This window comes from Amblyomma americanum, chromosome 6, assembly GCF_052857255.1.
Source record: "Amblyomma americanum isolate KBUSLIRL-KWMA chromosome 6, ASM5285725v1, whole genome shotgun sequence".
NCBI lineage: Eukaryota > Metazoa > Arthropoda > Arachnida > Ixodida > Ixodidae > Amblyomma > Amblyomma americanum.
This window is the reverse complement of record NC_135502.1, coordinates 50,469,079-50,541,167: the sequence shown is the minus strand read 5'-3', so window position 1 is coordinate 50,541,167 and position 72,089 is coordinate 50,469,079. Positions and strand designations below refer to the sequence as shown.

Below are 72,089 nucleotides of genomic sequence, written 5' to 3'. Positions count from 1 at the left end.
ATTATTATTATTATTATTATTATTATTATTATTATTATTATTATTATTATTATTATTATTATTATTATTACGGGGCTGACTACATGGTCTTTGCGAAAAGCGTAAGGGGCAAAATATAAAGGCTTGACGGTTACCAGTGACGAGGACCGAATTTGGAGCGAGCGCGCGTTTTCCTTCGGAGTGAACGGCGGACGCAGCGGCGGAGCGGTTAAGGGGCGGTGGGGCAGTGGCGACCCCACCGAGTTGCGGCGGGAGGCGGAAACAGACCCCATTGCGAAGGCCGTAAGAAGAAAAGCGCGCGCTCCCCTCGAGACCGGCCGTGGGTCAGCAGGTGGCAAAATGGAGAGAGAAATCCCCTCTCCATTTTTGGGGTAGAGATCGCAGCGTTAGCCTTGTGGTTTGAGCATCCGCCCCGCATGCAGGAAGTCCGTGGTTCGATCCCCAGTGCCGCCGGTTGCCCACCGGTGATACAAAGTGCAAGCTTTCCTCTTTCCTGGGGCTTTGTTTATCTTGGGATAAATGTTTTGAAAATGGGTCTTTGACACCACCTTGTGTCGATGTAGACACCTTGCGTCATCGCACTAGTCGGCCGCAGTTTCCATTGCTTGATAAAAATGTATCATCGTTATAATCATCACGTTAAGGAGGGAGAGAAGAGGGAGAGGGAAGGGGAGAAAGGATGGAAGGCGAGGGGTGGGCCTAGTGGCTCGGGCCTCTGCCTCGGCTGCTGAAAGTAGTTGGTTCGAAACTCATCGAAATCCGCTGCAAAGCATAACGAAAAAATACACAAACAAATAAACAAAGAAGTGAATTCTTTCATTGGGAATTATTGAAATTAGGAAAGAAAATAGCGGCCTTCTCCAGGATGTACGGTTTACTACACATCAGACGAAAGCATCGCACACCAATCAGTGCTCTGATCAGTCCTCCAGTTGTTCTGCGGGAAATTTCAGCATAATCGCGGCACACCACGGCCGCGAAAATGCTCTCGTTCGCGGTGCGCCACACACGGGTTAATATTTTCACTGGGTACAGCTGCAATTTTGCTGAGCACAAGAAGTGAACTATGCTGACATATATGAGTAAAGACATGCATTGTAGCAAAGACCTGTGTTTTGTAGCGATAGCTACATTACGGTGGCATTTCGAGCCTTCAACGTGGCGGCGGTGGCGCCGCCACCCTGTGGCTGTCACGTGGTGCGGAGCATCTGATGGCAGTGATGCGCCGTGGCTGATCACGTGGTTCGTCACGTGGTTGGTCACCTGACATGCCAGTAGTGCGGAGCAGCTGCTGCTGCCGGCGGCGCGGCGCGCCGGTGGAACCGAGCTGCCACAGCTGCGCGCATGCGCCGTGTCAAGTGGGACGAAGATGAAGGAGGTACGCCCAGCGAAACGGAGCGGCATTTTGCCATTTGTGACTTTTGCAGTGAGCCTGAATCTATGGAACATTTTTGGCTCTATTGTTGCCGACTCAACTCTTTGAGAAGAAGGTTGCTGGAGGAGCCCTTGCAGCATCTCGGCCTCAGTTTGAGCAGCCCGCTCTTGCTATCATTTGGCGCCGCCACATTTGGTTTCAGCCACAGATCTGTTTGTACCGCTGTTCTAGATTTCTTGATACAATCTCACCCACTGCCTTGTGTTGCATTTGGGTTGCAAGCCCCAAGGGTAGCGTTGGCCTGGCGGCCTGGGGCAAAGCTGGAAACATTCGAAGGTCCCGGCAAAGGATGAGTCGACTGGCAACAGAACAACTTGTTTATTCTGGCATCGCAAAAGAGCAGCCGGTCAGGGCGACCACGTTACTCGAAGGAAGGAATCGAAGTCTCTCGTTGCCGTCCGGGGCAGATCTCTTTATATACCCTCGGAGTCGAGGGCAAGAGGGAACGGCTTGGGAAGAGTCATCCGATACGGCGACGCTTGAACATGTTCAGGCGTGACGGGCGCGTCCGCCAGGCCGGCGCCGGTCAGACCTCCTCGCCTCCCAGTTGAGGAGCTCCTCTCCCCGGCTGCCGCGCTTTGACAAGCGTGGGCAAAACAAGCACACACACACACGCACGCACGACGACACGTGGCACTGAAACATGCCTGGACGCGCTTGGCGGGAGGCGTTGCGGCAGCGATGAACGAAGCCGCGGCGTCCGTTGCATCCGCGCCGGCTATACCGCGCGTCGTAGGTAGGCGAGACGTAACAGACCGCCCCGCCGGGAGAAGGAGATCCCGATGGTCAGGGGACTGCATCCGCTGTCCAGAGGGATGTCGCTCGATGATGCTCGTAATCGAAACCGATCGTCCCTCGACGTTGCTTGAGCGCAGCGCACAGAGAAGGCCTCGTTCTCGGGTTCAGGATCACATAGGACACTGTAAAGTCACTTCGGGAGAGTTGCCATTTTTGTGCTCGTTCCCAGCAAGCGTTAGAACTACGCCGAAACGCAACCGCTCAGTCAGCAAGCACGAGACAACCCTCACTAAGCTCTGCCAGGCTCTTTCCCCTTTTATACTACTGCCTAGTTCCTTACAGTAGTCAAGCAGCACTCAGAACGCGTCCACAAATTGGAAAATTGCACTAGAAAGCACATAATCACTTTGAAACACTAAACAAAAGCAATATGTTAAAAATCCTGCCTCAGGAAGAAAACATCAGTAACCAACAACTTTGAGGCGGATTCCCACGTTAGGGGCTTCGACTTAAGCCATCGGCGTTACCGTTGAGACTCCCCTTTTTGTAACGCACCTCAAAGGAATATTGTTGCAAAGCGAGGCTCCAGCGCAGGAGGCGGCCATTTTTGGGAGATATGGTCTGCAGCCATTGGAGAGGGCAGTGATCCGTCTCAATGATAAACCTCGAGCCGGCTAGGTAGCATGACAATTTCTGAACGGCCCACACGAGACACGCACACTCTTTCTCGGTGGCGCTGTACGCCTGCTCACGACAGGTCAGCTTACGACTAGCATACAGGACGGGGTGTTCCACTTCTCCATTGTCCCTTTGGCACAGTACAACGCCCATGCCTCGCTCACTAGCATCGCACTGAACAACGAACCCTTTGGTATAGTCTGGCGATCGTAGCACAGGCTGGCTTGTTAGGGCGCTCTTTAGGGCGCTAAAAGCTCTCTCCTTTGTCTCGCTCCAGACGACTGTTTGGGGCTCTGTTTTTCTTAGAGCATCCGTCAGGGGAGCCGCGATATCGGAGTACCTGGGGATGTACCTCTGATAGTAGCCGGCGACACCCAAGAACGACCGAATATCGGTCTTCGTGCGCGGTTGCGGGAAGTCTCGCACAGCGGCCACCTTTATTTCAGAGGGGCGGCGACGACCCTGTCCAATCACGTGACCGAGGTAGACAACCTCGGCCTGTGCTAATTGGCACTTGGGAGCCTTGACTGTCAAGCCCGCTTCGCGCAGGCGGGTTAGCACTGCCCGCAAGTGTGCCATATGCTCAGACCAGGATGCGGAGAATATCGCTACGTCGTCTAAATACGGTAAAGCAAATTCTTCCTGTCCCCGCAACACTTTGTCCATGAGGCTTGAAAAGCAGTATGGCGCGTTCTTCAAACCAAAACTCAAAACTTTAGGACGGAATGTTCCCATTGGTGAAATGAACGCCGCATACCTACTAGCCTCCTCTGGCATACCTACTAGCCTTAAACTCTGGAGTAATTCCTGAAAAACTTAAAATTTCAGTTGTCAGACCTTTATACAAGAAGGGTAAAAAAAATGATTGCATCAATTACAGACCGATATCAATATTACCTGTCCTTGCATACGTAATGGAAAAATATATAGCGAAGATAATGACTGTATTTTGCGAGAAGAACTCAGTGTTTACAACAAGTCAGTATGGTTTTCGAACCGGTCGAAGTACGATTATGCTGTTAGAAGAGTTTAGCGACCTTGTGCACTCAAAAATTGACCAAAATGAAATTGTGCTGAGCTTATTTCTTGACCTGAGCAGAGCATTTGATACAATCGATCGCAATATTTTACAAGATAAGCTAAAAAAGTTGGGTTTCCGAGGGCCGTTTGCCGCATGGTTTCAAAATTACTTCACGAACCGTAAACAGACGGTGAAAATTGATACCGAATACAGTGAATTAATAGTCACTAAATTTGGTGTACCTCAAGGTTCTTCTCTAGGACCGTTATTATTCAACTTATACGTGAACGACCTCGGATTCCTAAATTTAAACTCCAAGTTGTACCAATTTGCTGACGACACCGCACTGGTAATGGCACATTCCAGTTTGGAAGAAGCCTCATTCGCTCTTCAATCGGATGTTCATAAGTTTATGAACTGGTACAAGAATAATTACATTTTTCCAAATAGCTCAAAAACAAAGCTCATGTGTTTTCACAATCCCCACAAAAAACTGGATGTGCTACAGCCAATATTTCTACACGTTGAAAAATGCCACAACTGTCTATGTGTCCCACTTGAATACAGTAATAATGTCCGGTACTTAGGCATTGAATTTGATCCTACCTTGTCGTGGAGTAACCATGTGAATTTTATTTGTAAAAAGCTACGAACTGTTGCAGCACAGATGTATCATATAAAAAGCTGCACAACTGTCAACATAAGAAGAATGGTATACCAGTCCTTGGGGGAAGCACAGTTACGGCATGGCATTACACTGTACGGGTTTTGCTCAGAAACACTAAAAAAGAAAATTACCAGCGTAATTTATAAATGTGTTCAAAATGTTTTGTATGGTGTGCTATTAGAGGGTAAAGAGAAAAAAGACCTGTATAGAGCAGGAGACCTACTACCATTTGAAGAATTCAAGAGATATACTATCTATACCAGGTTCTATTACGACAATATGTTTAAGTCAGAGAAGCCTCAAAGCAAGTTCACCTTAAGAAACATAGAACGATTCAGCGTCCCCAGAATTTATACGAATTATGGCAAACGGTGCAGAGCTTACTATGTGCCTGCATTATTCAATAAACTATCCGATGTCGAGATCAGCCATACATCGATGAAAAAGGTAAAGCGAGTACTAAAGGATGTTTTCCTTAAAAATCTATAAAAAGGTTTTGCACCTTAACATTACATGCTGTATATGTGTTACGTTGTATATTTCCACATTCACTATTTCATTTTCTTTATTCAAGTGTCTAGATGTGTAATTATATATATAAGCCTTTTTACTTTGTTTTTTTTTTATGGAATTTTCTCGTGTCGTAGAGAAGATGCAGTATCTGTGTATGCTTGCCCAATTCTTTAGTTACTAACAAAATTCAATCTGTCCACAGACTAACGATGATGACATTGTCGCGCTTGTGTACAAAAACTGTGAATGATCTTGTGCTTTAATCAAAAATTTCCGCTGTCCAGATAGCGACGACGGTAACATGTGCTCTTGTTTTTTTTTTGTTGTACTTTGATAAGATTGTCAAGCCAGTGATTTAGTTCTAGAAAGGTACCGAGAAAACATGTGTATTTCGCAGGCTGCCGGCACCGCAGACAAGCACAACAGTGCTTAAGCGGTTGCGGGAATGTACGCTTTGTAAACAGTTGGACAAAATAAAACATTATTATTATTATTAAGTGGAACCTGCCAATAACCCCTGACAAGATCTAGGGTGGAAATAAACTGAGCGCTACTAACTTTCTCAAGGCGCTCCTCGATGTTAGGGATCGGATAAATTTGATCCTTAGTGATGGAATTAAGCCTGCGGTAGTCGACGCAAGGACGAGGTTCCTTGCCCGGTACCTCAACTAAAATCAAGGGGGAGGTATAATCACTCTCACCCGCCTCAATAACACCGAGCTGTAGCATTTTCTTTATCTCAGCCTCCATAATATCGCGCTGGCGGGGTGACACCCGGTACGCCTTGGATCGTACTGGCTCTGGGGAGGTAAGTTCTATATCATGCGTAAGGACAGAAGTCCTACCAGGCCTCTCAGAGAACTGACCTTGAAACTCTTGTAAGAGTTGGTGTAGTTCGGTTTTCTGCTCAGGCGACAGCGGTGCTTTACTGAGTAAGTCACGACCTGATCAGTGTCTTCCCTGTTAGTCACTGAGCCTAGTCCCGGAAGCTCGACCGGAAGCTCTTCTAACTTTCCCGTGTCGGGCATTTCCTCTCCAGTACCTGGTGCCTTCAACGCTACAGGCTCAATTTTATCCAGTTCTGACGTGCTCGGAATATCAGCTTGCTGCGCCTCCGACCCTTTCTCATTGTTCGACAACGTCGGCCCCGCAACTACCGCCTTTGCAGCGAGCTCCCGAACTCTCGGTCTGGTTAAGGCCTGAACGCTAGCCTCACCAAACAAAAGCCCCTTCTCGCGCAGGAGGTGATCGGACCTGTTCGAAAATAGGTACGGGTACTGGGGGGGCAGCCTAGATGACACTACGGCCTCCGTCTCAAGTGCTCCGAAAGGTCCTTCAATAAGCACTTTTGCTACGGGCAGACACACGCTATGAGCTTCCACTGCTTGCTTGATCCATGCGCACTCGCCCGTGAACATATCGGGTTCTACGTAAGAGGGGTGAACTACATCCATTGTAGCTGCGGAATCACGAAGCACTCGGCACTCTTTCCCGTTCACGAGGAAGTCTCGCATGTAAGGCTCGAGAAGTTTCATGTTCTCGTCAGTGCTACATAATGACAAACACACGACTTCTCTTTTTGTTTCTGGACACTGCGCCGAAAAGTGACCCGGCTTCTGGCACGTATAACACACGCGCGCTTGCCTCGCCTCGAACCGCTTTCTGCGTTCGGCTTCGGCTGCCGCCGTCTCCTTACGTTCGGTCGGACTGCTTTCACTCGCATCCGCACTACGTGTGTCCCCCCTTGCTCTCATGGGTGTGAACTTCGGCCTCTCAGACTTGGAGCCAAATTCACCCTTTTGACCGTCCTTAGCTCCGCGAGCCCGACGCGTCACAAACTCCTCGGCTAGCTCGGCGGCTTTAGCCACTGTACTAACGTCTGGCCTATCCAAGACCCAGTACCGCACGTTCTCAGGTAACCGACTATAAAACTGTTCCAGCCCGAAACACTGCAGAATTTTCTCGTGGTCACCAAACGCTTTCTCTTCTTTGAGCCACTCCTGCATGTTTGACATAAGCCTGTAGGCAAACTCTGTATATGACTCATTTCTGCCTTTTTCATTTTCCCGAAACTTCCGACGGAACGCCTCCGCTGACAGCCTGTACTTTTTTAGCAGACTTGATTTCACTTGGTCGAAATCCTCTGCCTCCTCTCTCTTCAAGCGAGCGACTACGTCGGCCGCCTCGGCGGGTAACAAAGTGAGCAAGCGCTGTGGCCACGTTTCCCGAGAGAACCCCTGCTTCTCGCACGTTCGCTCAAAGTTAACCAGGAACAAACCAATGTCCTCTCCAAGCTTAAACGGCCGCATCAGGTCAGTCATTTTGAACGATACCCGTTCTCCTGCACCGTGTGCCTGACTTCCATTACGAGCGCGTTCCATCTCTACCTCGAGACGCTTCATTTCCAAAGCGTGTTGACGGTCGCGCTCTTCTTTCTCTTTCTCTTTTTGTTCTTTACGTTCTCGCTCCTCTTTCTCTTTTTGTTCTTTACGTTCGCGCTCGTCTTTCTCTTTTTGTTCTTTACGTTCGCGCTCCTCTTTCTCTTTTTGTTCCCTCTCCTCAATGGTCTCAAGGCATTCCGACAGCTCGTCATCCTCAGCCTCCAACTCAAGAATCGCCCTTAGCAGTTCTGGTTTTCTGAGTTTGTCTGAGACATCAAGACCCAACTCTCTTGCAAGCTCCAGCAATTTCGGTTTGCGCAACGACTTCAAATCCATGGCTGCTCCGAATGCTGCTTTCTCTACTGCCTACTATTGTCTTGCCGCAAACTAACCCGGCAGCAACGACAACCACAATTACCAGCTCTGTTTCTGACACTAACAAAAGCCTGGCAAAACTCAGAAGAAGAAAGTCCCGCACTCACCAAACCTCGCAGCCAAGAATTCAGCGCAGTCGTTCCGCTGCAGGCAACCAGTCATCACACAGGGCTCGTTGCACTGCTCCCGAATGGTCGTTGTGCTGCTCAGCATACAGTTGACCGCATATCTTCGCTGCTGGCCTCCGTTGTCGGGATCTCACCGCTGGCAACCAGTTGTTGCATTTGGGTTGCAAGCCCCAAGGGTAGCGTTGGCCTGGCGGCCTGGGGCAAAGCTGGAAACATTCGAAGGTCCCGGCAAAGGATGAGTCGACTGGCAACAGAACAACTTGTTTATTCTGGCATCGCAAAAGAGCAGCCGGTCAGGGCGACCACGTTACTCGAAGGAAGGAATCGAAGTCTCTCGTTGCCGTCCGGGGCAGATCTCTTTATATACCCTCGGAGTCGAGGGCAAGAGGGAACGGCTTGGGAAGAGTCATCCGATACGGCGACGCTTGAACATGTTCAGGCGTGACGGGCGCGTCCGCCAGGCCGGCGCCGGTCAGACCTCCTCGCCTCCCAGTTGAGGAGCTCCTCTCCCCGGCTGCCGCGCTTTGACAAGCGTGGGCAAAACAAGCACACACACACACGCACGCACGACGACACGTGGCACTGAAACATGCCTGGACGCGCTTGGCGGGAGGCGTTGCGGCAGCGATGAACGAAGCCGCGGCGTCCGTTGCATCCGCGCCGGCTATACCGCGCGTCGTAGGTAGGCGAGACGTAACACTTGCTAAGTGTTCCAAAATTTTCTTTTCTATCAATTATTACATTTTGACTTCATAATTCTGTTTCAGTCCCTCTCTTTATTATTATTATTATTATTATTATTATTATTATTATTATTATTATTATTATTATTATTATTATTATTATTATTATTATTATTATTATTATTATTATTATTATTATTTTGAAATCAGAATTCTTACCCCTTTTCTGTTCATGAGGAAGAATCAACCGGTGTCGTTCCCGCGTGCTTTTCTTTTTCATAAAGTGCGTTCAGGTGAATAGCCACCCGATTCTTGGTCGATCCCCCAGTGTGGGTATGTGCCATCATTTGATAGGCTAACAACAACAACAACAACAACAACAACAACGGAGCGGCGAAAGACTGACTTTGCAATTCGACTGAACGACTTCCACTCGGCCAGATGAAGCTATCGCGACACTCCAGGTTTTACCAGAGCTAAACCACCGCCAATTTTTTTCTTCTGCTGTGGCATAAATGGCGAGCTCACAAGGGGCAACGGAAATGTTGGACGGGGAGAAAAAATTAGTGGGAAAAGAAAGTTGCTTCATTTATATCCACCATGACATTGTGTCAAGCTGCAACACCGCCAACGCACAGCACTGAATTTGCTTCGTAACCAAGCATTGTGCCAGTAGCTTTATAAAAGTTCGTCCCGCAATGCTGGTGTCATTGGGCAAAGCAGATCTCCACGTGCTTGGAGCTTGTTCATGCGTTTGTAGTCTTTGCGCGTCACACGAAAGCATGCCTGACTGATACCAGCATTGCTCAGAGTCACAATAAGTTATGCTGCTTTTCTTTTTTCTTCTTTCTCTTTACTTAATGTTTTCATACGTCAGTGTGTGTCAGGTTCTTCGCCGCTTATCTGCGTTGGAGCGAAAGCTGAACCAAGTGACAGGGCCTCAGGAGCGCTCACCGCTTCAGCAAGGCTTCTGGGACATTTTAACTTGGCTCATTTTTACTTCAACTCACCTGCTGGAATCGAACGCTATTCTGTTTTGAACCTTTGCAGCTTGCTGAAACAAGCTCAGCGTTGTGATGGACGTATACACTGGGACATTTTCGGAAATTATTTTACATCACCTGAAAATGTGAGAAAAATACTGCTGTTAAGGTTCTGAGCTCTATCGAGTTCCAAAGAAGGATTAAAGGTCACACGTATTATTTCAAGCTGGAAACTGATTTTAGTTCAGTCCTTGCGATGGCCATCACCACGCGGTCAGATTTCTGTCCCTCATTAGAGGCTCGATGAGCGTTACCCGATACACTGCATGCCGGAAGTAGATTTTTCTTTCTTGTTTTTCTTGCAGGCTATAAATCTAACGGCCGTGTTAAAAAATAAAGGCAGGTCACCTGAACGCCGCGTAAAAAACAGCCATGGATGAGATCCGCAATAAAAGTGAACGAATAAATAGAGGCAAACTTCGATGAAAACTGTTGACACTTTGCCCTACGTCTGTCGTTGATAATGTAAATAACGATAATAAAACTATTTTTGCAACATTTGACTTCTACATTTGTTATGATTCGGCGAGTTTTTCTTGATTTTTTCCTGCCTTTTGAAAACCGACCAGTTTATACTAAAAGAACCTAAACATCAGATGTTTATTTTTCTGTAGTTGGCTGTGAAGGCCTGTGTAGGCGCACACTATTCTGCTGTGGCGTGTGCTCCAGATCACTCCGAGCTCCGAGGTTGCTCGTAACGCTCCTCACGCCTTAACCCTTTCCTCGTTTCATGCTGTCCATCACGTTACCTTCCTCCGAATATGAAATCATCACACTTCTTCCACTGTAGATTGCGGACTCACTTTCTTGCATAAGCTGCCGTCAGAACAGGTTTATGACCCCATTTGTCTAATATAATGCACCGCAGCACACCTCTCCGATACCGTGAAACTACCGGCCGCGGTACGAAATTGTGCAAGAAAGCGCATGCGCCAGGAACCATCATCGCGAAAGAGAGAAGCGCTCGTTGGTTGTAAATATCCCAGGGGGAAGGCTGACTAGAACACGCGAATGCTTTCTTGCGCTGTCATCCATCGTTCATTAGGCCTCGCACTCGGGTAATAAGATTAGGCTCGTACTTAAACTAAGCGAAGGATGCCTTAAAAAGAAATCAGGAGGTTTAAAGGAGACCCGCTACAAAAGTTCTGGGCATTGTCGAAACACATTTCGTCGCATTTCTCTTACAGTGCGAACTTTAATACGTGCATGCCGTGCACAGTACCTAGGATGGGTTTGAATACATGAGATGAAAACGAAAGCAATCACACAAAAACAAGTGGCAGAAAAAAGGTTGTAGTGAGCTCACTAAGAGAAAATAAAAACCGCTAGCATTCCAAAAAATGAAAGGGCAGGTGTAGGTTCCGGAAAGAAGGTTTGTACAAATGTGTGTCATTCAAGGCTTGCCTAAATGGGAATGGTTGCATAATTAGCACGGAAATATGAAGGTTGTTCACATTTCTTTCTTGCTTGGTTAAAGACAAAACAGATTAGTGGATTTAAGTATTTCGAGATTACCATAAAGAATTGGCGCCAGATAGCAACACACTGTCTTTCCATTGACCTGTGAAACAGCCCTGTCGTAAGGTGATCGATTTTAACTAATAGTTAGTAAATATGTTTGAATTATTTCGCAGTTTTTACGAATAAAAGCCGGAGTGGTTGTCCTGCTGCCGCGGTATCAGGTAAATAAGAAGATTTCCCATTCAGCACGGTGGAGGAATCGGTCGCTTGGAAAGCCACGGTTTGTTGCAAATATCAAAACAAACCATGGAGTCAAAACGAAATAAACCAAACTCCAGGTGCCACTTCCGTGCGCAAATTCAGCATAAAGTGGCTGGCAGCCAACTCGACAGGCATATTTACACCCTCATGCAAAAATATCGATGAGTCGACACTCGTATCATTTTCAAGCGTTTTATCATTCAACAGTAGATGTAGGAACGAAATTACCGGTTGCACTCAAGGTCCGTACCTGCAGTTAATGCGAAAGCATTGGAAATCCCAATCGTCGTTGCCAATGTTTTCCCGCCTTTTAGAATAGCGGCTTCCCACGCACTCGCGATTCCAGTTTCGGTCACCCCGCCCTCTTTGCCCCTCCCTCCCTCCTTCTCTCCCTCCCTCCCTCTCTCCCTCCTTCCCTCCTGCTCCCCTCTCTCTTTTCCCGTGCTTTCGGTGTTTCCACGTACCTTCGATCTGGTTTCCCGCACTTCCAATGTTCCTCGTACCCTTGGCTTGATTTCCTATGCTTTTAATGTTCTCCAGCGCATTTTAGTATTAGTTCAGTAAACCAAGTACGAATTAGTGCTCATTAGCTATTGATTAGATTTCACTCGCTATTAATTAGCGTATGGTGATATTCTACACCTTTCAATTTGCATTAGTTTACGACAATTATGTGTTAATCAGTGTTTACTAACACTCAGTGCTTGCTAAATATCAGTTAGGTCTTGTTGACTATCATCCACTATGTATCTATCATATATTGACCAGCCCTCAACTATCTTTTACTATCTATTGGCGGACCCTATGACGTCATGAGGTCCTATGTCGCCACCTTTTGTGTACACGTCGGGTGCGCTGCTGAATGGTGCTAGAAATGATTTCGCATTGAAAATTCATACCCTTCGAAGCACGCATATCTATCGTTGAAAACCCCCATTCTTCCTGGCATTTCTCCAAGCCGCACATGCAATGTCACCAGGATTAGAATGTTTGCAAGCTCTTGTCAACATGGCCGTACGCGCAAACGGAAATCGGAAGAGGAAAGGGAAGACGCTGCCGTGACGAGCAAACTCGTAATTACAAGATCGTTGATGCCTTCCTTGAGGCTGGTGTGTTATCCTTTTTCTTTCATTCAGCTTGCTATCCTGCAAGAAATGCGGCTTAATTTACCATTCCTTTGGAAGCCGTACACTTCGCTTGCTGTTTGTTAGGTTCTATACCTGTTGCATGTTGCCGTCTTCGGACACAGATGTGTGCACGTGTTTCGCGAAAGCTTTCATGCTCAGCAAAGCAAAGCACGCACGGAAAGAAAACTTTTCACTCATGTTTATTGTAAACACGTGTCATCAAACATCCAGCAGTCGCTTTCTTCTGATTTGTTTTTCTTCAGCTCACCGCAGCGACAGTTGCTGCGTTCACTTTGAGGCTGTCAATGTAATTGTCCACAAAAATATCACGTGGACAAACCAAGTTTGCGCAAAACTTTTTTTTACGCATTTAACAAGCTTGCATTATGTCTGCGCGGAGAAAAGTACGCTTGTGAACACTTCAAAATCGAGTGGTCGAATAAGTTGTTTTGACAGACCAAAGATGGTAATCTATGATTCCCCACGAAAGATTCGCACGACTAAACGGAATGGTTAGAAAATGAAGATAACAGTTGTAAACCAACAGTTTCTTGCTCTTTCTGGGCGTAGGTTCACCGACATTATAAAGTGAAATTGTCTCTATTTGCCAATAAAACGTCAATAAATGTGCAACACAGCACAAAATCCACCAGAACTAACGTTGCAAGCTCCAAGCCTCTTGCCCCTCCACTTCCCTCAATAAAGAAAAAGGCTACCGTGTCCACAAACCACGCACGTCGTACACAGAATGGCACGCAGACCAGCTGCATGTCGAGGTCGTTGTCGAAGAAACACTGTCCCAAATTGAAAGCAAAGCTTGCTGCGACCAGCGGCCTGTAGCGTTCTTCTAAGCGCCACTACGAGTACTTAAAATGGAGGTAGCCTGATTTTTGCAGCTGCATCGAAACGCTACTGCTTCGGCTATACACTGAAACACCACAGCGCATTCTGCTATATTGAGGTTCCTAGAGTGTCCTATAACATGGAGAATGTCATGTTAATAGAACACTTTTTGACTAGTCCTGTAGTATAGATAAATTTCGTACTTTTAAATGTGTGTAATCAACTGGAGCTATGACTGCAGCTATCGACTGGAGCTTCACGAGCTTCTAATTAGCCAGGAAGGAGCTAGTCTAAGATAAATAACGTAAAAATCCGCATCAGCACTATTTAGTTCCAGAAACAAGCAGAGAAAATCTTTCTCTTTTTGACTTGTACTGCCTGCCATTTAAGATATTAAAAGAAGGGAAAAAGAACAATACTATAAATTTAGCTCCTTATGAATAAACACTTAAGCAGGTGAACGGGGTATGGCATATGATACCTGTCTCTGGTGGTCGCTTTCTACTTTAGCATTCGTGTTGGCCACGCGAAATTAAAATTCACTCCTTCACACGCGAACTTTGGAGCCGATCACCTGCAGCAGCTAAATGTGAACGCCCACAGCACAAGGGACACGAAACTGAACGCAACCGCATGCTGCGCGCTTCTGGAAGCTGCGGAGTCCGTGTTAAGCCTAGTCGAAGACGCGGACGAATCACGGCCAAGAGCCTTCCGCTGGCTCAGGATTAGGTCCACATCGTTCTTCATAGAGGCCGTTTCTTCCCTGTAGCCGCCCAGTTCGTTCTGGTCAGAGTAGACCGTGTCACCGGCGGCCGCGCCAAGATCGTCGTCACCATACTGATTGCCATCGCCATCAGCCCCCTGCGGACCGGTCGTAGACGGCAGCGAAGAATCGGGAGCAGGAGTAGCCGCAGTGGTCGTCATCAGGTGCCGGTCTCCAACCACAGGCTGTCGGTAGTCATCAGCGCACCCCAACTGTTCGAGACTCAGCCGGATTACCTTGCTGCTGGCCATGTTTTCGGGTGCATCAGTAGGCTTCTCAAATTCGCACTTAACGTGACGCAGCTCCCGCCTGAACTTGGCGTTGCGAGTGACATTTGCCAGTTGCAGTATCCAGGCCAACCGGCAGTCGCAGGTGAGCTTGTTGCCTGCGAATGTGGGTGAAGAAGAAAAGGAGCGCTTTTTAGGCGATCACCATGTTTAATTTGAACTCACGAAAGAGTTTTCTACCTGCTATTCACTGAAACTTCTCAGCAAGCTAAAAACCCCAGTGTTCTGGGAGAAAAAATGTTCGTGATCGAAAGTTTTCCTTTGACCACAAGTCTTCTGGAGAAGAGTAAAACCGTTCATTCGCCACCCAGATGTGTTCAGGTTTTGCAGGCACGTAAGTGTGAAACGGCAGAGCACGACGCATATGATGTCGTGGAGGAAAAAGCGTCCGCAATGTCTGTTTTAATGTCATAGCATTAAAAGCCTCATTGGAAAAAAAAATGTGCAGTCGGAAGCTATATTCACTGATTGGCTGGAGAGAATTGAGGTTACCAAACCGGAGTATCCAATTGGCTGGAGGGAAGTGGCGTCACCTGACCAGAAATACGTAAGAGAATCAACAGCATACTATGCTATCGCATTGTCAACCTATTATGCAATTATATGTACCTGTGAAATTTGTATTGAATAAGCTGAGAAATAAAATTGCGTCAACAGCGGTAATGATTCAAATTATAGTCTCGTGTCGGGAAAATCGTTCTTTACGACCTTTGCTTCTCGTGATCGTAGAACACATCGTCACATGGATGTTTCAGTGTCGTCGAAACAGGCCAAGTTTTATTTCGAGTTCAAATATGTGGGCAGTCGCTGAAAGATGAATCGTAGGTTTGCTGGATATTAATATTCTTGGGATTTTTTTTTTCACTGAGTGGTTCATGTTGCATTTCTGGAGAAAAAGTCAGTATGGGTAGCCTCAGCAGTTACAGAAAAACAAATTCTCCCCGATATATATTTCGTGCAGATAACGAAAATTCTAAATTGACGCGCATTTTCATCGTTTCCGCCTTTGCCTTAATCGAATGCTTAGAGATAACTAACCTGTCACTGTCTCTCCCTTTCGACACGTTTGCGAATCATTATCGTGAACCGTTTTCTTATGAAATTCTCTTTGAACAAATGAATTTTTTCTTTCAGGAATTTCATTCTTCTTGTTTTGTGAGGGACGGTTTTATTTCACTTTAATTGGCAAACTAATCTTCACGATTCAACTTTTTTTCAAAGTATTAATAGCATCCGCTAGTTCGAATGAAACATAAAAGTGGAAATGGAGCACTGCGGTTGCGAGCCTAGCTAGTGCCCTGTTTGTGTATACGTAGACGTCCATGGTTCCACACCCTGCACACGTCACCTACTTCCCTTACTTTTCTATTGCGCGCATTCGCACAAGCTCTTTCTTGAAAGACAAATGTTTTGCATAACACATTATACTTCTGAGTTTACGCAGACTCACAGGGCTATTAGCAAGGCATAACCTTTAGATCTTTCGCTTCTCGCCCAGTGTATTTTACAGACCTTAATTTCTTCTTCTTTCGGATAATTTTAGCAAAGTTAACACAAGCCCATAACCTTCGCTTGTCATTTTAGGCCGCAGCGCCAATTCTATTCTGGATTACACACCACGGTGTCAAGCTCCCTTTGCGTTCACAGAATTTGTACCGCCCTTATATCTTTTCGACCCGCACTGAATGGTTTGAATAGCAACAGTTGGTTAGAGCCATGCCTTCCCGGTTGCTCGAAAAATGTGTCTGTTTGAAATCTTTCCGAAGAATTTGTTTTATTACCACTCGTCGGCTTCTCTACGGATATGCAGATTTGGTACAAAACATGTAAAATTACGACCCCTGCGAAAATGGAAATATATGCTGAAATAAACGGACGGAGGACCTCTCTACAGGAATAAGACGAAAAAAAAAAAAACAACGGTTACTAACTGAATTTGAAACGTACACGCGTCATGATTTCTCAAGACATTGTGCTAACTTAATATTGCGCGGAATAACCGGGGTAAATTTGAAGGGAAGAAAAAAAAGGATTTGTTAAACAAACGGATTCGGTGCAGACCCGAAGCATTGGAGCAAGCGAACAGAGAAGTACGATGGTGCTTAAATCCTTGGCAAATTAAATTGTCTACGCCGAGTAAATATCGTTCTGTGGATTGACTATCTATTTTTCTGGATGTTGAGTCCTTTTACATGCCTTTTGTTTGAGCCGTGAGCGACCGCTCCCAGCGACCGCGCACATTATACGTAAAAGGCGGGTAACTTAGTTCCACAAGTTTTCAGCACTCATTTCCTGAGCCCTTAAACTATAGTTTGTATTTCAAGAGCCACATAGGTTTTTTTCCTTCATCTGTGCACTGCAAATGTTTGACATTCAAGCATGACCGCTCTTCGAGTGAATCAGTTGTAATACGGGGTTATTTTAACGCGACAGCGTTAAGGGCCCCGTGTCGCAGAAAAGCCGGTGTCGTCGGCGTCGGCCGTGAGCGAAAAATCCCTCCTCCTCCTCGCAATGTACGCCACTGCCCCCAAAAGATTGCGCGCGACGGCAGCGCCTCCCGCTCGTCTCGTTCGGGCGCAGTGGGGCCGTGCGGGCACGCAGGAATCGCGCGGTGAGCGGCGAGCAACGCAGCGCACATCCAAAGCGCGTTCACCACGAAGCTTGCGGCTTGCTGCCCGTTCGTTCGGCGCGGAAGCTATGCTGGCGTTCGTGGCATCGGGTTTGTCGAGAACGACGCGCCGAACTACGACTGCAACTTGAGTCCCGCGCGTTTCAGCAAGGCGCCTGGCAGCGTTTCTACGTGGTTTTCCGCTCCGCGCGTCCGTTTCACCGCACGTAGCAGAGCGATTTGTCTTACGGGCAAGGCGTCGCGCCGAACGGGCGATGGCGTTCTGTAGACTGGCAGTGCTGCAACACGCTGTCGCGTTCCACTCACTCGCGAAGCTTAAGCGTCCTCCAATTTTTTATTGAATTTTTCATTTTGTTTACTTGCCGAAACTTCGTTTGTCTTTACCTCCGCACACTTTTAATCTCTAACTCCGATGTTAATGCTGTCCTGAGCCAGATTTATGTTTCACGGCTTTTGAATCAGTTTTGTCTTAGGTTTAGTTGGTGCCCAGATTACTTCGAAGCGAGATTCATCAAAACAATAATTAATAAATTTTATAAGTGCTTACAATTATCAAGTTCACCGGCGAGGGTCCCAAGGTCAGAATATTGCAAAAGAACTCTCAGCTGATCGTCGATACACCCGCTGGAGAAATTATAACAGGCAACCAAGGACATTGGTTAAAGAAAAAACCTTAACGAAAAGCACTTAATTTCGCGAGACTTTTATATAACTGCTTGACTTTCCACTGCATTGTAGAATGTGTTTTTCCAAAACCGTTAATATCATAGAGTTCACATAACGTGTGCCTTCCCTCCCCTGGCTTCCAGTGACAAGGCGCACGATAGGGTGAAGGCAGGAAAATTCGCCAATCACTGCGGCCCTACCCATTTAATCTCTTCATAACTAGAGACTCTCTTCCTGGCCGTCCTTCATCACCGCAACAGAACACGCCCACTGACTTTGCGATTTGGAATAAAACGCCCGAGGCGTGGGCGGGGCAAAACCTAACGGCCATTGGGGAGGCCTAGCACGAAAAAGCGCCAAAGAGGACATAGTCCATCATCTATCAAAGACACCATATTTCATATATTTGCACATCTGAACACACTCCTTCGCTCACATCCCGTGTCTTCTTCCTTTAAAGCCTCTGAAGGGCCGGACGTGGCGTGTGTACCAATGCACTTTCTCTGAGGCCTTCTTGCGGAAGCCAGAGCACTCCACCCGAAAAGCTTCTTTCTTTTTTTTTCCCCCCTGAGTCATGCGAGCATAAAAGCTTCTGCGGCCGAGGACGCGCCGAAGGAGTGGCGACAGAAACAGTCATCTCGCGGTGCCTCGCATCCTGCCCCGGTCCGGCGACGCTGGTTACGGCCGGCACATTGTGGTCAGCTTTGTGTACTGCGTACGTTTTCTTCGCTCCGGCCTCGTGAAAGGCTACGTCGACCGCGCAAACTGTCCTCGTGTATGAGAATACATGGCTGCGCTGCGGAGGACGGAGCGTTTTTTTTTTCCTTTCTTTTTTTTTCTTTTTCGGGACTGACAGCGGCTCGTTCCAGCGCGATGTGTATGCGTTAAGCGCCGTCCAGCCAGCCTCTGCTTTTAGTGCCAAGTTGTTGTTTCATAGCGGCGCCGTTATGGCTCAAGAAAGTTGTCGTGTCCTCCACGCCGCGATGCAAAACAGCGTCCGGCTCTCAGGCATTCGCAGACCGTGACCGCTAGACTGAAGGACGCAGGCCGGGAACGAAGAAAACAATAGATAAATAGGGAGAGTGAAGCGTGAAAGGCTGTGCTAATCAAAATGGAGTAAGCAGGAAGTATGTCCGCCTGTGTTTATGCACGTGGTATAAGGGAGAGGAAGCAGAGTTAAGGAAGAGGTATGACTGCAATTTTTTTTCGGGTTGACTTGACCTGTGGAGCGTTTTTTCGCCGCCATGTCGGCGTGTATCTTCATTTTTGTTCGCTGCATAATTAATTTATCGCGTAAATAAGAGAGGCAGTAATGTGTGCAGCAACTTTTTAGCTCAGCTTGCAGTTGAGCATCAGGATCGTGTGTTCGATTCCTGCCCACAGTGGGAGCGTTTGTAAGGAAGTTCCTTCCTAAGGCGCGCCTGTGAAGAAACGTCAGTGTGTGGTAAAGAACCACAGCTGTTGATATCAATCCGCAGCTTATAACTACGGCTTTCTTCGGAGGCCAGTTACAGCATTGACAGGTAATCTTCATTTTGTAACCGACTGCGCCTTTACAAAACAGCACTGCTTCTCTAAAAAATATATTAGTTCTAGCGCAATATATAGCAAACTTGGTTTTTCCCCGAGAGTATAAATCTCCAACATTAGAGTATTTTATATATATATGTTTAAAGTTTAGTGCCCCTGCATTCGCTAAGCTGAAGTAATGTCTGAAAAGTTATTCGGTTGACCGTATTAATGGGGCATAAAATGGATGGAGGAAGAACTTTCAGTCTTGCGTAAAAATAAAATTTAAGAAAGAACGCGCGAAATGGAATCTACGCGTAAATAGGGACGAAGAAGCACTTGGCTTCCGTTGTCTTCCTAACTGCTTCCTTCATGCCCTGACCTACGGGGTTCAAAAACGTTAGGATAAGGTTAGTGCACTTGCTGAACAATGAAAATTTGAAACAAAAAAGAGGCAAGAAAAAACAGACAGCAGGAGCCTTAACTTTAAGTCGAAGTGCAAGCACAAGTACGTTTTATCCCCGAAGACGGGCAACAAACCAAACAACCCGAAAGCAATCCCCAGCCTGTTTATGCAAGGCATGTGTCTTTGCTCCAAGTTGGCTCCAGTTCGACGCACCATCACGGATGCTGATCTCCATTCGGCATAATCCAAAGACAGCAGGCACGGTAGAGAATCCTATCGCAGTCACGTTTATTCTCTCCTCGCATTTTCTCGCAGACCTGCCTTTCGCAGAGACAGCTGAGCAAAAGCAATCGCTTGCCTTCCCACCGCCTTTCTTTTTTTTTACAAATTGTTACGTTTAACCGCCGTTAAAAACCTGTCCCCGATTTTTCGGGAGTGTTTCTGTCGCCCTCCTATGCCAGCAAGCGAACGATCAGAACCCACAACACTGAACGGAATTACAGCGCATGCATGCTAGCGTGTCGTGAGGCACATTTTTCGGTCGGTGGGATCCGCCGGTCGCGTCTCGAGCATTATGCGCTTGGCGCGGCGTTTTGTTCCCAACAATACGGTCATGTTTTTCTATGCAGAAGGCGACGCCACTATCGCTTATAGAATCGTGACGAGGCAGAGATAAGGATTTGAATTGCTAATGCAGGGGGGGGGGGGGGGGGGGGCTGCGTTTCAAACGTTTCAAGGCGGACGCGGAACGCTCGGGTACACGTCTAGGTTTGGGACAAAAGGTGACCCGGCTGTGCAAGCGAAAGGGAGCCATTCGATGCAGCTAGTCCGCAACTGCATCAGGCAGCATTTTCCTTTCGTCGGATGCCACAACCGAGGACGGAGCGAAAATGCGTAGGGGAGATCGAAGAGGCCAGACAAGGAGGTTTCGTAGAAAGGCGTGCATTCCGGGTGCTCTTCCGCAAGTGAAGTGGTTCGCTGTAAATTGATTTACTTATTTTTTTCAGACGCGCGTTATGCCCTACTATACAAAAAAAAATTGAACGTTTGTGTTTTTACTCTTTTAACCACATAATTAAAAAAAATAACAATGGCTCAAAAGCTTTACGGATTCACCAAAGCCGCACACGTCCGCACTCACGCAACTTCAGCCAAATTCTTCAAACAGATAAAAACAGATTTATGCCCTAGTAATTTTTATTATCATCCGAAGCTGTTTCGTCCTCGAAAAATAACCTACAATATTCTTATTAAAAGATTCCAGCGCATGATAGGAGAAAAAATTTACAGCACTAGACATCACTTCCTGGGCGCACCGTAGTGTCAGACGACATCTATTTTTATTTTATTTTTTGTTTTTTAGAAGCGATCCTTTTCTCTAGGCAAGAAATGGCTCTACTTGTCTGCTCAGCGGGGATTTCAAATATGGCGAGCATCTCTTATTACCGTTTTTTTTTTAGCGCATCATTTGAAAAAGTGCTATTCGCTTTGTGTTTTCTTTTCTCTCCACTGTCTCTTGCTCTAAAAGCTGTCAATGATTAGCAATGATGTGTGCTTTTTTCAATTTTTTGTGATGATGTAGTGTTCACCTTGAAGTACGGCTTCATGTTTTCCTGTGCTGCCTTTTATTTAATCTTTTTCATTGCAAAGAACGATGTTCATCTAGACCTCCTGTGATAATTCCAATATCTACTAGGTTAGGGGTCAGTTTCAAGCATCCAATAGGCAGCTTTTACTCCGGGTTCATGTTATCATCTTGACGTGATGGTCGAATAAAGATTATTACTTTTATTATTTCGCACAGCGCTCAGTGTCTCCTGCCACAGGTTTGAGCCAAACCACTCAAGCGATAGACAGCGAAAGAGCCTTAGCTTCGTTTCATTTACGCGCAAGAAGTCATCTCGCTATAATTTAGCAACAACAAAGCTTTGATCGTTGCCACGAAATACGCGACATGTAATTAACTTCACACGCACACACGCAAGCCCAAAGGGACTTAACGCAGCGCGCCCGGGCTACGGCAACCGCCAATGGGGTGCCTGACTAGCCATCCCACCTAGTAGATGTAACGGCGTGACCTTTCATGTGACGACCCCCAACACACTCTGTATTATTACATAAATGTTTTCACCACCACCACCACCACACACCTTTGTCGTTTCATTCAGGTTCGCTGTTGTCACGTCGGAAAAATACTGCACTCTTTTTAAAGTATACCACCTCTCTCGTCGAGCGTCCTGGAGGGTTGAAAAGCACAGGGTGTTACACCCCATCCCTCTCCCCAATTCCGTCACCCAATTACGATCTACGCTCGGTTGGCGATCATGTTCAGCGAACGCTTTCAGCTGACGTCAGACACATGACGCGGCCATCCAAGTCACATGATAACGCGAGTTTGTTTCGTTACCTCGTTTTTCTTTTATATTTTGAGGAGAGAGGATTTCGCCACCTATACTGCCACTAGCTATTTGATTTTATTTCAGGTGGAAATTAAAGGTTTTAGCTAAGACCTGCACAACACCAGTTTTCCCAACTTCACACACCGAACACGATAGAAGTCGGTCGTTTTAACTCTATATTTTGAGCTTCGCTCTGAATGTATCACGCTTGAACCGTAGAGTTTGGTGAAGACCCCACGAGATGCCCGCTGCACAGAGTTCAGCAAAGTGTCTCATGCATGCAGTAAAAAGTGCTAGCACGATTTTTTGAGATAAAAATACACTCCACGTGGACAGTTGTCACAGCGCGAAATTCAAATAGCACAAAATGATGGACAGGCAGTGAGACAAGAGCTTCAAATGGTGGTGCACCGCGGTGTGCACAGATGGACCGATACCCTGTTTGCGACCGGCTGCCGGCCCGGTTCCATGACTGCTTGGCGGCGCATCGATCACCGGGACACGTCCTTCATATGTCTAGGAGAACCGACGTCAGACCTTCTGGCAGCAGTAACCGTAGTGTGCGTTTCCATTTCGCGCGAATCCTCTGACAGCTGGCATGTATGTACGTACAGTTGCACGCAGGCGTAGACAACAGCGCATAAAAAAATGCGGCACAGTTTTGTAAAAAGTGCACGCACTCTCGTAGATACGTGTTTGTGCGCGCGCCATGCATGCCAGATGTCGCACCAACAAGCGGAAAGAAACACTTTAACACTTCCGACAGGTTTTTTTTCTTGCTTTTTGCTTTTAACCGGCCGACAACAGGGGTGAACCCTGGCGTTATATGGTGGCATGCAGTCACGGACGCGCCTATTTTGCGCCGGTCACGTGGCCAAGAAAAAGAATAAACAAAAAGGTGACCGGGAGCAGAAGGACATAGGTCCGAAACGGTGCTAAAGAAAACGGTACAAGCCGGGACAGTGAAGCAGCCCTAGAAATGCCGGCCGCGCCACGCTCAGTTCCATCAAGGCATCGCTTTCTGGACGCGGTGTACGTGACCGCGACAAAGGGCCGGACACACGACACAGGCTAGCGAGGCAGCAGCTGCACGCACCCCGGGGCGTCGGTGGGTGACTGGCGGCTGATGGATCACAATCGACCGCACAGATGAAAAGTGCGACAGGACAGCGAAAGGCGAGCTAATCAAAATGGAGTAGTGCAGCCTGTGGCGCACGTGCCTTGCGGCCCCAAGGTACCAAATCTGTGAACTTCAAGCGAAGTTGTTTCCTCTAGCTTAACAACGACAGACGCAGCAGCATGACGGGAAGGAGGGCACAGTGAAGGAATAAATTCTTGTGCACCAAAAAGCAACCTTCGACGTGCGTCCAATGACAGGGGCACTGGTGCGCTATTGGTCCATGCGGCACATGACGCCCCCGCTGACATGGTTGTCAAGCAAAGAACGAATATCGAGAGTTGTACGGGCCAATAGTGGAGAGACGAAATAAATACTCGTGAAAAGAATCCTGGTTAGGGAAGAAAACTAGGTCATACTGTGGCTTTCTCCTTCTCTCTCAGACACCCGCAGCCGTTTAGGTCGCTGTGACAACTTGCATGGATATTGTAACCGTGTGAACGACACAGGACGAAGAAAAGAACAGACAGGACGGAGCGCGAAACTCCAGCTCAGTTTTACATCACAGACGCCAACTAGCCTACCATCTAGCCCTCCTTTCCCTGTTATCCAAGCTGTAACAACGGTCGAGAGATCTTGGCCTTCATGATCGGCCCAGCTGCGTTAAACGTAGGATAAAATATTCTGCCATTTATTTTTAATTGACCATAGTGAGAACGGTCGAGAGCTGGTCATCGACATCATCACAACTCAATTGCGTTGAATGCAGGATGAAAGCTTCTGCAGGTGATTTTAAATGGCCCTTTCCTGTGTAAGCTGCGCCTCACCCTAGCGAATATTCTAATTCGATCTCATCACGTGACCATCCGCGGCTGTTTTTCTTGACTTGAAGTGTGTGGATGAAGGCGCCTCTGAACAAAAATAATAAATGTAATAAATGAAAGAAATGGTGCGGGGCAACAGAACAGATGTGGTTCAGTTGGCAAACTGAAAGGCCACTGCGCGGTGAGCTCAGACGCGGCCAGGCTGAAATCCGGTTGGTTTTATAGTCACAGATCGGGTGTTTAATCAAAAATTTTCTCTTTCTATATCTTTTAAACAAGACCAAATTGGACGTAAAAGGGCGCAAAAACTTCGCTCATTTTTGGATTGGTTTGGATTTGCTGACTCAGGCTGTAGAAGATTCTTAAGCGAAAATGCTGGAAGAGAGCCATAACGACTGCACAGCTACCATGGTCCTCCATAAAGTCAGAAATAAAATTCCAATAAGGAAGGGAATCAGGCAGGCAGACGTGATCTCGTCAATGCTATACACCGCCTGTTTACAGGAAGTTCCCCGACACGTGGATTGGGAACAGCTGGGACTAAGAGTTAAATGAGTATAGACAGCTAAATTTTGGGTGCGTGTTTTCTTGCTTGTAATGATGTGTAAGGCATTATTATAAATGGATTACCACCTGGTATTGTGCAAGGACCGCTAAAAAATTTATAATCGCATTTCTTTCTCGTGATGTTTCGGTTTCACCAGCCGAATGAGAACTGTGCCGTCGACGTGTACTTCAGGTCACATGAGACATGAAAAAAACTGCAATATAATCGCTGCTTCCTCATTTATTGCAATTTCAGCTCTTGAGGAAGTCTGGCTTCGGCACTGAAGTAAAATAAATAAATGAAGCAGTGATTATATGGACGTTTTTCCATGCCTCACGTGACACAGAAGTATTTCTTGATGTCACAACCATCGTTCGGCTGCTGAAACCCAAACCGAAACAGCACGACAGAAAAAAATTGGATTATAACTTATTTGGTGGTCATAGGTGAATATCACATGGTGATTCGTGCGTAGAAGTGTCTTCCGCATCATTATAGAGAAGAAAACATGGCACCAAAATTAGATGTATGTGCTCCTTTAGTGGACAATAAGTAATCTGCGATTTTATGATCTGCCTTGTTAAGTCACTAAGGATGTGAACTGCAAAGCATGGTCAATGAGTTAGAACAGAACGGTGGGTCTAAACATGCAGAAAAACAAAGTAATGTTCAACAGTCTGGCCAGGGAAGTGCGGGGCACTGTTTGTAGTCAGGGCCTGTTAGTGGTAAGGGAATACGTCTACTTGGGGCAAGTAGTGCCGGTGATCCGGATCAAGGGAGGAAAATAACTAGAAGAATATGAATGGGGTTGAGAGCAAATGAAAGGTTCTCTCAGGTAATGAATGCCAGTTTGACAATATTCTTCAAGAGAAAAGTATACAACATCTGTACCTTACCGATACTCACCTATGGGGCAGAAACATGGAGGCTAACGAAAAGGGTTCAGCTTAAGCGCAGCGAGCTATGAAAATAAACTTGGTAGTGGTATAGGGGTAACGTTAAGAGACTGGAAGCCGGCAGAGTCGGCGAGGGATAAAATGCGTCTTATTGATACTCTAGTCGAAATCAAGAGGAAGTAATGGGCTTGGGCAGGGCATGTAATCCGAAGGCAAGATAACCGCTGGTCCTTGACGGTAACAGTGAATTCCAAGAGAAGTCAAGCCTAGCAGGGGGCGGCAGAAAGTTAGGTGGGCGGATGAGATTAAGAAGTTTGTGGGGATACGGTGACCACAGAGGCACGGGAAAGGATAAGGTTAATTGGAGAGACATCTGAGAGACCTTTGCCCTGCAGTGGTGGTGTCAGACTGATGATGATGATGATGATGATGATGATGATGATGATGATGATGATGATGATGATGATGATGATGATGATGATGATGATGATGATGATGCTGATGATTGGTGACCGGCAATGATTGTTGGCCAGCAAATTCTCCGCCATGGCGACAGTCTTATTAAGAAAGAAACATATCGCTAATAACTGACGTTTATTTTCAGAGACTAATGAAGAAAGCCATACAATATCCGTTTATGTCGGATGCCGATAACTTTATTGCCTTTAAAACTATTCTTATCTTGAAAATACTGCATTTTTTTCCACTTGAGAAGCATAAGTGACAAGAGTATAAGCTCATGGGCCTCTCCTCTATCATTGTTTTGTGCTTTCGTGTCTTTCGCTTATAGTGCTCTGTTACGGAGTGTGTCAGCATTCTGCCTTAATTAAAAAATAACTCTGGAATAGGAATTTGAAGAATATGACTCTCAATCTATCATGTTCTCACTTTTACAGTCCTTGTTGCAGTGATGACTTAGGAAGTGGAAACGTTTATCTTCTTGTTTTAAAGCAACACTGAGTGCAGCACCATGCATTCATTGTTGCCAGTAAACTATCTTTATTTGCCTCTTTCAGGATATGCCGACGTTTGCCCTGGAGCAAAAGACGCGTTTATCGACGAGAGAAAAGCATTTAAGCATCTATCCGTCAGTCGATTCAAACTCGTGCCACCGTTTTTGAAGGCAATGGTTTTGTAGCCTTGCCTCCGAGATTGGCATAAAAACAAGGCAGCGCACGCATTTCAATTCCGAAATCGGGCGATGATGGCGACAGATGTATTTTTATTTTTTGGACTTTTCTATCTTTAGAGCCTTCGTGTCCGGTACAAGAGGTCTACTTGCAATTAGAATGCGGTTACTCATCAATACAGGCCTATTACAATTTGTCCTCAGTGCCTGTATCCCTTTAAGAAGCTGGGACAACTGCCGCAATAGCCTGTTTCGAGAACAAGGGCCTGTTTCGAAGTACAAAACGTTTGCACCATGTGTCTGACTTTCTACGTCCCTTGACTGCGTTGGTTTTCCAAAAACTGACAACGGCAGGCCCCTTGCTTGCGTCAAAAACGACAGAGAGCGCACATGAGAGGATGAATGGAGAACGAACGTAAGAACGTTTGAGCTGCTAAAAAAGAATAAATATAACAAGTAGAGTTATAGAAAGGACAGAGCAGAGAGTAACCAGGGCGCAAACAAGGTTCTCTCTAGAGGGCACCACGCGTCAGCCTCGAGGCAAAGGAAAGATGTAAGAAGGCCGCCTTAGTCATAGAGCGGGGAGTTCCACTTCGTTGCTCCTATTTAGACAGGCCCGTAATTCTCGCGCGAATAGTCAGCCCGCCTGAGCAACTTCTACGGAAAAACGTATTCTGCGCTACATTGCTGTTCTTTCAGAAGCAGGACATACTGGAAATCGTAAACACGCGAAAAGAGAATATTCTGACCTGATCGATATCATGCATCTGTTCATGCAAATGAGGAGTTCAGGTCGGCAACCGAGAAGACATCATTGCTGCTGACTGTGGAGAATGGAGAAGGGCCCACGTAATACATTGATGGCGTGAATAGCTGACACAGGAGCCTGCCAATGCTTCAGCCTAATGCGTAAAAATCACAGTGTGTAAGGAACATTTTTTCGAAGAGCATGTGAGGGTGCGGGAAAGGGGTTCGGCGTTTAATCTCTGTTTCTTCCCCGTGTTCGTCTTAGTGCAGTTCTAGTATACAGCGTGCTTCATTCACGATGAACAACCAACTGACCACCTTTTTATACCATTGCTTTGTTTCGGCATCCTTACTGGTGCTGCCAAGCCAAGCGAAATGCATACCACTGCAGCTCATAGAGGGTATAGTGGCTATGCAAAGGTATAGTGGGAAGAAAAAAAAATAGCCTGGAAATTTAAACGTCCCTTTTTCCTCAAAATCAATTTGCGAGTCAGCACCTGAAGCTCCTTCTCGGTCTTTAGACTGTGCTCGGTTGGGGACGAAATTGGCTCCGCTGTTTCGGTGTTGGCAATGTAAAAAGCAGTGCACTTGAGAACGGAATACCGTAGATGTTGAGTATACGACTGTTCTAAGAAGGTCACAGAGTGTAATGCAGGAAAGCGGCAAGGTTGTCAGCTCGAAGAGGCAATCAGATCAGGGCAGGGCAGATTAGGCAAGTTTGTTCGTCGCGAGTGCAAAAAATACAGCGTGACCAAGAAAGACAGAACATAAAATGGAACGCAAAACAACTCAATGCCAGTGACAGTCGTTTGCGCTCATTCCATTCTCCGGGTTTCTTGTTCGCGCTGCATTTATTCGCATCTGGTAAAAGAGCGCCTTAGCCAGTATGTACTGCTTCACCTGGCTCAAAATGCTGTTGTTGTAAAAGTGGCTCTCGAGAACAGACCACGCTGATGAGCTCCTTTCGCACAAATCTGCAAAGCTGTGCATCTCTTGGGAACCGGGCTACCTGAGTGGTCTTTGAAGGAATAGCCTTCACTGCGAGGCGTCCATATTTCATCTGACTAGATGAGTAGTGAAAAAAAATACTTCACTTCACCTCTACTGAATGTATGACCAGTGGTGGCACAGCTGCAAAAAAAGTAGCTGAGCTTCAATTTTTCCGAGATCACTGGTAAATGGCCGCATTGTGAAACTCGGTGGTGAAGACGGCCACTTTGCTGACTCTTTATAGCCGGGGAGTTGGCGGTCACGAATTCATTGTGACAAAGCGCCCATATTTACTTCAGGCGGCGCAAAGCATGGAGAACCGTGGCCGGCCAAGCAACACGCAAGCTCGAAGGGTCCGCTCCTTCACCAAAGTATTGCACTGTACAAAAGCAATGCACCGTCGGCGGGACGCCCAGAGTTAGCGGGATTATTTTTACAGTGGTTGCTGTACAACAGATTTTTTCGTCCAAGAAGAGGGCTTTGGTAATAGATCTCGCTACCCAAAACATCCGCCTGAAGCAGCATGTGCCCCTTGACACGTACTCCACGCAGAGATCTGAAGACGCGAAGTCAAAACAACGGTACCGCTCATGAGTTCGCAGTCGACGAGCACAATTGTCTCGCCTCAACGTTGCAGTCTCAAAGCAGTACATGATCATCCCTATGTCCTCTTAAGGTGTAGGCTATGCTTTAAGGCCCATTTGCGAATAATATCGAAACTGCCGCATAACTTAAAATTTCAAAGCTGCTGCTACACATGAGCAATTGAGCGAAAAACTGTTCCCGCGGAGGTGTTCCTTCTGATTTTCGACTTTGCACGCCCGGTGTTCATCCGCTAGCACAAGTTTAGCAAGTGGCGGCTCAGTCGACTGTCCAGGCACCGCCAATGCAGAAGCTAGGCCGGATCCTTCTCTCTTGAGGACACACGCTGCGTTCATCTCAAGATTATGTTCGGATTGATCGCCTCGCGTACAGCTAGACTGATGCCGTTGCTGGCGCTTCTTGTATGCGTTGGCAAATACGCCTACCCTCTGCTGCTGACAGCGGCTGATCGTAAGGTCCCGCGTCTGTCATAGCGAAGGAGCTTCACTCCCCGAGCGATTGCCGCTCTCAGCTAGCTGCTAAGATGACGAAGCGGCCATAGCCGGGTGAGATGCGCATGGCCTATTCACGTGGTCTTGCTGCAATACCACCGCCAGCATCGAAGCTCAACCTGGATACGGACTTTTGCCAATCTAGCCTCGCGCAACTTCCACTCTGAGCCACAAAGAAAACGAAGTGGCCACGGGCACGTGAGAAGAGCTCATGCTATGTTGAAGGACTGACCACGCGACCAAGCCCCGCTAGCGCCTCGCTCTACATTGGCCGTATATTCAACGACGCGTGCTCTGAAGGTTATCGCGGTCGAGTTCCCTTGCTAACAGCTTTTCGCTTTAAAAGTGAAGATCTGCGGACATCCGCTCCAGGTAAACTGGTCTGCACAACGCCCTCGCGCCTCCCATTCGCTCGACTCCAAATTAGCCCCGCTTTCCGCTCACAGATCAACACGGTATGTATCGCGTAGCCGTCGCATCAGGATATCCAACTCCGATGCGACTGATAGTCGCTGGGGACGATGAAACACTTCTTCACTCCCAGCTGGATCGGTTTTTCTCTCTCTTTGGTCTCTGCCTACCAGTGCCAGCTGCAATGTTCACACAGTGTTCCCCTCATCTAAAAAGTTCAAGGGAATGGCAGCGAGCTCACCTGCCAAGGCAAGCCATCGAAAGCGTTTTACCCGCGCCCTCCTGTAGCGATAAATTCATTTCCGTGCGTGATAAACTTTACGAACTGCGAGATATCTGGACAACAAAGGAGAAAGCAGACAGCTACTTCTTGCTTTTTTTCTTTCTTTCATTTTCTTGTTTTTATTTCTTAATATCATTAATCTCGGCTTAATTGTCTTCCCGACACTCTAAGCGTTGTGATGTTTCTTAACATCGTTTACCTCACTAAAACGCGGGTCTAGGCCTGCCTCTTCAGTGCGTGATGGAAGCTTTGTAAGCTTAAGCTTAGATTTTTGTTTTCAGCGTTTTGAAGGAACCTTTCCTCTTAATGTAATATTATTTCATGTACTTTCCTCAGTGCTGCAATAGCGGTCGAGCTTAAGACACTCTTTGACCGTTAATGCTTTTCGTTAACGCTTTTCTCACTCCTTTAAATGCTTCTATGCGTTCTCTTTCTATGTTTCCCAATGACTGGCGACAATGCTCATGTATTCAATGTCTGTCACTTGCAATATTTTCTGCTTCTTTTATGACGCCCTCCAGCTGCATTAACTATGTTCTCTTTGCTTGCCACCGAGGCAGCCAGCGCCGTAACAGCCGCTGTGAAGTAGCCGACAAAGAAGCCCATTACAGGGTCTCAAGCGGCCCGTTGCAAAGATGGCTGTCGCACTGGACGAGCTTGTCTCAATGGTGATCATATATCCCAGCGTACTACCCTACCTACAATGCGGCAACAAATTTACCGACTGAAGCGTGCTTTTACTCTTCAGCGCAAGCACGATTAACTATAGCAAAGCATGCAAGCAACGAATTTACAGCCAAACGGCACTCATCAAGGCCATATCAAGTAAAATGGAAGGAGGGAGATAGGGGGTCGGTAACAAGCAGCCAGCGACACTTCAGTGGACGTATACAAGCGGACCACGCCACATAAGTTCCAGCCCCTCTTTCTTACAAGTGCGGTACAAGTCTGTGTCCGCGACTGCAGCCCTAATTGATTCCTATCCCAGCCGGTCTTACCCAGCCCTGAAAACAGCACGGAATATAAACGGCCGTTATATCACATATCGCCGTTCCTTTTCCACAGCATGCTGGTTGATGTGTTTCACGCCGCATCAATGTCGTGCCTGCACAGCAAGCCCCGCGGGGGCGAAGAAAGCGCGGCGGTTCCTGCGGTGTCTGACAACAGGGGGGCCTACAGCTGTCAAGCGAGCAGGAGCGTGACCTTTGACGGAACCAGCCAGCTTCGAGCGACGACCTTACGCAGCGGGTCCCGGTACTTGGAAATTTGTGACTGCTTTTATGTGGGCCCCAGTCGCGGCTCCCATCTGTTCCTAGTAGGACGTGCACCACGCTTCGGCAGTGCTAAGTTTGTCACTCTTCGCGATTGTCACGTCTTTCGGCCTTTAAACGAGTGGGCCTGATGACTGTAAGATTTTTTGCGAATTAAATAAAAACACTAGTGACTTTATAAAGCCTGATCTTTAAGAGAAATTACCGAAGAAATCACCGCACGAGGCGTATTTAATGTTGTTGACGGCGGAACTTATCGCTGATCCGTCAGAGCAACTGTGGTCAAGACCCTTTTCCCAAGCATCTCACCCTGAAGAGCCGAGCACCAGGCCGGGAGAAATCTTGTACCCATTAAAAACCGGTGGGTACCCGGCGGCACTGGGGATCGTACCCAGCACCTCCCGAATGCGAGGCGGTTGCTCTACCACAAAGCCACGCTTCGGTAATTCGGCCGGAAAGAAATTTATTCAATGAAAGGTCGAGAATGATTGGCGTGGCAAGCTTCGCTTTGGTCTGTGAATATACATACGAACGCCATGGGAACCCGACAAAATGAAGAAAATGCAGGGAAGCGAGCGGCGCCAAGGTACCTTCGCATTTAAGCATGCCGACTGGTCGGGACATTTGCGCCTCCATAAACTGTGACGAAACAACTTGAGAAGGCGTTTGTAAGGAAAATTACCGAATAGCAGGTAAAGTGGATAGGCCAACACTCAATGCCAGAAGAGTAGTTTCGTTACAGCGGTTACTTCTTTGGAAGATTAAATGAACTGTCATAACCGTTAATCCCTAAAAAAACAGCACTGATATTTCTTTACGGACTAACTGCAAAATGACATCAGCCACACTCTCCTCACGGACTAACGTTCACCGCTAGGGCTAAGTAGCGTAGTTAGTCTCATTTACGCGATTTGTGGTTAAATTGCAGGATTACATTAGGTTATTTTAAATATATGACTAAAACCTATATGTTCCATGGGCAAGAGATTAAATTCCAATGAATAGGTACTGTTTACGCACGACCTGTTTTTGTGCTTAAGGTTTCATCTCATTTATCTATCGATAATAGGGTTTTCCTTTTCTTTTACCAAGCATTCCATATCTTCAAGACATCAAATATGGAGTGTAGATATCTTTATCTCCTTGACCTGAGAGCGTTCCAAAATACAAGTGATGCGCCTTCCATTTTCAACCACTTTCTCTTTCGACATGCCCCACATTCCCTCCGACCTAAAGCGGCTTTCCAAGGTGCACTCTTTTCAAGCTTGAAATTAGAAGGTACGCGCAAAACTACGTGTTCGCAGGGATGGCAATTGATTGAAACGTACGCGCATTCTGCCGTGGCTACGGAGGTATCTCCGATTCATCTCTGCCGTGGTCCCAGAAGCTGCCCCTCAGACGCATGCATTCTGAGTGCAATCGTAGCTTGTGCCTGGCTGAACGCCACAATACCCTTCGCTATTCCTAGTTGTCGGTACAACATTCATGGGCGCACCGTATATAAGTCCCTTTCCGATGGGCATCAGCGGTACCCATAATTCACCGTTTGGAGTGCGGCAGAGGTGAGCGGTGATGTGCTGAAACAACCACCGTGTTTTTTTAACGCCGTAATTTCATCATCCAAGCAGATGCGCGAGACACTGAAATGCTAATATAAAATATTGGCCTGCATCCAAAAACTCTAATGTAGCCCAAAAACACTGACAACTCGCATCTCGAAACAGTACCGTCGTCGTCATTTGACAGCGCATGGCTGCGTCTTATAATCTGTATTTGAAGGGCGGTTATAAAACATGTCCGCGCTCCAGCAGGACCCGAGTTTCGCCTTGTTTGTATGCTGTCAGTATTGCTTGTGTCCCTTCTTCTCGAACGTACGTCACCGTTTAATATAGGGATGAATCAGAGGCATATTCCTGGTGTTCTTTAACTGCAAAACTTGGTTTGCTACAAAAAAAAAAAGAGAGCAATTAGATGCGGAGTTTTGGATGGCAAGATCGCCCGGACATGACGTCGCAGCCGCCGAGAAAGTAGCACTTTTATGAAAAGCTGAACCACTCTTGAGGTGTTAACGTTAGGATACTTCAGCGAATAGAGTTATGGAAGATAATACATGAATGGCGTGATGAGCAATTTCCTAGTGCTTAGGAGGTCCCTGATGAGACGCTTCTACTCAAAATTCTGCTTATATGTGGTCTTAGAGGGCGAAGTATACAGCGCTACAATTATTATAAGCCAAGAAACAAAATCTAGGGCATATGTGAAAAAAAATTTAAAATTAAAAATTCGTTCTGAGGAAAGGAAATTACGCAGTAACTGTCTCGCATATCTAAGAGCAAAGGTTCGACATGTACGGTTCACGATATTTTTGCTGCTCACTAGCTTTGGACGGCATGCTTTATGGCGATCAAAGTGCGGGAGCTGTGATAATCCCAAGACTATACTTTATACCGACGGCGCGTTTTTTGTGCATTTATAGCCCCATTTACAGATGTGCTGTGGAATTCTTAAACCACGCGCTCGGAGGTTTAACACTTCCTGGCCACAATAAATCATTACGCAAGCGCTTGCGTGCGGCACCGCTTCTGTATGAGATTTATAAAAGGCTTCGGTTATATACGGATTTGTCCTTTTTTTTTTTTCGCGCAGCTTAAGTGTGGATTCGGTTACCCTGTGGTGGCCTATGGGCAAATCGCAAAGAACTGCGCCAAGTCTGTGCTAATTTCTTGCTTAAAAGAGGCGCAAAGGTGCGAGACTAAATTATACTAATTGCGTGTCCGTGCGTGCGTGCGTGCGTGCGTGCGTGCGTGCGTGAGTGAGTGAGTGAGTGAGTGAGTGAGTGAGTGAGTGGAGAGCGAAAGTACGTCTACTGGAACAATATGTGGGCCTTTGCGGTACTTGGTCATCCCAGCAGTCCCAAACCACACTCGCCAGGGGTGACGTGATGGTGCTGGCAGTAATCGCTCGACACAATAGAAGCAACGGAGAGAGTGCAGTGCATCGCAGGCAAGATCGGTAGATCGAAAACGCAGCACGAAAAAAACACATCAGCGGTAGGCGATTCCGCCAATGAGAAAGAAATAGCGCGACAATAAGGGAACCAGCAGGCACTGCTCAACGACGAGAGGACAGGCGGGGCGATGGAGGATCCCGCTTCTTTTCCCCGTTGTTTATCCTGCAGCATATACACCGCTCCCGGGTACATCACAACGCGACAGCGGCGGTGTAAACAGCTGCATGGAGGAGCAGAGAAGGAGAGGATGGGGGCTCCGGCGTCGCTCGCTTACTCGGTCTCCCTTATGTGGAACACAGCCAGCGAGCAGCTGTACTCGCGAACACGGTTCAATGCGTGGCCTGCTTTGTGGCGCACTGCCTGGACGTGGTCGGATACGGCATGCTCCAATAATGAGACAAAGCGGTCGCTCGACGAGAGGGAAAGAGCGCGTCGAACAAGAGCTTGGCTAAGGAGAGAAGGAAGTGTTCCCTCCGTCTTTCCTTTCCTTGCCGTTGGCTTGGCGTTCACTCGTCGCAGCAGCACTGCTCCGACCGTTTGGTCCGTTTATACACAAAACATGCCGCGACGACGGATATAAAGAAGCGGACTCCGGGTCCTCGCTCGCTCGCTATATTGGCTACCGATCCGCGCTGAAAAGGACAGGATGGGCTGTATATCAAGACAGCGGTCGGGACGGTGCGGCTGTCTGTTCTTTTTTATGTTTTTTTTTCCTTCGTTTTCCTCGATGTTATATCACCGTCAGCTACGCGAGAAAAAAAGCTTTGCTGCTCCTCTGTGGACGGCGGTGCGGTAGTCTGGTCGCTTTCCCCTGCCCAGCGGGAGGTTGAGGCCGAGGGCAAGCAGCTGGAGGCGTCTATGTGTCTTGAAGCGGAATGAGTGGCCTTCGTTTGTGTACAAGTGTTCTCCTCTCCATCGACCCGCTACGTCGGAGCGGCGAGCCACTCTCCGCTGAAGCCCTTTGATCCTCTCCGCTGCCGGGTTCCTTGCTTTTGCGGAGGATGTTTCAAGGTCGAGCGCGGAAGCTGGGTTCAGTACGTCAGAGTGGCCCGCCATCCTGCCACGAACGCTAGGTATTCTCGACGCTACTTGAGATTTCAAGAACGACCAGCATGCTATAGAAACCCGTCTTGATGCGCAGTCAGGATAGAATTTGCTCATAAGCTCTGCCAAAGCGCCTCCATGCGGCTACACAGAGAAGCTCTTAGTTCTCTTAAATCTTTGAAGATGAACGAAAATTATATTCTTGGTACACAGCTAGAACCACACCCAACGTGTACATCGCGTTTTTGAGAGCCGAGACCAGGCTTTTGCTCCATGCCTTCCTTATCAAATGTGAAGGATATCTACTTTGATCTGTAGGATAAGAAAGCTTTCCAGTTTACATGCATTCATCGGGTACAATGACATATGGATCATTTAAAATCCTTAAACAACATACAGTCTGCAGTTTGCAAGTTTCAGTGCCATTACCCACGTTGGGAAGCTGTTCAATGCGCGATGACAATCTGCAAACTATGAAATAGTCGTGCAAATTATGCCCAAGAAACAGACCTTGTTTCCCAGTGTTCAATATTTTCTTCGAAACACCTCATACATCACTATTTTTAACTACAGGAAGGATACTCATCTAGCATTAGTAGTTCTACCGTTTTCATAACCATACTACTGGGCACTTTATGCATACCCCTGAATTGTCACTTTTCTGTCCCTAGATTCAATGCCTTAAAGCACTCAGCGCTGAACGCTTCTTGCATCGTTCAAGCAAGAACCACTGAAATGAGCGCCACCGCAGCGTAAAAGAAAATGACTCACCAGTGAGGCTCATGTCAAAGGACTCTGTGTGAATCTTGGCCAGGTCCTGGACCGTCCTCCAGGTAAGCGTGAGCAGCTGGTTCTGCGAGAGGTCCACGGACACCAGGTTGGGTGCACCCCGGAACATGTGCGCGGGCAGCACGCGAAGCCGGTTGTACGACATGTAGAGCACCGTCAGCTGCGGTAGACCCTCGAAGGCGAGCGCGTCTACCTCGGACAGGGCGTTGTACTTGAGTTCCAGTTCCGCCAGCTGAGGCATGGCGCTGAAGACGTGGGCCTCCAGCCGAGTCAGCTTGTTGCGGAACAGGTCGAGACGCGTGACGTGGGAAAGGCCGCGGAAGCTCTGCTCCGTGAGCTTCTCGATGGAGTTGTCACTGAGCTCCAGCTCCTGGAGGGCACCCAGCTCCTCGAAAGCACCATCGTCGATGACCTCCAACTGGTTGCGCTCCAGATACAAATGCGTCAGCGATGGCAGGTTCTTCAGTGAGCCGGCGCTAAGCCTTCTCAACTTGTTGTCCCCGAGCTCGAGCTTCTTGAGACGTGGCAAGTCCGCGATTGCTTCGCTGTCTAGGCTAGTTATCTCGTTAGAGTCTAAATGCAAGAGGGCCAGTCGCGTGAGGTTGTGGAAGGAGCGAGGCTTGAGGTCTCTGAGCTCAGCCTGGGACATCTTCAGCCGCTCAATCTGTGGCGTGTAACGCAGTGCGGTTGTTGGAACAAAGTCAAGTCTGTATTCGTTGCCGAATGCACTGAACGCGACGACAGTGATGGTGGGCTGTCGCTTGAAGGACTGGAAGACCACGTGATCTGGTACCAGCTTGCGGCCAACGTAGCACGTGACATCGGTGACGTCCTCTGAGAGGTCGCTGCTGTCGCAGCGACAGTACATGGGTTGGTCAATAAGGTTGCAGAGTTCGGGCACCAGGTCCTGAGATCCACCGTGAACCATGCAACCTGACAGCCATAGTGCAGCCAGAAGTGAAAGTCGCGAATGCCTGCAGTGTATAGAAGCAGAAAAAAAATTCTAAGTGCAAACCATCGGACACAGAGGGCGTGCAGAAGTTTAGAACACATGCAACCATGCCTTGTAGTTCAAATGGGCTAGCTTAACAAAAAGAACCGAAAGTTGCCATACACTGACGTCTGACCGTGACATAATGAAACAGCTCTCATCAAACAAACAGGCAGACCACATATCAGCTGGCGCTATCCGACGAATCTCACAAAGAAGAGCACACCTCGTTGTCCATTACGAACTTGGCTTTCATGTGACCTTCAATAAAACATCAACTTCCCGCTCCGCTCAATTTTCTGACACGTTCTAATCCTCACGACGTATTAGCACTTATAAGTTATTATCCATAAGTATACTGACATTGCAGCCTGCACTACAGTTGGTTGACAATGACAGAATGACAGATGCTCATATCAACCGAGAATGCGGTGTTCGATAGTGCCTGCTTAGCCATAACAGTAACCAAGACGACCAAAACATTTTCAGCGTCACCGATATCTTAAAATCGAAGAAGGCCGCAATACATTATCCTTCAAAAGGGGGAACTGTAAACTCTGAAAAGATAGATACGTGCGTGAATGACGCGGCACCCTGTTTACCTTCACTTTATGAGATAAAGAATTTAAAACTGCCTGTTTTGTTCAAGCACAGCACGGGGGAGATACAGACAGTGCGTGGATAGCACTGAAACGTTATCGAAAACAATCACCGATTAAGGACTCTGCACAAGTAGGGAGTTGTGAAATATCGGAAAAAAATTTGGGCACAATGTGTCAGTTCAGAAACCTGAGATCACACGCGTTTAAAAAAGCAAATACTCTACAGTCTGAAAACAGTGCTGCGAATACAGGGCGCCAGCTGTTCACGTAGAACACATTAATTTTTGTGTGTGTCTGTGCACCTTAATACCACACAGAAAATCAGTCACCTCTAGTTACATCCGCAACCTTGAATTCGCATCTCCTGAGCATGCTACTGAAAACGATTGCTGATATTAAATACTTGTCACGTGGAACTGCCAGTTGCATTTGCTCATAAAATTTTAACTTGCCTGACTTCGCTTGATCGTTGTTTTTCTTCGCTAAAAGCCTGTCAACAAAGTGTTACATTCAATTTTCAAACTGCAGACACCGAAGGCGAAGGGTTTGGGTTCGTATGGGGCAGTTTTTACCGACTTGTGTCGGCGCCCACAATTTCTTACGTTCGTCGGACACTTCCGTTGCCTAGCGGTGCTGTGCGGCATATAGAACGCAGGGACTGAACTTTAAAATGGTATGCACACAAGATAAGCGTCAAATTAAACGCGAACAGTATAACTGAAACTCCAAAACAAGAACACAGAAATAATAGCTGCTAGAGCCGAAAAACAGGCTGAATAAATGAACGCTTTCACATAGCGGAGGTCTTCGTGCCATTGAAGTGGAAATGAAGTGCGCAGGTATCTCTTTTCCCTTAACTAATATGTTCATACTAAGCAATTGTGGACAAAATCATTTTCAACAGGAAAGAGTGTATGAATGCAATTTTTAAATGCCCCCCCCCCCCCCCCACTGTAACATTTTCACTATCATAATCAATATATCCGCAGATATTCCCTCGGTAGGCTTGCATTGTTTTATGTTGACGTTTTTGCTAGCATCAAAACCTTTGGCCGTCGCTTTTCTACGGCAGTCTTAACTACTCAATGCGAGCGATGGACTGACTTCAAGAGAGAGATTTTGCTACGCTTCGGAAGAATGAACCATTACCTTCAACCTGTCCATAAGAGCACCTTAGAATATTCCAATATTTTAAAAAATTTCACCAGGATATTCTTCTGTTTCCATTGTGATTGCCTGTTGGCAATGGACATGCACGTAATTAGTGAAGGCCTCATAACTGCGCGTAAGTAGTGCAAAAAGATAAAGAAACTTTCGAGGAGTGGATCCTGTGGGGCCGACCTGTACACCTCTCAGTTTTTTTTTATCGCAACCCTATATCAAAGCTGTCTTTTCATCGCATGACATTCCGAGTAACCTTTTTTTTTTTTTGTACGAGCATGGAAAACCAGCGCCGCTCGAATGGTGCATATTTATTTCGGTTAAATCACTGCAACTGCGAACGCAAGAATCCTGCGATCATCCTAGGCAGTTTTGATACTTTTAATAGTAATCAACGCTAACATATTACCTCGTTACACGCATTGTAGGGCCACACATATTATACCACAAATGGCGCCAACGTGCGCAGTTGTCGTTTTCAGTGGAAACTTCTAAGACGCCGATATGTGACGGCTGCCAAGATTCCCCCCTTCTCAAGAAGCAGTTGCCATCAGGAACGTTCCCCAAAAAAAGCTTTGCTCAGCTAGATTATTTCGCTTTCGCTATTGTTCGAGCTCTGTGCTCAAGAATCAGGTCATGATTCCTTATCTTTCATATATCTGATTTTATCTCCATTTTTGACGGGAGAAACCACGCAGCCGAAAACTAGAGCTTCTGAGGCAAGAGAGGTCGAGTCGTGATATCGGTGAAAAAAAAAAAAGCTGATTGAAAAGCGTACCAGCAACTCAAAAATGCAAATGCATAGAATTTTAAACGCATAAATCTAAACTTGGAGCGAGGCGTCATCGTACAAGTTTTCGGGCGAGCGTCATCGCCTCCTTCGGAAAACAGTTTCAGGAATGGATAAATAGTCGAACCTGCAGAAACGAGCTCGACGCTGAGGGAAAGCGTGTCCGCCGCTGTTTCGAGCGGAAATTGCCCCCAATGCGCCCTTCGCAAGAAAAACAAGTAATTAAATCGCAGGCCCTGCGGTGAAAACCGGCGAAGAACGAAGAATAAATTAGGAATGCTGCAAGTAGCCACCGTTGTATTTATTTATTTTTTTTGCCTTTCATTCTGAAATGAGACAAGCCGCGCGTCTCTGAACCCTCTAGCGGCGTTGACGCCTGGCTATAGAAGTGCGCTTTCTTACAGCCGGGTGCGATAATGCGCGTGCGTGCTTGTAGAGCGCTTGTACAAACCCGTTTGTTTGTATGCGTTGCTAGGTCATACATACAACATTCGCCAAACTAAAATGCCTCTGGCGTTCCGCTAGTGGCGTTCCGCGAGTGTGAACGGACTAGCTGTGTCTTTGGATTGTCGAAATGCAACCTTTACAGATCTCGTGAAGCATGAAATGACGGGCAATACCAGCTACCTTCCTTATTTTTTTCTTAAGATAAGTTTCTAGGACTAGAGAGGACAAAATGCGATCTTAGGAGATATTTCAATAAATCTAATTTATTACAAAATAACAGATAAAAATGAACAAGTGAATAAATGTTACCAAAGTGAATATTCTAACCTTTACGGCATTTACGTATACTGCTATGCGCCTTCTTACATTCAGGAATGCTTGACGTTATAAATAAAAATAAAATAAAGCAGCGAAGGTTTCTCGAATAAAAGAATGTCACAAGATCACCTACATCTAGAAACCTCTCTGCAAGACAGCACCAAAAAATTTCAGCCCAAAATGTTGTCCTGTCATGCGGTGGTCAAGCCAATTTTACCTGCTGAAACAAGTTGCGGTTATTTTCATGTCGCAAAATTAGCCCCGAATTTGGAAAATATCGCAAGTGTTATTATGGACACGTACCTCCCCCTTCGCAAGCCGCCAACGTTATAAACAACAATTAAAAGCAATTTTTTTTCACATCCTCTCGACTAGACCGGCTTTCACATCGCTGACGGAGGCTCTTTTTCAGGTACTCTTCCTGACAATGTCGCCATTAACAAAACTAAGGTTTTCTAGCCTATGCGCTTCGTATTTAAACTTTACTATTATTTATTACTAATATAATTTAGTCAGATATTTCAGGATGACAGGTGCGTCTGAACTACGGATCGAAGAATCCCATCTTTCGGCCATGATACAACACGTACTATGCAAACAACGTGCAGTGCCAGTCTAATTACACCGTGCAGCCGCCATACCGCTATGTCCGCATTGTGCAAACTATGTCCAGTGCTCGTTTACTGGTCAGCCAGCACCGAGTTGTAGGCGTAAGGATTCCTCCAACTCGAGAATATTGCGGGCTGACACCCGGAGAAATCTCGGCGCCGTCCCCAGCATCGCCTCTGCCTATGCTGTCCAGAGGAGATAAGCCGTAGGCTGAGGAAATAACGCGGAAGTGGCGAGCTCCTAGTCTTTGTTTGCAAAAAAAAAAAACGTGAGAGGACGATGGAGGAAGACGAGAGTGCGTCGGAGTTTCCTCAACCTTGGTTCCGCGAAAATTTCCATGTTTAAAACAACTGCTATACTGGACGAGAGACATGTGCCTTCACTAAAGTAACCAGCTCATTGAGGTCTCGAAAACTTTCCTTTTCAAGCCAAACTGCCTCGAATAATTTATATGGAAGGCACGATTTATGCAAATACTATCTATATGAGGTATAACAAGGGTTTCGCGGAAGAAGCTTAATTAGGCTCTAACAAGCTTCCAGCTGAAGTCAAAGTGTCTTAATTTATTTTTGTTGCAGAGAAGATGTTTCCAGATGCTCCTGTGCATTATTCGCAAACCTATTTCATAACCTAACAACTCCAGCGAATATAACGACATGAGGAGTAATATTTTTGGACAGCAACTAAAAGTTTCCGACTAAGCACCGGATGCCAAAGGCGATGAAGGCGTATACTAATTGTAATATAACGCCTGAGCAGGTTCGCGGTGTGGTATCACGTTTTGAACGCACGGCACTACAGCAAAATGTCGCACCAGACTCTCAAGTTCTTTCTATTATGTCACATCACATCGCTAAGACGCAGTTTCAATCACGCTGGCACCCGACTTAATGAGCACTAGCGCGGTTGTTGCATCAACCACTCACAAAAATGTTTTGTCCGAGTTCACAGCATAGAAATATCACCTCACTGCTCTATCACATCAAGCGCAGAACGGCACAGCATTAAAAATAAGTGTTCAATTCCCACAGATGTCCTCTTTCATGCCATACCGTCCCCTATTACAAAGTTAACCCCCTCAAACTGTACATAATTCACATAACATTTGTACATTGGATGCACACTGTAGCGAATGGAGGGCTTTGTGTGTTGGGTGTGTTGTCTTGAATTTGTTCCGTTTGTTTCTGTAGTATTAACACATACCAATTAGCTTAGTAACGGGCTTTACTGAACTGCTGCATCCAAACGCTTGCTTTAATTTTTGTCCTTGTCAGAAATGTTTCCCATCTAAGCGGTTCGCTCGCTCCTAGCGCAAGATCAAAGAAGAGTTTTTGTCTTCAAACCTCACGTTCAATCTAGCGAACGAGTTTTCATGCTACTCTGCGCTTGTTACTTTGGATTTCTTCCTAAATGCCAGCGGCAAGAAGCCTTTGCGGGGAACGATTTGTCTTGACTCCCTGTTTTGCCTTCTCCTCCAGAGGCCGAGAGCCTTCCGCTTATTGGATAATATTCACAGTGCAAGTAAGAAAACATCGAAACCCTTAATCATTATATGCCTGTTTCCTCGGGAAGCTATTCGCGAAAGCGGCAAGCTTGTAACTTCCCGGGATTTTCCCGTTTCCTTGTAACGAAGGAGGATTAAAGTTCTATCGCGAGAGCACCAATAAGCACGGCTGTGCCACCTGCGCCGCACTCGTGGATATTACCGCGCAGGCGAACTCGCCGCCCGTGCTACAGATGGCGTGTTTTAAGCTCAGCGTTTCCAGCGTCACGCTTAATGCTTCCTCGAGATAAGGCTGCAAGGAAGGAGAGAACAGCAGTATACAGAAGCGGGTGTGGGCGGACCCTGGGCAACGCTCGTTAAGCGAGCGTTCGTCATACACGAAGCGTGAATCGAAGCGTTGCTCACTAGTCTATTTGCTCTCACTTCTCGCTATCTGTGTTTCAGCCTAGGCAAGCTCGCCATCTAGACATTTTATGTAGACTAAGCTCAAGAAAAAAAAACTATGTGCTGACGAACAACTACGGCTACCGTTACGGTAAACAAAAAGGTGTCTCAGTGGAAACTCAAGTGAAAACGGCCGAGGCCCGTTACAGTACATGTATATGCCATGACATGCACACTATAAGTTAGCACTATACACAGCTCCAAGCAAAAGGGAACACCAAGCTAACCACTACCTGCCTTATTAAGGGGTGCTGGTTCTCCGCGGGGTACATTTGTTCATCAATGAATTTTTTTTTACCTCCTGTTATAATCAAGAAGATAACGAGCCCGTATCTTACAAATGCATCTTTCGTGAGGATTTAAGTTGTTAGAAAGTGGTTAGAAAATGCAGACGCTATTTCTGTCAATATGTAACAACAAAGGTTCGTAAAGGCTTTTGATCCAGCAAATCAGCGACGCTCGCAACACCGCGCTATGCTGCGAAGCTTAAAAACGTGGTACAATAAAATATATTCAAGACGCGTTGTATATGTTAAAATCTGCAATGTATGCCAGCATTATCTCTCTGCAGCATGTCTGTTTTGGCTACAGTGGCAGTGAGAAGCTCCGGTTGAATTCACATAGAGTGAGCATTTTACACGCAGGATTGGGCCATTTTTGAACTTTTTAATTAAGACTTTTACCGCTGGTGCCACTGCTGCCAGTCTATGCTTGATTTCAGTTCCTCAGCTATGGTGCCTAAAGAATTAACTGCATTTGTTGATGAAGTGAACCGCAAACTTAGAGCCGTGGTGAAAGGTTTTCAAGGAGAGCTTTGTAAGGAAACTTCAGACATTCGGGAAATACTCTTGCCAATTTTAAGTACTGGCCTGTCTGCAGTAGACTGGACACCGTGTAGAATCGCAAATGCGTGAATGAGACGTAAATAATACGGCACTGATATACACCGTGTTTCACCTAAGACTTTACAAAATTTTTAAAAATAGGGTTTTGGAGCTAGAAGAACGCTTTTTTGGGCATAACATTACAAGCGGTGTTAGACATCAGAACACAGCTAAGAATTGCTAACTAGCAGGCTGGCTCACTAATACTGTATAGTTAGCTTTTTAACTATTACTGTTGGGCGCCTTTATTATTGAGAGGCGTGTAGCCCACCGTAAGTAATATCCAAAACAGGTTTTAGAATTTGGAAAACAGGTTTTAGAATTTGGAAAACGCGGTTAGCATAGGCAGTGTGGCCCGACAAATTTTTGCTACATCGCGCCAAAATGCGCACGTTTTCGAGAAGCTTTCAGGCAAAGCAACCTGTCCAGTGCACATAACTCCTCAAAACAGCCAAAAGTTTTTTTAGCCACACCGCCAAGGGTTACCGCGTTTTTGAAATGATAAAACCTGATACGATACGGATCAAACCTGATATAGATAGGCTAGCCGTCACCTCGCGTTCCTACATTGACGCCGTCAGTGCGGTCACTGACCCCGTTACGCTGCTGCTTGCTTTGGTGCAGCTGCTGATGCGGCTGCTTCTACTTCGCTTACTCAACGTGAGTTCGGCGGGTTGAATGGTGAATCGAAAGCAATTCTAGGAATAGTCAGCTATTCCCAGTCATTCGTGGAGGCAGCACTACAGTGGCAAAGCGCACGGTAAAGGTGTGTATGAAATTGTACTGAACGGGCATGCACATGAAATTGAAGACTAAAACTACAAAATTTCATCAAGGAGACCCCTTCTCTAGCGAGTGATCAAGATTGCCGGCAGGAGAAATCAGCAGCCATCATCATCCACCAGTGATCTTTAGACTTTTGTCTATGAATAGCTGTAAACGTCGAAATTCGGCATCATAGAGCTTCAAATGAGGTTTATTGTATCGAGGTTGTATAGTACGTGTTGAAATTCAAACGTGTTTGCCTTTTTGCCTCCTTTCCCATCACCAGAGGAAAAAGCTTTGGAGGTAACTGAAGAGTTCACCACGAACGCGCGACATCGCTAGGGGCTCTACGATACGCTGACTTAGCACAAACCGCTGCATCACATTTATAAGTAGCACGCAGGCGTAGGAAATCGTGTCAGCACGCGCCTTGGGCAAGCGCAGTAGTCGGGAAACCGCAACTAGAGTTGGAGAGCAGAGGCATTAATCGCAGAAAATACATTGCGCTTCCTTCAGACATCAGGCGTGTGCTAAATGCGTAGGATATGGTTGCACAAAATGACGAGCTCTGTGCTATGAATTCAATTTTTTTTTCTAGTTGCTATTAATGACTTCATTAGACTTGCAAATAAGTCTTGAAAGTACTAGCTTAAGGCAAAGTAGCAGGAACCAAAAGAAAGGTCATTATAGAATCTGCAGGATTGTGAGTTCTCTATGCCAACTCTCATCTATCATGCTCCGTTCTTTAACAGAAGCAGTATCAGGAGGTCAGCATTAGATAATTTCTAGTTTATAATATTATTAAAATTTCCTGCTAAACAAATCGCCTTTTTTGTTTTTAGCCACCTATTTTGAATTCCTTAGAGCTAAGATGACTGCCTACTTTTAGGCTCCTGTACAGTGCCTTTTCCATTCCTTAGAACCAAGTGGATTGCCTAATGTTTGGCTTCCTTAGCGCCGTCATTTCCTGACCCTTGCGATTAGACCGTCTTGGATATCGAGTTGACAAAAAGAGAGACAGACAGCAGCTGCTGAAGGCATTCGCAGGAACGACCCTGCAATTAGGACGCTTTAGGCGCGCATTGCAGAATGGCATCTTCACACTATGTGCAGTTAGTAAGCGTGCGCCGTTTATTTTAGCGTATATCTAGGTATCTACTGTGCGCAAGATAACGGTCGGCTCGCAAGAACGAGAACAGCGGGTAGAACTCGTTGTTTATCGAGTGTGTCGACCTGTTTGTGTGTGGTCAACTATACGTTCACGGAATAGAGAGGCCTTCAGCTAGCGTGCCATATCTGAACTGTTATTATAACAATACGTATTTGGACCCTGTAGGACTGCAGAAAAATGGGTGCACTACCAAAATAGCAATGAACGATATCGCAACTCTCGTCTTTAACGGTGACTATTGTTCTTGTGGCTACATTTTGTTCTACACTTAAGGTGAAGACGGGTTGTCTCAAGTAATAGAAATTTTTGTCATGTTTTAAACCTTACATGCTTCCTTCTGCATCACTTGTGTTTCATTCTCTACGTAAGGTGGTAAAACTCTAAATTGAGCCATGTGGCTTGAGCTTTACTCTGTTGTGGTCTCATTTAAGGTTAGCCTTCTCTGTGATTTGTACGTTGTTAACAGGGCTGTGATGGCAATTGATGCGCATACTTATGAACGTAGATGCAAAGGTCCCGTATTTGAGCGTAGATTCGAGTACGATCTCGCTAATATTGTGGTAAAGGAACGATGGAAATCAGGTAACTGATGCTTTTTTTTAATATTGATTTGCCTTGGCAGTTATTTGCTGAAGCGTCATTGAAAGTCAGATTTCATATGCTTCGCAAGTGGCTCTGACAACTCGTTTCTTTTGAGCTGTTCACGGGGAGAACATGTGGCATAATCGTTGCTAGCGGTCTGCAAGGTAGCGCAATAATTCTTACGATAAGATATGTTAAAGCCTCATTAGAAGCTCAGCCACCCGTGCTTGGGGCCCCTAATTGTTTGTATAGGAATGATTATGTTTGCGAATTTTTCGAGAGAACAGCATAAGAATGCACAAAAGAATGCCGAAAGGTCATAAGTGTCGATGGAGAACTGCTGCTCAAACACCTAGCCTTTCTGACCATCTGCGGTATCTTCGTCTTATTGTAACCGTTTCCTGGCATTGCATATTAATTCTTTTGCTGCCCTAGAAGGCAGCAAACGCTATTGAGAGGGCATCGTTCTTCGCTACATAAGGAAGCAAGACCAGTAACAGATACAGCCAGGATTGCTATTTGGTTCTCCTAATCTGAAAAGTCGTCTATTGAGTAGCCTCAAATTGACATCATAAGCAGTTATCGTCGGAGATATAATCACCATCACAGTATAATCTTTCGTTAACCGTAAACAAGGGCGTGACATTAGTCTTATACGCTATTCAGTCGGTCATAATGGCGAGTAAGGTTATTGTTGCTTTGTTCTGAAGGTTTGGAACAAGAAAATGTTTTGTACCTCTGCATAAAAACACATGCTATCAAGGCTGAAGGTTGCACTAATCTAAGACCTAGATTATATATGAAGAACCCTTAAACTTTGGAGCACATAGAATACCATGTTGTTTTTACAACGTGCTTATCTTACACCGCACTCTTTCTGTGCCAAATGGGTCTTGCAAGAAGCCGTGCAATGAGGCTACCATTGCTTCGCCCACGAACGCGGCCATTCTTACTACGCAGGTTAAGATATCTTTCATCCGCAAAGCCACCTTAAAAGGCTCCACACCCTTTACCAGTACACTTAATTTGCTTGTACATTACTCACGTTAGGCAGTAAATGAGTTCCTGACGACTTCAGTGAACGATAGGAGCCAGAAATGCACATTTAACGGTATGTTTTTTGATACCTTGCTCTATGCAGTTACATCTTGTCTTGCCTGCATATAAACTAAACAATTTAAATTTATCTTTTAACCATACATGCCGGAGTGAATTTACTAGGGTGTCCGACTCCTGTGCTGTATGTGACAAAGGCAAAATAATTTGCCTATTTACCCCCTGCCCCTTTGCCTTTTATACCATTCCAAGTAGAGTAATGTGAAACTTATAAATAACAAAAATTGGCAGAAAAATGACGCAGGCCCAACAATGTCACTGATGCGTTATGCGTGTCGCTAACGACGCCTGCGTCGAAATGACTACACAAACATTACTGCTGGGACAAAACGCTTCATTCAGCCGATATTATTAGCCCGAAAAACCTCTCGCGTAAGTTACTGTGAGCAAGTGAACCTGAAATGGCCATCGGCGCGGAAAGTGTAGGGCTGTTTGTAGTTTGAGCGCACATCAGCTCTGAGTCGATTGGGCAGAGAGAGCGCACAGGTATAGCTAAAACAACAAAAGCACCCGAAAAGCTACGATTAGGTGAAGTTTATAATCTGCTTTCCGAAGTTCAGGCGCTGCAAGTTCAGACCCACCGTAGGTTATATACGAAAATGTGTACCGGACAAACGTCAGCCAGTGCAAGTTCGTTCAAAACACATTTTTTGTACAGAATCGACGGTGGTGTAGGACAGGCAGGCTGGAACGCTCAACACGTTTTCTTCCGGCATCGAAGATGATTAGCGGTGAGGAATAACTCAATTAATGACCTGGTCCAGAACACAAATCCGCCATGTAGGTAGTGGACTATCCACAGCCCGTCTTTGCTTAGGTAAATATGCCGGTAGACACAGCACACAATTAGCACTCCTGCGCAGTAAAATCTTTTCAGCAGTCAACAGGAGAGGAACGTAAAACTATTTCTATCGATGAAGAGCAGGAATGCCCGCACTTCTTAAGCAGTTCCTTGCAGCAGACGGCGTCAACAACGAATCTCGCGCCTTCTATGAGGAATGCTTTACTTTCCTTCAGTCCTTCTGTGATTGGTTGGCGGATAAATACAAAGTAGTACCCCGCAGAGGGCCAGGCAGTGCCGTTCTTGACTTTTACCTGACTACGGTCACTCGTAAACAGGGGATATTATCCTCTGCAAAAACGACATAAATGAGAAATGATTTCCTCACGCTCTTCCCGGTTTCGTAGCTAAGTGGATGTCGTGGTAAGCACGTCGTACCACCAACTAACAATATATTGTTTCATTTTTTACATTTCTTCTGCTGATCATTCTTACTAAAACAATGTCTGATGTTTATTTTTCTATTACCTCAGGAAACGACACTGTGCCTCTAAATAAGGTCACTTAACCTGATGCACAAAGGTTGAATGAATAAGAAAATCATAACTTCCGCGTTCTACCAGCTGATTTGCCCACGCTCGAAAGCCAATATCAAAATTTCGTAAGTGCCGCTCATACTTCAGAAATCGCTATGTCGCCAGTTAGCGAGAACAAACTCTTTGCCCTTTGTCTGAGATATAAAGTACTGAGATATAAAGTAGACCAGCACACACGAAAATAAAGTACTGCTATTCATACTCATCATAATTGCAACTTTAGATTTCCATACTCAGCTGTAATTACTACTAGTATGGGCTAATCACTATTGTCTTTCCAATGCAGCCTAGCAATTCGTTATAGTCTGTGTAGTATTATCCTGGCAGTCAGAGAGAAAAGCTGTACAGCTGCCGAATCGGCGTTAAAATCTGCTGATATAGTTTCATTGGTATAATTTCTTTTTTCTCGGTAGCAGCGGTTCTTAGCCGGGCTACAGCAGTTTCGCGTTCAAGCCATACCGAAGAAATGCTGTTCCGGAATTCTGTCGTCCACTTGTAGCAAGGACAATGCGCCCCGTGTGTTACCTTATACAAGAACAACGCTCTCGAGCGAAATATGTTTAAAATTTTACCCCCACGCGAGGGCAAGATCAGCCGTGTTTCCGTACGGCCCCGGACGTCATCGCCATCTCGAGGATTGCGCTGTGCCTTCCTGTGTTACAGAGTGTTTTCAAACATAGAAATCGTGTGTAGCCTACATCTATGTATAATTCATACAGCGTAATATTTCCGCCTTTTAACGCGCATGGCCCGTAGCCGGTATCCGGAAATTACGGACCCTCATTTTCGGAAATTATGGCGTTGCGTGGTTTAGATTTTAACTCGTCTGATATACTTCAGGTGAATGCTGCAACAATCCTGAGCTAATCCGCTGACGCAAATCTTGGTTGACTTCAGGAAGTTCTCACGCCACAGGTATTGACAAATATATCCAATGATTTTTTAACTTGTTCCGTCAGCAAAAAAGAAACTAATTTCTAAGGTGATCATGCAGAAATATACTCAATTCTAGCATATGCATCGCTATACAAAGCAATCACTGACGAATCAAGAACTGCCCTGACATTCTCTTTTCAGCTCGAAGAAAAATATCACTCTCTCCTATATTTACCTTCCTTTCATCAAGAAAGGAACTCCTCCGGCGCCGCGCACGTGCTCTCATCCCTACGTGTGCGGTAACCCTCCCCCGCGGTCTTACCCGTGCAGAGGACGTTGCGCATAGGAGGATCCGGGTCGGGGTTGCCCTCACACCAGCCATCACTCGGAAGTGGCTTCAGTATCGAGAATTGTTTCCTCGGCCAGGGTGTCCGGTATGTAAACACGAGGACATTGAGGCCGACATTCATCACTTACTGTGGGACTGCCCAGCTCTCAAGCCTACAAGGATCCGGCACCTGATGGTAGCAGGTCTTTCACCAAGCAACCCTGCTTCATACATTGCCTGGACGCAGGGACCGTACCATCGTTCTCTACTGGACTTCATCAAATCAGCTAACCTTTTTCCATTCATTTAGATCATTCATCCCACCTTCACCCATCATTGATGCCCTGGGGCAATAAATTTCGCTTTCAAAAAAAAATCACTCAATAGAAAGACCACTTACACGCGATCTACTCGTAAACTGGTATATAATGTATTGTCTTTTGTTCCTTAGTTCGGAAAAAAAAAATCTTTCATGGTCTGCTCGCAGCTTGACCAGCAAGCTCTTCATTCTTAGGCTGCACTGTTTAGTAACGTAATACTGGCCGATTGCAGCAAATTTCAACTTCACTTAGAGCATCCAAGAACAGCCATGGCACAGGAATTAATGTATGCTGTGTCCCCAGGAGCACACAGTCCTTTTTCTCTTCTACTTTTTTCTCCTCAAAAATTGCAACTCTAATTTCGCTCGCGGAATAAAGAAGCCACTGAACAATTTCCTATCTTCCTGGAAATCGAAAGAATGGTAAATGCGACGAGGAAACGAACAAGTGAACTGTATATTATATAAATACATTATTCAAAACATACAAGAACCAAAAATCTTTGGTGAGAACATTGGAAATTTTCTAATAGTGAATCGAATATTCTCCTAGGCAAATCTTTGAATGAATCAAACAGTGAATGTTCAAAATTATTTGAAACGAATCGAAATCGCTGGTTTCCGAATACATTTCGAATATTTGGCGCGAATTTAGAATGATTCAAGCAGTCTTCTGCAACAGCTATTTGAAAACCAGTGTCCACCGCGACACCACATAGCATACTGCCGCGATTGCTTTGTGCCGAATGGAGGGTTCAGCACCGCGATGCAGTCCATTTGTGTGATGGTGTTCGGTATAATTATCCATAGCCTCCAAAATCCGGGGTCGCAGCATTGCTGCGGCAGGTTTACCAAACCACGCCTGGATGCCCGAAATCGGATGCCACGGATTATACGCACAGTCTTTGCCAAAAGCAAATAGGCAGCAGGGTTTGTTTCTTATCGCTGTAGTGTAGCACTCATTGCCCCCCTCAAGCTATAAATGTCCGCAAGGTAAGCCAAGCCCTTGTGCTCACCTTTCGAGACCGTTTGATCTTTGGAGCAGTGTAGGAACTCCAGTGTACGGATGAGAAGCAAACTCCATCCGCCTTTTTCGCGAAATGTGGCGCCCCCTGGGGAGCTGCGGAAATTAATCTGCTATTGGTTGAACACAAACGTACGTGGGAGACGCAGGCGCGCTCTGGTTTCACGAGGAGCCAGCTGCGCCTGCAAAGTGGCAAGTGCGTGCTTGACAGCTGCTGCCATCTGTCACCTGCGCCTGTCACTAACGTGAACTGCGCATGCACAGTAGGAGCTGGCGGTTTTCGTTTTCAACCAGTGGAGCTGGAGGAGAAGAGGCGCGCATGCGCAGAGCGGCCTTGTGAAGAAGGAGGAGTGCTTGCTTTTTGGCAAACACGGTATCTTTTGCCTTTCTCTATACTTAGACGTGCCACTTGGGAATTCGGTGTCTTTTCCAGAAAGAAACGGCAATTTCACATGTACGTACTATAAGACGGTCACAGAGTGAATATACTGATTCCTTGTCGTGAATACGTTAGTGAGCTCCGTCTTTTCACAACTGTAGCGATAACATCAAACGCTATAGCGCCGTACCGCAACCCAACCGCTATCGCAGCCGCTATAGCACTTCACTGTTTCGCACAACTGATAATGTTGTACGAATATTCGCCACTAGTTCGAATATTTGTAAAAATGTTTTACACGTATTCAATGCATTTCTATCACTGTTCGATTCCTATCCGGTTCGATTTCTATAGTTAGACTATTCGTGTTCCATTCGGTAGCGAGGCTTCATCATTCGTGTTCGTAAGAACGTAAACATTATGCGCATCTCGCACTGCCCTGCTTTTGCTTGAAGCATCTACGAGATTAAGTCATAGATGTGACTATAATTTTACTGGCATTGGGGCGCTGGTCGTATTTAGCCTCACTGCGCCAGACTATCCTTCATCCATGGTCTTCTCTCTCCTAATCTAATATACACACGAGAAACACACGCCTCTCCGCCTTCCGAAAGCGGTCATTAATGTCCATACCCTACACTGCTTTCTCCAGTCTACTCACAGTACGTCCCAAGAGAGCTCGCCCAACCCATTAACGAAGCAACTCATACTCACGTCCACGACGTAGCGGGAAAGGAGTGGTAGATGCACTGCCATTGCTTTGATCGCCGGACTGAGCGTTGAAAAAAAAAATCTCTCATGTCACTGTTTTATCACGGCGTCCCTATTAATGACGCTGTTTTTCATCTCGGCGCCAAGAAAAAGCGCCACAAGTCTCCCAGGCAGCGCAAAATAACCATAACCGTCGACCTCTAGCAGGAAAGTGTTTTTATAGCTCGGCGAGACAAATGACAACGCGAAGTGTACGCGTCTCTTGGATAGCAAGGCGACAGGGCGGCACATATCAACCTTCTCGTTCTGCGCTATAGCGACAGATACGAGCCTGGCGGTCGGCTTTATCACTTGCATACAACGCATCTTAACACCTGGGCACTGACTGCAAACAGAGCCAGCGCCAGGTGCTCTCTTGCGGCAAGGTACGCCGCTGCAGACTTTGCCGAGAATGGGGTTTTGTTGGCATCGATTATCGTGCGTGCACCGACGCGCCGTGTCAGGCGTAGGCCGAAGGGTTTATAACGACTAGGCGGAAAGGTCAACTGAGGAAAACGCATGGGTGAAACGAAAATAGCCTTCACTCTGTCAACTCTTTTGTTGTGACCTCCATCCTTCTGACGAGCTCAGCTTAATATCTGAAATCTGCAAAGATGAATTAACAAGTGTGGAAGATACGCGGATTCCAGACTCCGGCCGCGGAGTACGCATTTATTATTTATGTGTTTATTTCAAAGATACTGCCAGCCTTAATTTAAGGCCTTAGGCAGGAGCGGTCAGTGCAAAAAAAAATCAAACAGAACATAATGTGAATACATATCGACATTCTCAGCACTGGTTCCGCATTCAAAACTGGATAGAGATCAATGGAAATTGTACACCACGGCTGTTAAAGAAAAGAGTACAACATGGTAACACACGTTTGCGGAATTGCTCATTTTTGTAAAGGAACACTGGGCAATGGAAAATGGTTAGCAGCCCTGCTCTATTGCGTCGCCCACTGTATATCACTGAGGGTATAAAATTTGGTTCTTTACAAAAATACTACAAGTGTATAACGTCGTCGTTGTCGCCCATGTTGGAACCGTCGTCTTGTATATCATAACAGAAATGACTTCATGTTGAAAGAGAGTGAGCGGCCCCTACATGGAGAGAAAAAAGGGAGTGGGGCAGGCACTGCTATCGCAGTCACTCCTCAGCGTCAGAAAATGGTCAAAAGTGCGTGGGTTATCCTCTAAGACGGAACAGTCAAACGTCGCGATTAATTCATCGTAACGCTATGGAGAAAATAATTTCTTCGTATGGGTACGTCAGTGTAGCTCATGTTAAATATTGTCTTCCCAGGTGCTTCAGCCCCCCCCGTCCGCACCACATTAAACGCTGCAGTGACTGACAAACGCAAGAAACAACGGAAGAAAAGCGGCTGCGTTCGCGTCCACTTTTTCTGTTCATGTTTTCTCTTAGCCATTTGTAAACATTACTTCGTGCTTCGGCGCGTTAGATCCACCGGCTGTATGCTATCAATTTCCAGGACCCTCTTATTCTTTAAACGCATAGCGGCATAAAGTTAAGCCTTACCTTCCTGCCCCCGGCGCCCCAACGATAAGCGAGCAGAGCCTTGAAGTGACGCGTTTTCTAAAATGTGCCAGGTTGGGCCTCCAGCTGTGCCAGATGCGCGACCCGCGCGAGAGCGTTGCCAAGGTAAACTGGTTAAACTTATGTCTAAACTGCTGGCATCAATCACCTGTGCCGCCATAGTGGGCACTGCTTGAGGTTAGCAGCGCAGCGGAGGATATACTGTATGTTTTTTTGCCCTAGCCTCAAAACCCTATCAGTCCTGAGCAAATATAAGTGCATAGTGGAGCGAGTGAGCAAGTTCGCTGAAGAATTTGTATTGATTTGTTTAAATAAAACTGAAAAAATTGGCCTCTTTTGTCACTGTCCATCTTGATTCAAAACATTTGCTTGAATATCCGAATTACAAATTTTATCCGCATTGGCACATAATGCGACACCGACACTAAGTGAAGCAAAATAACTGATAAGGCCGGTTATAATGAATCTTTGGATTAAAGCGAAATCATAAATTACGGTTCTGGAGAGCATATGTGCTCACGCCTGCCTGTTTATGGGCAATGCAAGAAGTCGGCGCCACTAGCGCCATCTTAATATAAATGTCGTTACCATGAAGTCGCTCGTTCAACACTCGATGTGAATTTGAGGAACTAAGAGGAGGAGATTATGAACGAAGGAAAATCGGGCGGTCGCAATAACTGCCTTACTTCGGGCCGACGTTTGGACAACGCACTGAGATGAGGAAGTAGGTAAAGGTGAGACACAAAAAGCAGAAAAGGGGCGTTCGATAAGTCCGGAGGCTTGAATTGAAGCGAAAACTTTGGAGCCGAACACAAATCTATCAGGCAGCGTATTTTTTTTAAAGTGTTTCCTTAAAAATTCTCAAAATTTTCACCTCTAGAAATCCGCTGGCAACGAGATTTGCTTAATAGGCAAGCCTACTATTGGTTCAGGATGTGAGGTCACATGATTTATGGACTGAGGAACCTTCACGAATCTGCAATAAATTTATGCTCAACTCTTCTTGGCCTGTTTTTTTTTTTTAACAGGCCACTAACAGTCATCAAACGGGATTTATAGTGCTATTGCTCATTAGGGTGATATCTTTATTCAGCACAGCCGTCTTGGCTATTTTCGCCAATACTTTAGCTATCTACGCTGAAAACTCAAAAAGGTGTTGGAGTGATCATGGGGTCATTTAGCTGAGTACCAATCGTTCTGTCTGCGATCAAGTGAAGTACGGCGTTCAAGCTCAGTTCCACTGCAGATTGCATAACCGTGCTCACACAAGCTCCAGACATAGTGGAAGTTATATTCGCCACACATCAGCAAGCGTATTTTTGTCGCTTGATCATGCAGAATTTCAGGCATACCATACACCGGTGCGTAGTGTCGGTTGTCGCCGGGTTTATTTTCGCATAAGTCGAAGGCTTTTGGAAGATGTTTTTACCCTACTTATACAAGTGCACAATGTATGAAGAATGCGCACTTGGAGTGGCCTTGGAGGAGCACTTGGAGACAACTTGGAGTGGCCGCGCAAGCAGAAGTCCTGCGCCCAGCGCGGGCTCGTGAACTTTCCACGTTAGCCGACACAAGCCGTGTATATTTACATAACGCCCATTTTATCTCCATTGCTTTCACCTCCGTCGTAACACCCGCTACGTTGTATACACTATCCTGGACGACTGTTCACTGATAGTCACAAGTGGCCACTGTGTCCTCTCTAGGAGAAGCGCCTTATCAGAGGTAGCTACTATTCTGGGCCAAGGTCGAGTAGTGGTTAGGTGGCCTATCGGAAAGGGCGCGCTATCTGGCAAAGGGCTCTTCATGTAATGCGTTCCTGATATGAGTGAGCAAAGGAGGCGACCGTTCTGCATTCGAGCGCGAGGAACGAGCCCGCGTAAGGTGTTGCCGTCACCAGCTTGTCCTGAATTGAATTGTTTCATAATATCACATTTCACGTCCTCCGCCTAGCATAGACGGGAGCTTCTTGCGATGCTTACTGCGAATGAGACGCACTGCAAAGCAGCTACTGTAGGCTCTCTTCGGCTTGGCTGCGCTCGCACTAGATGAAGTTTGAAGTTTATTTCTTGAAATACATGAAAAATATGTGCATATACTTACTGGTCATACAGAAAGAGGTCCTAGAGCAATATTTTGTAATGGGACCTCTTATAAAATAATGGATAAACTATTGACAATTGTTAGCAATAGCAACAGCGAACAGTAATGAGTTAAAGCATATCAAGCAAATATTATGACTTATTTGATAAAAGAATACACATTGAAGCACAAAAGCCCTAGATACCACCGATGGGGGAAACACAATACAACAAGTAAACAAACAAACAAAGCAAAAACACTAAAAACATAGCAGACTAGCAGTTGGAAATAAACATTTTAAGCTGGCGTTTAAATGACGATAAAGGTGGAGATATTTTAATATCATAAGAGAATGAATTCCAAAGATTGATGAACGAAAATTCAACTGTATAAAACTCCAAAGTTACTGCGAACTTTAGGAAGCAAAAAATTATTCTTATGTGAAAAGAGTGCAACCTTTGCGTTTGTGATGCCTTTTATGAGTATGAATTGCAGAAGATTATGATCCCTAACTACCCTGCAGTCAAATACACCAATACTGACTTTAATAAGGCTATTAATATGGAGTATGTTAAGCTCATTATACAAAGGGGATGTAGAAGAGTGCCGCGGTTATTTCATGTTAGAATTTTGACAGCTTGTTTCTGAACAAGTTGAAGAGACGATAAATGGGAACGGTATGGCAGCCCCCAGGAAGTTATTCAACAATTTAGATGGCTATGAATGAATGCATAGTATAGAGTGATTAAACTACGCTAGTTAAAGAAACGACGAGCTTTGAGTAATACTCTGATTCCAAATGAAGTATTTTTCTTCTGTAACTCCTGTATATGCCCGACAAATTTTAAACAAGAATGTAGAACAATGCAAAGAAACAAACAGTGATCAGTTGGATGGATAGGATGGCAGTTAAAATACAGCCGACACATGTCGTCTTACATAAGAATACAAACTCAAATGTACAAATACAAATGCGTCACTCACTGAAAGCTGGCTGCGAATCAGTCTTATTAGGCCCCGAAATTTATCCGCACTGCAGCGTGCTAAAGGCTTGCCCAAACCACTGCAGAGTTGCAAAACATTTTTGCTTGTTTATTGGTTTTGCTTTGAGCGGAGCACCCGAGCCCTTACGTGAGTTCCCAGCGGTGCCAGGCAGCAACAACTGACGGCTCGAAGGACTAGAATGGCCGTAATCAAGTTAGCCCACCCTAGCGACGTCGAGGTTTCGCTGAAATATTCAGCCGCAATCCCGGCAGCGTCTTCTTGGTATCAGCTAATCCGCGCTGGAGGAAGGAATCTGCCAATATCGCGCTTTGCTGCAATGGTTGTTCAGAAACTAAAGCGATCCAGATTTGTGCCTCCACCGTCCAATGACACAAGCCCGCGGTGAAAGTTAAAGAGAAGTAGTTGCTATCTGGGAAGTATGGCGGTTTTTTATTGAATCCTTTATCTCATTTCTAAACCCTGCCAGCGCGATCGCACATACCAGAAATTTTCCTTAGATGCGTTCATATTTAACGGCCTAGTTGGGCGGACATCTTTAATAGGCGCCTCCTTATTTGCCAGTATTACATTATTTCTTTTCTCCTTCTTTACTTCGTATGAAGTTTTGTTCACGTTTTGTTGCAGACAGTTCCTGATGACCAAAACTTAGCATCTGATCAACTCGTACATTCAGCAGGTGCAGTGCACACAACTGCCGCTCTTAAGAATTTTTTTTTCACTTTAGCTTATTTATAACACATGCTTACACTGGACCGACGTGAACACGTGACAAAAAGCAACTCCTCTACTTCATGTCAGAAGAGTGGCGGGCCGGGCTAGTTGGTGCACGTTTGTCATTTTTCGAACGCGCTAAAACAACATGGACAAAGAAGGAACAGACATGGACGAGCGCTCGTCCATGTCTGTTCATTCTTTGTTCGTGTTGTTCTAGCGCTTCCGAAAAATGTCATACTTCTTGTCATAATGCGAGTTAGAATGTACTATATCGTTAAGGATAAAGACAATGTAGTACCGATAACAAGAAGCACAGGAAACTGCAATCAAGGCATTTGAATAAACACTTAGCATAAAGTCTATTACCGCAATAATTCAAATTTTTATGTAAGTACATGAACGCAACAGTTATTCCATATCACCTGAATTTAGTTACAGTGAGTCCTGAATGCTTTCAAAAGCGTTACAAATCAAAATAACCACCACCAGCTTTATTCCTCGGCTGGATAAAGGAATAGGATATACACGGCGTGTCAGGTAAAATGAACCCGGGAATTAAAAAAGGAGCGCCCCCGAGCTGGGTGAAACCAATGACATATTGTTGTTTCCCGTTCTATAGCGCTCTGCACAGTATTTCTAAAATTCCGCTTAATTAGGTAATTAGCTAAAATTAATTGTTCAAAAAATTTTAATATTCACTTTAGGGACACGTACATTTCGTTAAGTTGCAGAGGGGGTTACGAAACAACCGATCCAATTTTTTGTACGAACGTATCTCTACATGCTCATTTTTTCCAGCCTTTAAAGAAAGCCCGCGAAATATGTAAAAAATCCACGCGATTGAGCTCTAGCGCTACCGTAACGTAGGGCCGCCAACCGCGTTAATAATAATATTAATAATTGGCTTTTGGGGGAAAGGAAATGGCGCAGTATCTGTCTCATATATCTTTGGACACCTGAACCGCGCCGTAAGGGAAGGGGTAAAGGAGGGAGTGAAAGAAGAAAGGAAGAGAGAGGTGCCGTAGTGGAGGGCTCCGGAATAATTTCTACCACCTGGGGGATCTTTAACGTGCACTGACATCGCACAGCACGCGGGCGCCATAGCGTTTTTCCTCCATAAAAGCGCAGCCGCCGCGGTCAGGTTCGAACCCGGGAACTCCGGATCAGTAGTCGAGCGCCTTAACCACTAAGCCACCGCGGCGGGGCTCCAAGTGCGTTCTGAATGAGCAAAACGTGGGCGTTCACCGTCTCGAAGTGAGCGGTAGTCTTGAAAGTGCGTCAGCACATTCTTCCTGAACGTGGAAAGCGCGCGGCGTGATTTGCAATGGATGATAGGCGAACCACCGACAGCCAATTGAGAGGATGCTTTTATTGAGACCATCTTACAGACAAAACAAAAACGGAAAGGAAAGCAGTGAAGTCACGTATCTATAGGTAGCCTCCGATTTTTTTTTCCTTCTTTTTAACGTTTTGCAGGCCGTCGAACTGAGCGGCGGCTGCTCACTTGGGCACGGTCAAGGGCACGTTTCATTCGTTCAAGGAGGGGGATGAAAAAACTTAATTCCAAGCACTAAGGTCCAGTGAAGAAGAGCGGCATTGTATGAGAATGACAACAACAACAACAACAGCGCTGCCAAGGCCCGCAGATAATCTGCCGAGCCCGAGTGAAAGCCAAGTAACACAGTTGGGAGCGCTGGGATATGGTGGCGCACGAGCGCAGTACACGGACCTCTAGAATTTCGCCACCATCGAAATTCGACCGCCGCAACCTGGATTGAACCCGCGTCTTTCGGGCCAGCAGACGAGCGCCATGACCATTCTGCCACCGCGGCGGCTGTGTGGTATTTTTTATCTATATTTCGCGGACTTTCATTCAATGACGGGGAAAAAAGACCGCATAGGAGGTACTTCGCTATAAAAAAAAACTGATCGGTTATTTCTTAACCATCTTTGTAACTTTAACAAACGCACGTAATCGTAAAGCGAATGCATGAAATGTTGCATAATTATTCGTACTCAATTAACTAATTAATCGTAATTTAAACATACGCTGAGGAGCAACACACGACGAAAACAATATGTCGTTCTTTTCACGTAGCTGTGCTACGCGACTTTTTTTTTATCCTTGGTTCAAGTTATGTGAAGCATCCTGTATATTGCTGTATCCTGCACACAGGAACCTGCGTCAGTGGCGTAATGGAACATAAACAGTACTCCCACACCCCTCCCTCCTTGTTTTCTAGCACGAAGGATCAATCAGTGCAATGACACAAGTCGACAGCCTGTGCGCCTTATTGAGTCCTTACAAGCATGGCCTCGGCAAGGCTCAAGGGTCGTGTGATCAGCGTAGCGAGCATTAAATGGTTGTTACCTTTTGATAAATGCCATCTCAGAACCTGTGGTATATACCATACTCGTAAAATTTTAGTCGATTTCGTCATAAACTGTGGATTAATAACGACGTGGTCCGCAGACTGATTAGTGGAGAAATTGAAGACAAATAAAAAAAAGAACCGAAAGCATTGGTGAACATGCGCCCAAACTGAGATGCAGTCTTGTATCCGCTAAGTTCTACACGTCCAGTGCTGAACTACTCCCTACTTCAACGAGATAAAATCTTTGCTTTTATCTCCCATCAGCACATCTGAGCCTAGCAACAAAAGTAAGGAATTTACATATACGGAGGTTAAACGGAAGGAAAGGGAGGAGGAAAATAAGAGAAAGCTTATTAAAAGGCATGGTTCGATACCCTCCGCAGTGGGAAAACCATAAGGTGACTGAAGGAAAAAAAAGAAGCAAAGAAGGGGGAACACTTTAAAAACCAAAGGATCTTTGTGGAGCGAAAACTAAATGATCCGTGCCAGCTATCACCCCAAATTTTGAATATGAAAAGTGGCTGACTTACATGACAGTAAAGATGTGCAGTGAAGCCACCTTAGAAGCTGCTTTTCAATGCACAGAAAGGCGTCGTTCGTTGCATACGCGATACAATGCTATAGGTCCGGTGATGTCGTCGCTAAGTTGTGGCAGCTGACACTGGCGTATCCGCAGTGAAGACGACACACGTGGATGCAAGTTTTCTTCAGTATGCTGCCGTATAAAGAAACAGAATTAGTAAAACTGTAAAAAAGATCGTCTCACATTACTATTTAGATAACGAATGAATAACAGGAGTGGTGGCGAAGGTGTCACAGATTAGTGAGCAACGGAAGGATACGCAGAAAGGGAACGCGAAGAGCAGAGAATGGTCCGTTAGATCCGCACGCTACGCCGAATTCGCGTCGTCTACACGATGCACGCGGCGACCAGTGTTCTGGGCGACGGTAAGAGGAAGCAGTTGGGCGAGGGTGTTTGGCGCGCGGAGCTCGCGGGCGTCATGGCCGCGTGGACGGATGATAGGCGGCCGCTTGGGCGTGGTGCGCGAGGGAGAGGAAGCCGCGGTGCGGTTGAGAGTGAGCGTGACTTGTCGTAGGAGGGGGCTGCCTGTCCTCTGGCTCTTGCTAGTCACCGGACAAGAAAAATATTTCTTTCGCGGTGACACGCAACTTGGCGGGCAGGGAGCTCGCGTAGTGTATGGGATCCAAGAAAAGTGGGCAGCGAGAGAACCGTTAAGCCTGGCCCCCATGGAGCGTTTCTTCGCGCGCGAAAGGCAGCGGGTGTGAAACGCACGCGTCAGCCCCGCCGAACTTGTTACATCATGGGCGCTTCTTGCGGCCGTGGTTGTGGAAGTTCGAGGACGCGGACGCATGCTATTATCTCACCGGACTCGTTACCGCGTGCGAAAACGCTTCATTCGAGCCAGGCTTTAGAGTGTGGCCAAAGAAAAGTGTGAATGAGGCAGCGGCTACGGTTATGTGTTCATGCCTTTAAGAACTAGCCCTTAGGGAACCATTAGACGGGCGCTTGCAGGTGTCAGCTCCTCATTGTTTTATACAATTAACTGTCTCTTTCTTTGGCGACTTGGTGAAGCTTAGTTAGCTAGACTTGGTGGAGTTAAGGGGGAAGTGAGACCACGTGTCGGATGAGGCGAAATGAGCAAAAGAGAAATAAAGCCAGATAACGCAGGTTCGTATTAGAACTTCGGCACTGCTGTGGAGCAGCTGATCTACGCGTTGCCTTAAAAAAGTGCTGGCTTTAGTGAAGATTCATCAACAAAGACCGAAACATTTTTTGCCTTCGTTCACATTGTGGAATGCAGAGGAGGGCGCTGCACTCTTCCCTGTCTTCTCGCCGCGACAACTCGCCTTATTCCGTTCGAGGAAATCGAAATGAGGCCGCGCCACAAAAAAGATTTGAAGCAGTATCAAGTGGAGCCAGCAACTCACGAGCTTGGACGCGAGTCCGTCAACGATAGCCACGTGCAACTTTTGAAGACACCAGAGCGCAAAGTAAAGCGGGAGATCACATTCGCTTGACCATATGCCGGTACCAGCGAGTAGTGTTATCGATTTTTTTGTTCTTTTCTGTAGCAGAAAATTCCTACTTATACCTTTCTTAAGGAAGGCAGAGCGGGACCGGAAGGCGTCGCTCCGAGAAGGAGCGTTAGCGTTGCGACAGAAAGCAGCCTGCTCTTGAACCGGTACTAAGAGAGAGCTTATCAAATAAAAGGCAAGCAGGGCAATTACGAAACTTTCCGTTTTCTTTCCAACTGCTTCGTCAAAGATACTTCCCACGTCAATGCTCAGTTTCATTTCTTATGCCGGTTTCTCTCTCCGTTTTACGCTGTGTCCTGAAAGAGCGGATGTTCAGATAAGCGATGCCGTCAGAGGGGTTAAGAGACCGATGTACACGTTGCCAAAGCGAGCTCCGATATCTGGCAGTGGTGCGGGGATATGTGAATGAAATAATTGAGCTTGTAAAATTTCATTTCTGCACATATATGTATCATTTTAGTTCTCGTAGACGTGAACGTATGTCTAACTGGTAAGCCTTTAGAAAGTATCTTGTTTAAAAAAAAATCATGTAACCGTTACACATCCCGGGATGGAGAAAAGGTAAGGGCGAAACGGATGAGGATGTAGTTCCGGAGACGCTGGTGGAGTCAGAAATAAGTCGCATTGACGGCAGGCGGACGTATTGCATGAAAAAGGATGTTGCCTGCGACAAAATCCGCTGTGACACTGCTTTTACTTGCTGACACGTTTCGCAACACCCCCAGCATTATGAAAAACAAGTGAAATGAAATCAATTGAGCGAAGTAATATAGTAAAGTATAGAAAGCACAAAATATCGTGAAGCCGCTTTGCAAAATAGCAAAGACGTGAATAAATGGTAGGGATTGTTTAAGTAATATTTCCATAGAACTGCTTGCCGTTTTTCATAGGCATTGTTAGCATTTTTGTAGGTAACTTGGTTTATTATCTGTCAAGTACATTTTCGGTTCTATTGTGGCATCATTGTAAATAGGTTTCGCGTATTATGATGTATGTTGTTCCTATTATTTATGTGCATTTCTTTTGTTCCGTGCGCGATCAGGGTTATGCTGTTGTGCTGTTGTTTTGATGGGGATATTAAGCTTACCTTAAGCCTGATGTTCGCGAAACACACTGCTGTCGATGTATTCTTGGGGCACTGGGTGCTACTTTAAGCTGCATTACGCAGCTATTTGCCCAGTGTCCCCTTTTCCCACTGTAATGTGTGTGGAGAAATAAACTTTCAATTTCAATATTCACTAAGCAACTTTTTGTTTAACGCGGTTGAAGTTACTCCCCACGTCAAATTTGCTTAGCAGTACGAACGCACATGGCCTGATGTTGCAGCTTAACGTTTTAATTTTTTATGCCTGGAACAGCTTGGTTGCTTTATGTAAGCCGGACTTCATACATCGCGTGAAAAATACTCTGCTGGCTGGTGCGCGTAATTATTCCGCTGACACACGGACGCATGGTGTGTAAAGTTATAACGTCGCAATATTAAAGCCGTCGTAGCTAACACAAGACACAAAAAGCTGTTTCGGCGGCGGGCAGGGAGCGAACGTTATCTTTCCACCTCGATGTCTGCGCAAAGGCCTTTGTCTAAGAACTGCATGCAATATTTTCAGCAGACATTCTATGCTCCACGCGTTCTTCTACATCTCAACGTATACGGCGCCTCAGTGACTGCAGCTCAGTGTACCGTACTGTTCAATGTTTCCAGTCCATTGGGTTTGCTACTCGGTCACGCGGAGGGTGTTTAATGGTATCCCTAAAACTTCAAAGCTCTGAAGTTTCAAGGATGCCATAAAACTCTGCGAAGGGTAAAGAAAGAGGAAGGTTCTCCGCACCTTTCATAGATTTAAATCACCGATGGTAGGTTACTACTTGCACTACAACAAGTACAGATGAAAACCCAGCAGCCTGGCAAAGTTTTATAGGCTCGGTATATAAACGCAGAACGTGTAAATTTACCCCCTTCACAGTGTGTTCATTATATTCACCCTACAATCACCTTTTCGTGGGGAAGAGCCGGTTAAAAATGCGGCAGAGAACCGTCACGAAAGTGTTTAAAGAAGTCCTTTAGCCGACAGCTTACAGCCATGCTTCTGCCACTGTCGAGATTTCCTACGGTAAGAACGCAGTTTATGTTGTAACATTACCGAAAATGAACGCTCCAAACGCAGAAAATATGCGCTTCATTCCACTTACAGCATGTCTGAATCCATCATTGCAAGAAAAAAAAAACGAGTGCTGTTACTCCGAAGCATATCCGGGTTATAGTAGCTCGGCTAGCGTATATAAAATGTTTTGACATTACTCAGAGGCGCTTCTTTCTTGAAGTGCCGATATCTGTAGTGCATTATCCGAACGAAAAGAATTATGTCAAAATTTCACGTTCTTCTTTCGTTATTTGTGCTAATAAGCTAACACGTTAGATAGACCCTTGATCAAAAAAGTCTGCAAACCTCATGGTTTCCTTTTAGACCATATCGGGTTACACTTACAGCAACCCAGAAAACTAAAAGCTTTTGAAAACCAAAGAGTGCGATTTTTTTATTCAAAGCTTGACGGTTGCAGTTAGCGTATTGCAGTACGTCTGAAAACAAATAATTTTTGCCTGAAGATTCGTGAGCAAGGCTGTAGGTGCCAGTGTTAATATCTCCCCAGACACGACCAGAATGCGCTGTAACGTCTTTCTCTCTGCATAGGCGAACAAAAAAGAAAAGGTGAGTTTTGTAAGGTTGCTTCGAAAAACGGAACTACAGAGTGCTCCAAGAAAAATACTAACAAGCAAAACGACCACAACAGCGGAGGCCAACCTCGCAGGAAGCAACGCACGCAGGAGAGTATTGCCGTCACGGAAACCAAGTCATCATCGCGTAACCTCATATCTACGTGTGCTGCCGTCTCAAAGCGGAGACGGAACGATGACCACCGGGTAACAGTGCGCGCGCCAAACCGGAAGTAAGAGCGACGAAAGCGTGACGTGTTTCCCTACTTCCCGTGCGCAGCGCCGGGTGCTTGTTGGTCCGAAGGCGTGTAATACCCCTGTCACACGGGACTTCTTCTCGGCGTTTGCCGTAAAGTTGTCTTATTGCACTAAAGGAGGAAAACCGAAAAGGAGCAGCGACGCTGCTACACGGCAAATCCAAAGGAGCTAGAACGCGGCCTCCGTGAATGCCAAAAGTCACCGCTGTGTGTGGAGCGGCGCTAGTAACATTATGAAATTAAAGCAGACGGTAGCACTTCAGCTAAGAGTGCATTCGTTTATGTTAGAAAAAAGTAGCTATCACGATAACAAACGAGCGTTCGGACGGTGAGAAACGGATATTTTGAAATAAAGTTTCTTTTTTTTTTTTCATCGTTCTCGGTCCGACCACGGTAGGCGCACTTTTCCGTTCGGCTCCTCGTTGTGTTCGAGAAGCGTGCTTTGTTACTTGTGTCTTTGTGCACACAAGCAAACTCAAAACACGCACTCAACAAAGAGCAAACGAAGAAAAAACAGTAAAGCGAGATGCGCAAGCACGTGTGTGTCGATGCGGCTGCTGAAAAGCGTTCCAAGTCCTTTCTTAGCAGTGTGGATGCCTTTAGTCATAGCCTCTTCTACTGTTAAGTGCACTGTAACGCAAAATTAACCATTGAATAAGATGAATTAGATATTTTTTACGGTTTCAAAACTAAAAATTGCGCCAATTTTTTATTCTTTGAGCTCGCTAGCTGGCGCTGCCGTCTGGGTTGCTCCTTTAAGCAACTTTAAGGCCGCTGACGGCCGCCTTTATTGCTACGGAACTTTATCGCAAAGGTCTCGACGCTTTGCCGTGTAGATGCGCGTCACGCGCTTTTGGGGCAAAGGACCTTAATTTCTAAGGCCTTACAAGTGCCCGTGTGACAGGGGTATAACATCTGCGGCTGAGCCGAAAGGGGAACCGGAAGTGTCGGGTCCATGACCCCGCAAGCCGGACAAACGTAAGGTTGTTTTGTTCGTACTAAAACAAGTCTACGACTTCAAAATTTTTGGATTACAACAAAAAAGAGCTAACCTTTGCAGAACTGCCGAGAGAGTCACCCATTAGACGTAACGCAACCTAATTAAGAAACCGCGTCGAGGACTGCAAATTTTCATTCGCCTGTAATAAAAATGGCATAATCAGTCCAATAGGGCGTTTATGAAAAAAGAATACTTCACTTGTTTGTGCCACTTTATTCCTCAAACTAAGCACCCAATTTTCAGTGCATGGGAGATCTGAGAGAATGAATTAGATAATTAAGTTCTGTTTATCTTTGTCGCAACGGGTGGTACAACCATTATTATGGCGCAAGAAATCCTTATGTCGTCTACTCTATTGATGTTTAACTATTCTGAATATTATTTTTGTCATTTTGTTGCAGTTTTGTTCACTCATTACTTTTTGAAATCCGCGTTTTCTTGTTTCCAAACATTTCTAAACATCTCTTTTCTCTCAAGGTCTGTGTATTTGTGCAGAGAACCAGTGCCACATGTTTAGAAACAATTCAGAGTCTTTTCATATCCCAAAGTGTCAACGAGTTGTGTTCCTCTAAATGACCTCGAAGCGACGCAATTTAAAGAAAAAAATTGAAACCTAAGTGAAACCTAATCACTCTACGAACGGAGAGAAGAATTTTTTGCATCAATAAGGTTCTGCTTGGAATACGATAGAATTGTCTTTTCCCCTTCTGGTAAAGGTGATAGAATTCTAATTTTGGTTAGCGCTTTCCAAACGCGCAAAATGTTCACCAAGGGTGGTATTTACGTTTTTTTTTTCATGTAAAGAGCAAAGGATTTCGCCAAAGACAGAAGTCTTTCATTATCACTCTTTTCCAATATGACGCGGTAAGCTCTGATGAGTGCCTTCAAGCATGGACTTCTTAGGCGACGAGCCGCCGCTATGAAACGAAGGAAAATAGCGGGCCGATAACTTAGTCTCGCTTCTCTGGCTGAATACGCCTGCTTTTGCTTTATACCCAACAATTCTGGACAAAAACAGTTGTGAGCGCGAAACCTTTTATGAACTTAACTTTTTTCATATAATGTAAGATTTCACTATAACAACCAATATACCCGGAGATCACCCGACGGCAGTATTTTTATCTCTATTAACATTTTTGATATTTTCAAAAGCATTCCCCATTGATTTTTTATGGCAGTCTTAACTCTTGGATGCGACGGATGGAAACCGTTTAAAAGAAAGATTTTGCTACATATCAGAACAATGGACCACTGTTCAAAGCTCTCAGCGTCGAACAAAGACGATTCGACTTAAATAATGGATCACTGTGAGCAAGTTTTTTTTGTGGAATCTAGTTAGACGGGCGGGTGAGGACCGCTAATTGTAAATAGCCAGACAGCTACATTGAGCAACAAGGATAGAGAAATGATAGACTCGTTATGACATGCATATGAAGAAGCCAGTAGTCAACAAACGAGAAAGAACATAGGGAAATTGAGTTCCTTCAATTTCTGGCATTCATCAATAGGCAATTAGCAGTGTATTCATTTTACTCCTGAGAAATAATTGATTACAAATTAGAAGAAAAAAACGCACGCCGCCAGAGGGATTCAAACCCACGACCTCCTCACGTCGTGGATGGTGCTCTAGCCACTGAGCTGTGGTGGTGACTATCCAGTCTTCTATTTTCGGGGGTATTTACGTTGCGTGTATGTAGCCTAACCTTTAGAATATTCACCAGCGCCTCCCTGGTCCATTTCAGCGGACTTCCTGCATTGCCGCTTGTGCCATGAGGGGCCTGATCGAACGGTGGGGGCGCTTTACAAGTAGGACGGCTGCAGATCGAAGCTTCATCGCTATTTTGTGCACTTAGAAAATAAAAAGCACCAAGAAATTATACTGCAGCCAAGGTCCGCAACATCACTTCTGCGTACGTTTTAAGGTGCTCGAACGTAAAGAGGAAAAAGTGCGTAGCGTGCAAAACACAGGTCTCCGGCAGGCAGAGCCTGTGTTACTGCGAATAACGAAATAAAGAAAAAATGGAGGGTTTACTGAGTGAGAAAGCATGCATTCAAAGGGAAACATGACGCTCGTTTACAAGGGAACAGGTGTCACTTCGCACGGAAGTCGCACTCCCCATCCATCACACAACCTCAACGACAAAACGGGGTTCGGATACGCGGAGCTGAGAATTCTTGTGCTCTTTTGTGTTTAACAAAAAAGCAACGAAGATTTCGTTTTTTTCTCGTTTCTTGCATATCCAGCCATCGTTAGTGCGTAGGTCGGATTTTGACAGACGTGGTTGCCGCGTACTGAGTCTTCCCATCTTACCCGCATCACGACGGGATGGTTCTTCAGGCTAGTGTTCGTTCGTTTGAGAGGTGGTCGTTCGCCAGTTTTGTTTTTGTTTTTTCTTTCCTGTCTTGATGCTTTGCACTGTGCGTTTTGCTTCTATACTGGATCCAGTACGGTAAGAAAATGGAGGTATACGTTAGAAATCGCTGCTGTAACGTTACACACATTTCCATCAGCGCGAGCGGGAAGAAAAATTCCCAGAGAAAAAAAGCCCATATGTCGTTCAGCGCTTTCAGCTGTGGGTAACGTGGAAACAAGTCTGAAATATTTACCGTTCTTCTTACTTGTGTGCGGGGTGAGGTACGATAATGCTTGCGGGACGGGGTAGAGATAAAACAAATCGACTGATGAACGCTGTTTTATTTTTTACTAGATTCAGGCATGGACCGATTTTGATGAACAGGGACACAAAGCGAAACGTGGCATGCAAATGGCTGAGCGGGAGCTACTGGTCAACTCCGCGTAACTGCTGTGCTCTGTCGCTCCTCACCCGAGTAGGCGTCCCTGAAAGGTATCTAGGCTGCGTGTTGATTGACTGACGTCAGCTAAGGTTGACCTTTTCAGCGACGTCAAGAGCGCTCACTTGCCACATGGTTGCGACTGAAGCTATTTCAGTACATCGATCCGTCAAGAAAGGTGACGTACCATGTCCTAGTTTTCAAAGACTGCGGCGTAGTTTTGCGCTCACTGTCGCGTACAATTGCGACTTCCCTTAGGGCACCTGTCACTTTGACAACAGTCGCCGACTGCTGTGTTCCCAGTGTTACCTTTATGAAAGAAGCAATAGGAAGCTGTTTGAGAGGAAGGAGCGATTAAGTCGTCAAAAGGTTGCAAATTTGCTACTTTACGTTGGTAGCGAAGAGGTAATCGCGAGGAGCATGTGTGAAAATGCGCTTTTATCCACAAGATAGTGGTTCGTACGTGGAAACCTGAACCCGCGGAGCGAAAGAATGAATTTATTAGATTCCTTTTCCAATTTACCCCGCTGACTTGCCGATGCACGTAACACCGGGTAAGCGATGTTGTGAGGTCAATGCACAGTAACAGAGTATAAACCCCAAACTAAACTAAAAACAAACTGTGCAGCTATTTTTTAGGACGGTAGCATTAGCAGGTCTATGAAGGCGAAAACTGTGCGGTGGCGGCGGCGACTTCAGTGGAAAGCCTCCTCCTGCTAGGTGGTGTTTAGGGAGATTCGCCCCCTTCCACCTGCCTCCTTAACCGTGCTCCTCTCCTCCTACCCCTCTGCCCTTCTCTACTTGTAGGGGAGATGAGAGAGACGCCAGACGAAGATTGACTCGGCAAAAATGAAAATGACTAAGAAGATTATGACTCAGACAACAACAGCCCCACGTAAAAAATATACAAACTCTCGAAGAACAACCAGTGCAAAAATGAAGCTTGCGGAAGCTATTCCTTCTCGCATTGCTCGGGAGGTGCAACCTGGGTCTCACAATCCCCACCGGTTGCTGCGTTTAAAACACCGGGCAGTGGTGCATCGCTTAACCTTTGCGCCACTGCGCCGGTATCGGTATGAGGACTCGACGCGATCTATGACTGTGACACATTTCGCGTAGTAGCTTACATGGAATTGAAATAGATGTAGAAATGGAATAGACTGGGGAGTGAAACGCAATGAATTCAGAATTGAAATTCAATCATAACTGGAATAGATTGGCGAGTGAAAGTTGAATGCTATCGCCTTCCTCTGTATCAATCCATTTGGTCGCACATAAAATTTTCGTTCCCTCATTACAGCGAAAATTTCAAAATGGGGTGGCTAATGTAATGTAATGGGGCTAATGCAATAATGCATGCAGTAAGGTAGGTTTTGAATTTGGCGAATGTTTGTTTGTTTCTTAATCATACAGTGCAAGAAAAAGCCTATGGCTAGTGATGGCGACGGTCGGTCATAGAGACTGGTGGCAGCACTTTACTCTCCGGCATAAAACTCAAAAAAAAAAAATCTGGACAAGCGCACCTAGTTTGCACGGCTGCCACAACTTGCCGCGTGGCGGTGAACACTCAGGTTCACGGCGGAAAGTTCGGATGTTTGGTAGATCCCACTGATTTTCTGCGGCCGTCGAAAATACTTACTGTGTGCGCAGGAAGCATTTCAATGGTCAGATTTTGTAGTGAAGAGGAAGAGCCGGCCGCGATAATCACCATATTCGGGCAGAGTCTGCCGGGACTCCACAGTTCTCTTAGAGTTTAAGTCACCTCCATCGAGTTACGTGGTATTCGCTGCTGGCGGCCAACAGATGACTCTAGTTGCTGATGTCTAGCAAAGCTGCGCATGTGACGGAATCCGCAGAATAATTACTATCAAAGAAATGAATGTCGATCTTATTGCAATAATATTATACTGTTGATATTATTACTGATAATTTTGAAAGAGCCAATTCGTTTGCTGCAACAGCTCCGTTCATACAAAAACCAAATAGAACGCTTAGACCCACCGTAGAATAGCAAAAATTATTCCAAATTGTGCGCATTCTTTTGTTCTTTTGTTGCCCTTAGTTCTTGTTTGCTGATGCTTGTATTCATCTTTTATCTGTAAAGATCATACATACATACATACATACATACATACATACATACATACATACATACATACATACATATACACACACACACACACACACACACACACACACACACACACACACACACACACACACACACACACACACACACACACACACACACACACACACACACACACACACATACATACATACATACATACATACATACATACATACATACATACATACATACATACATACATACATACATACATACATACATACATACATACATACATACATACATACATACATACATACATACATACATACATACATACATACATACATACATACATACATACATTTTATTTTTCCAGAAATTGGAAAGGTCTCCTGAGCTAAAAACTATGAGCTTGACTAGGTCCAGAAGACCCAATACATTTCTGATGCACTTGCTTTGTTTAACCCATACATGCTTAGCAACCTTCATGTAGGACACCGCTGTTTTGCGTAGTACCCCTAAATGTTTATTGCGTAAAAGCTTGCGCCCATTAGTGTACGTTCAAGAAGGTCTAAACTTTTCCTGCGCAAAGATTGTGTTGTGTGCGTTGAGTTTTGTCACTTCTTGTGAGTTGTGTGCGTTCAGATAGATGCGCCAGTCTTCTCGGGACGCATTGTCATAAACCACCGCGCGTGATGAGAATTGGGATTTTAAATTCGATTTCAAATGTTTGAAGCTTTACCGCACGTTACAGTTAGCGAATTTACGTCGTATCCTGCGTGTAGAATGGCTCAAAAGTTGATGTCGAGAAAAATATCTCCTCCTGTAATAAAGTGTTCAGATTTGTTCAGTGAAATAA

General features: G+C 45.8%; 1 protein-coding gene across 3 annotated transcripts; it reads right to left on the bottom strand.

The window, feature by feature from the left end:
- Positions 1–12,693: 12,693 nt before the first annotated feature.
- Positions 12,694–61,287, bottom strand: LOC144136788 (uncharacterized). 3 transcript variants are annotated; one of them, XM_077669415.1, is made up of 3 exons: positions 60,866–61,287; positions 36,148–37,139; positions 12,694–14,502 (listed from the first exon to the last, which is right to left on the bottom strand). In XM_077669415.1, coding segments are annotated over exons 1-3 (1,572 nt in total). In that variant the 5' UTR covers positions 60,868–61,287; the 3' UTR covers positions 12,694–13,924. The 3 variants fall into 3 exon arrangements, with proteins under 3 accessions (XP_077525541.1, XP_077525539.1, XP_077525540.1); XM_077669413.1 differs by lacking the exon at positions 60,866–61,287 and adding an exon at positions 52,567–52,713; XM_077669414.1 differs by lacking the exon at positions 60,866–61,287 and adding an exon at positions 51,466–51,568.
- Between the last annotated feature and the right edge of the window lie 10,802 nt (positions 61,288–72,089).

What these genes read in the sequence shown, in the direction of transcription:
- LOC144136788 (XM_077669413.1), bottom strand. Translation starts at nt 52,652, where the DNA reads ATGAGAGATTTTTTTTTTCAACGCTCAGTCCGGCGATCAAAGCAATGG. An exon ending in TTTCCCGCTACGTCGTGGAC is followed by an intron (nt 37,140 to 52,566) that starts GTGAGTATGAGT and finishes TATACACTGCAG; the next exon opens with GCATTCGCGACTTTCACTTC. An exon ending in CTTTGACATGAGCCTCACTG is followed by an intron (nt 14,503 to 36,147) that starts GTGAGTCATTTT and finishes CCACATTCGCAG; the next exon opens with GCAACAAGCTCACCTGCGAC.